Genomic DNA, 72,089 nt, shown 5'->3' on the forward strand with positions numbered 1-72,089 from the left:
GGAAAAAGTTTAATTTAACATTTTTGATCCAATACCCATCAGAGAAGGGGCTAATATCAAAGATACAAGGTACTTACAGAACTTAACAAGAAAATAAATTCTAACCATATTAAAAATGGGGAGAAGAAATGAACAGACACTTAAGGAAGAAATATAACCAGCCAAAAGGCACATGCAAAAATGCTCCACATCACTAACCAGGGAGATGCAAATCTAAACAACTATGAGATAACATCTCACACCACATAGACTGGCACACACTACAAAGAATAAGAACAATAGGTGCTGGCAGGATGTGGAGAAAAAGGAACTCTCATTTGCTGCTGGTGGAATGCCATCTGGTTAGCCCTTATGGAAAGCAATATGGAGATTCCTTCAAAAACTGGAAATTGAGCTCCCATACGATCAAGCTGTACCACACCTAGGGGTATGCCCTAGGGACACAAAAATGCCTTCCTCACACCTATATTCATTGCAGTGCTGTTTACAAATGCTAAACTCTGGAAACAACCAAGATGCCCTTCCAACAGATGAATAGCTAAAGAAACTTTGACGTATAAACAATGGAATATTACACAGCTGTCAGGAGAGATAAAGTCAAGAAATTTTCCTATATATAGATGCACATGGAATCTATTATGCTGAGTGAGTGAAATAAGTCAGAGGGAGTGAGATGATGCAGAATATTCTCACTTATCTATGGGTTTTAAGAAAAATAAAAGATATCATTGTAATAATGCCCAGACACAATGGAGATGAGGGCTGGAAGGACTGGGTCCCAATATGAAGCTTAGCACAAAGAGTGGTGAGGGCATTTAGAGAAAAAACTATACTGACAACTATAGTGACAATGTCAATTAGTGAGAGAAGTAGAATGCCTGTTTTGAATACAGAATGGGGTAGGAGGAGGTAGAGGAGGAGGGAGATTGGGATGTTACTGATAGGAAGGTTGCACTGGTGAAGGGGGGTGTTCTTTCTATGATTGAAATCTAACTACAATCATGTTTGTAATCAAGATGCTTAAATAAAGATAATATTAAACAGTTTTTGACTAAAACAATATTTCCATCTGGTGGGGAGGCAGATTGGAATAGGGAACGATGTGGAGTCTGCTCAGTGTGAACCCACTTCCCTATCTCCCTCCTCAGAGCTTCTGTGGAGTACTAAGTGTTGCATTAAATAATTAAAGATGGTGCTGGATGGCGATGGATGGTGAAGGATGAAGGCCTTTGTTCTTAGGCCCAGGCCACGTGGTTTCATCCCCCATCTATCGGCGGGTCTGGGGTTCAGGAAAGCGATGGGTATAGAACTCACTCACAGGCAGGTATCAGGAAGCATCTACTTTATTCATGCCCTATTCACCACATGTGTGTGGGCTACTCATAACCTTTCAAGCATTAGTTATTCTTGGCCCTGCATCTTAACTCCTTTCAGCCATCTTCCCTTTGGGCTCCATGCTGGTCAAAGACCAGAACGTAGAGACCCAAAAGCCAGAGCGCCCAGCAGCGCAGAAAGGTCCGAATCCCCTCGGTCCAAGGCTTATCTAACTTTTCCAAGACCCCTCCCAGGAATGGGTGGGGTCTTGCAGGTAAGGTCACACATAATATCTGGTTCCCAAGACCCCTCCCAGAAATGGGTGGGTCTCAGGTAGCTACACCTAAATCCAGGGTCTCAGATAGGTACACCAACACTAAGTATTCCTCTGTGTGAATAAGACCCTCTGCAATAGGTCTGCTTGAATTGTGTTGGCATTTTCTAGACTGCATCTTGCTTAGGGGCCAGATATGAAGAGAATGAATAGTTAGATGTGAATGTGTGACTATGCTTTGGGCCAGGTGAACCCAGTTTGTTCTTTACTTAATTATTGTGAGCACAACCATGGTTTGGTTTGCTGCTGGAATGGTATCAGAGTGGCAGATTCACAGGAGACACTGTCAGAGCCGCTTATATCTTGAGTGGTGAGGATTCTCAGAAGTAGGCGAGGAGCTTGTAGCCAAAGTTCACAAGGAAGAACCAGATATTTTGCACTACCTGGGAGTGTGTGATAAGAAGGTGGAAGGTGAGGAGGATGAGAGCCATGTTGAAGAGGTACTGCATGTTCTGGAGCCTACAAGAAAACAAGGCCAGCATCAGGCCAGGAGTCTTGTTTGTGCTGTGGCAAGCAGGCAGTGCCTCCTGGCATTTTGATTTTCCACCTTCTACTACCAGAAAATTACTGATGAATAATCAGATTTCTACATTCCTCTTCCAACACGTCCCTTCCTCATTCTTATCTCTACTAAAAATCTTAAAATTGCGAAAGAGCTTAGCCTGCTACTCAGAGCTCCTCTAATATATATATATATTACATGAAGATTACCTCCATACAACATGTGATGGGAAACACTCATTGTGTGTGTAGACGCTTAGTTCTGGTTCCCAGAAATAAATGAAAGTTCTTTTCGTTGTACTTCCTCTCAGCGTCTATCATATACCATTGTGGTCCCTCTGGACTAATAATGGGGGAAAGGGAGTTCATACAGTTGGAGGGTTGTGAGAATAAAGAAAGCTGTGCTCACATGACCTAATGCAGTTTAAACTCATTTCTGTTCTTTGCATTTTGCTATCACTTATCTGTGATGAGAAACAACTTTATTCATTTCAGTCCTGTACTTGTGTATTTGAGTTGCAATAGCTGTTTTGATAAAAAAAAAAAAAGTCTCCCTAGAGAGGTGTCCATGACACACGTCACATGGACAGTCACACAGGAGCCTTTTATGCCCCTCCCTACTTCCTGTTGGTTATAAAACCAGCCACAGGGTAAATTCTCTACAAACATTCAGCGATAGTACTCACTTTTTCAAGTGTTCCTTGGCTTTGGGGATTCCAGACATATCCTCTTTCAGTACATATTTCTTCACTCCAACAATGTAGTTTTTGAAGTATTCCTGCCAGTTCAGCTGGCGCACATCAAAGTTAAACACCTGAAAGGCAAGACTAGGCTGTGAGTTTCTAGCAGGAGCTCCCAGATAGCCACCTCATCTATTTGGACAGCATCCACCCACATGAGGGACAATCCATGTACAAGACAGGTTGGTCCTCTGCAAAGGATGCCTGAGTGGTATTTCAGTCAGTGTCACTTGGATCATGCAAAAACTTCATTTTTAGGATGAGGAAATGAATGGTTTAGGCAAAGGAAAATCTTTTTGGTAGGAGACAGTTAGCTAAAGTGTTTGCCTTGCAGACAAGTTCAATCCCCTGATTGAACTTCAAAAGGTTTCCAGGGCATTGTTGGATGTAACAAACCTTCTCTCACCCCTCCGATTAAAAAAATGAAAATAATTGAACAATACTTGGAGATCAAAACGGATAATGGATTGTTTTACTCTTGGTGTGTCCTATTAGTGAGTATGTAAACTGGTGCAACCATCTTGGAAAACAACCCCTACTCAAAAGTAAAAATATCATAGCGTAAATGCCAACAATTCTGGGCATTTACTTGAGAGTAGGAAAGCACATTGGGAACCATTACTTGGACCTGTGCTCACTGCAGCAGCATCTATGGCAGTGAGAAAACAGGCACCTGTCCCTAGTGAAAAACACACTAGCCACTATGGAAGATAAAGGCCAGCATCTGAATGACAGAGGGTCAGGTGCCTAGAGGTTACTGTGCTAAGGGAAGCTAAGTGACATCACTACAGGGGTTATAGTTACTGATGTCAGTTGCCATGGAAAGGAAACTCCAGTTTTCAAAGCAAAAAGGTTCCCAGCCAAACAGCACAGCAGTAGGTTAATTAGGGAGACCACAGATGCACCTACATGTTGGGTCTTCCCATGGCAAGAAGCAAGTGTCAGTTCAACAGAAGGAAAAACTAAGGTTGGTGTACACAGTAGCAGATGTGAAGTGAATAGTATAAACTATCCAATGAAATCTCTGAGAAGGCAGGAAAGGCCTGTTTAGCTTTGGGGCTATATTCATCTTTCTCTCAGATGAAAGAGTGAGCAGCAAGGTGATATGAGCTGTAAAGACACTGTCAGTGATGCCAAGATACCATGAGGGAGCCATTGGCATTGTTTGATGCCTGACAGGTGCTGTGGGGAAAGACAGGCACAGCCCTTGTCGGCAGATAAGCATTAAGTGGCAGCCGCTCCCCATTGCCAGGCCATTTTCTTGATGGGCTTTAAAGACTTGGGATGTCCTTAAGTATCCCACCCTTGGTCTATACTTACTTGTTGGTCCTCTGGGCCCAGCTCTGCCATGAGCATCTCCGTGTTGTTCATGCTAAACTCCCAGCTTTGGTTCAAAAAGTACTCGATCATATCAAGTGCATACAGATGGCGGTTCATGAGCTTCAGGAGGCTGTGAGGCATCAATGGGAGCCAACTAAGTAACAGATTGGGCCTCGATATGGCCACAGAACCAAAGACAAACTACACAGTACAAGAACGCTGGGCACTATTCACACCCTAGTGCAGCTAATGAAATATTAGACTTCAGCTATGAATCAATCATTGCCAAGGACACAGCCCCAAAATAGTCCTGCCCACAGATCTCCACTCAGCCCCCAATATTGGTCACAGCACTGGAAACATCATCCCATATGCAGTCCCTGCCCACTGGTTCAATGGGAGCTGATGTCATGTCTTTTAAGTATTTGATACAAGGACACTGAGATCTAACTGCTGTCCCCTGCGGTGCACACTGGGGCCATTATCAGGTGTCTAACACATACAGTGCTACCCATGTGTGGCCCTGAGTCATAGGACTTAAAATTTCTATATCCTGCTCCAAGCAGAGAAAAGGAGTCAGGAGTGTCCAAAGCTAGTCATGAGTGAGCAAGGCTCAGGTGCTAGTCCAGCAAGCTCAAGCATCCATCTTGTCAATTCACTATATTTCGTCTTTGTAAACTGGGATCATAGAGCCCCCCCCCCAAGGTGCAGCAAGTGCCAGTGATTTTCCCAGAGACCACAGGCTCTATGTGGCCCCAAGCACGAGGCCTCTGCCTGACAGAAGGCTTGAGGTGGAATTCTGTGAGGCTGCTCTGCTCTGTCCAGGTTATCCCCAAATGTCTCTGTTCCCATGCAGGATGATGGCCACTCACCGGGGCTTCCTGCCTGTGAGCCATAGAAACAGATCATAAATGGCTGCAGGACCTTTGTGGCTGACAGCATTCCAAAACACCTTGGACAAGGTACTACTGGCGAAGCTGACCTTGGGTATTCTGAAAGCTTGCTCCATGGGAACTTTCTCTAAGGTGGCTATGACATGCACACCTGGGGATAGAATAGAGACAGTTTATGAAGGGCCACCTGAGTGCAGTCAAGAATGATGTCTGCAGGCACAATCCTACCCTGGAGCCCCAGTACTGTTCGGTCCCTGAGCATGGCCAGGAGTGCACAAACATACCAAATATTACCTGTTCCAATGTTTTATCTTGGGGTAAGAATTGGGACTCATCAGTGAGATCAGGGGTCACTTTTGGTGGTGCTGAGGGATCATCTTTTATGTTGGTAATGGAACTGGAGCCATAATTATTTGGTCCCCTCAAAACAATGTTAAAATGGTTGTATTAGATGAGTGAGCAGACATAAACCATGGGGTAAATTAAGAACAGGATCCTTGGGGCCAGAAAGATAGCATGAAGGTAAGGTGTTTGCCTTGCATGTAGGATGGCGGTTTGAATCCCAGCATCCCATATGGTTCCCCAAGCCTGCCAGGAGTGATTTCTGAGTGTCAAGCTAGGAGTAACCTCTGAGTGCTGCCGGATGTGACCCCCCTTAAAAAAAAGAACAAGATACTTGTGGACAGCGAAGTAGTATAAGTGGTACCGCCTTGCATGTGTGAGGCCCTGGATCCAAATCATGCATGCTGCCCCCAGTACCAATGGCCTGAGGCCTTTTGATGCATTGGGGTTTCTATTAAAAAGACATTCCTGAAACTTGAAAGTTTGCTTCAGAGTAGCAATTTAGGGAAATGGCTCAGTCAACACAGGAAATATCAGAACATAGAGCCTGTAGGAGCAGTGTCTGCTCCCATGGACAGCACAGTGCTCGTGAGCAGCAGTGCTAGGTCTACCTCCCTGGCACAAAATCTTTCTCCTTTGGATGAGGAGCATCTAGCACTGCCAACGTAGAATTCAGTCTCTGTCTCTCTGTTTTTCTATCTGTCTCTCTTTTCTTCCCTCCCCAACTCTCCTTTCTCCTTTCTCTTTCATCTCTCCTCTCTTTGTATGCCTCTCTCTTTCTTCTCTCTTTTCTCTCATTGACCTAATTTTATTTAGGTGCAGTGACTCTTTTCCTGCCTGGCATTCCTTACCCTCATGTCCATTGCATCTGCCATGTGACCTCTGCAATCACAGACAAGCAATAACTTCTGGCCTGGCTAGGCTATTCTAGAATATTCCAAAAAAATAAATAAATAAAACAAGTGCCATGGAGCAGTTTTCATATTTTGGGAGCTTAAATATCATGTGTGTCTACAATAGCCTCTTTCATAAGTGATATTTTAATTCTATTACTAACATAAAGAATATGTATTTTTGTTTCCTTTTTTCAGTTAGATGAATACAGACTCTAATAACTGGCTTGATGATCTCAAAAATCTGAAAGCATAAAATTTCACCTTCCTTAAGCCTCAGGTATTCCACATACAAGGCAAGTGCTGTAGCCACAGTACTATCTCTCCAGCCCCCAAATTGCACTCTTAACTTTGTTTTATCATCACATTCAGCAATGCTGAGGGCATTGCTTGCTGTATGCTCAGGAGTTAATCCTGGCAGTGCTTAGGGGACCCTATGTGGTGGTAGGGATTGACCTTGTGTCAGTCACATGCAAAGTTACGTGTACCATCATCTGGCCACTAATTAATTTTTTAATTTTAATTTTTACTCAGTGGTTATTCTTAGCTCTGTGCTCAAAAATCACTCCTGGATCTATGCTCAGAAATCACTTCTGTCAGGCTTGGAGGACCTTATGGGATGCTGAGGATAGAATCTGGGTCGGCTGCATGCAAGGTAAATGCCCTGCCTGCTGTGCTATCACTTTGTCCCCTAAAATTTTATTTTTAAATAACTGTATTGGAAGAGCAATAGCAGTACTAAAAGACAGATTCTAGAAAAACAGAACTTTTTTTAGTCATAGTTTATCTTAACAAAAGTTCAATGATTAAAAACTATTAATATTGTTAAAAATTAGTTTCTAAATGAAAAAGGAGGTGGAAAGATAATTATTACTTGAGGGGAGATTATTTTTGTTCAAGTATAAATAATGGACACTGCAGTTAGTGGCAATGTCCAGCCAGACACTGGTCACAAGCACCATCATGTATGACACTCGGTCACAGACACTGTCATAAATATATTTGTATATGGGTAATATATATAAAGGAGAAGCACTGTTACATATGACAATTGATCACAGACACTTTCATAGGGCAGACATGGGTCATAGGTATTCTGAAACTTATGAGCGTCACAATGTTATATAGAGACATGGGTTAGAGGCATTATCTGGTGAGATAGGGTCGTAGACACTGTTCCTTACAGATAGTGGGTCACACAAACTCAGTTATACTGCCTTGAAATTTAAGCCCCCCCCCCCCCGGAGTACTGCAGTATGAACTCACCCATTTTACCCAATTTACAGGGGTTGAGGGCACCTGATGTACAGTGGTAGATCCGTGTTGATTTTGGTCTAGAAAATCGGGAAACTTCATATGAGTGAAAAGGGAATACTAAGCAAAATGCAACAGAGAGGGAACATGGTGTCCAGGAGTGGGGCTTCCTGGCACAGGGGCACCTAAAAACTGAACTGTGAGTGGGGGCACATGATAGTGCTGGATGGTGAGCATAAGCTCACAGTACCTTTTTTTTTATTAATAATTTTTATTTTGACCAAAGTGGACTACAAATTATTCACAGTAGTATTTTAGGTACATAATGACATTGAATCAGGGCATTCCCATCCATTGTTGTCCTCCCTCCACCCCTGTTCCCAGCATGCATCCCATATTGCCCCTCTTTTGCCCCCTAGATTGCTAGTATAAGTGGTCCCGTCTGTGTCTAGCTTGTTGTAGATTGGGTATCGATTCTGTTGTAGTTGACTTTGGATTTGGTGTTTAAGTCTGATCACTTTTTATTTCTACTCAATGTTCATACGACTGTTTGGTCTTGGTGCCCTTCATTATTTCCCCCTCAATTTGGTCCTACTAGTCCTACTGCTGACACCCAGCCTGATGCTAATAGATTGGAAATAGAATGGAAATCCACCATTATGAATAGAGGCTGTGAGGAGACTATGCCTATCTCTCCCCTGGAAACTTCCATGCTGAGCACATTTTCTGCATAGCTCAGGGTCAGGGCATTGACTGAGGTGACTTGCTACCACAGAACTCTGTCTCCAGTGCAACTTGATGAAATGTGGCCAGGAATGGGCCCTGTATTTTCTAAGCACCCACATCACACCTATGCACTGCTGTGTACCAGCCAACAGACAAAATTAGGTTGACCACGGTGTCCACTGGGATCACATCTGCCACGGCCCTTGGTGAAGCCTTCAGATAGCGAAGCAGTCCTTTCCCAATCTGTGGAGGAGAGAAAACAGGACTGGGCCTAGGCACCATGAGCTATGATCCTTCTGTGTATGGAACAAACGTGGCCTGATTTTATATATATTTGACTTTTCATTCTCCAAAGGATGAATCATATTACTCTCCAAAGCACATGGAACATTCTCCAAGATAGACCATAATTGGGACACAAAACATCCTTCCATAAAATCATGAGCATAGAAATTGTATTATTTTTTCAGACAATGGTGCACTGATCATAGAAAGGAAATACAGACAGAAGTGGAGAGATAACTATAAGACATAGAAATTAAACAGTATGCCAGAATAAAAATTTAAAAAAATCCTGGAAACAAACAAGAATGAGGATAGAAGTGGCTAGAATTTCTGGACACTGCAAAATCAATGTTAAGAGGGAAGTCTATAGCTTTGCAAACATTCATCAAGAAGGAGAAAAGAACCAATATAAACCACCTGATTACAGCGTAAGAAATTGAAAAATGACAAAGTAATCTCTAAGAAGGCAGGAGGAAATGAATGAAACGCTTTAAGCAAAAATTAACAAACTAATTTATTATAAATTATTTTTTATTATAAATAAATAAAAATAAATTAAAAAGTGTCTTTTTTTTAAACACCGTGATTATAACATATTTGTAGTTGGGTTTCAGTTAAGAAAATTTAAAAAAGGGTCTGGCGAGGTGGCGCTAGAGGTAAGGTATTTGCCTTGCCAGTGCTAGCCAAGGAAGGACCACGGTTTGATCGCCTGGCATCCCATGTGGTCCCCCCAAGCCAGGGGCAATTTCTGAGCACTTATCCAGGAGTAACTCTGGGGCATCAAATGGGTATGGCCCGAAAAAACAAACAAACAAAAAAGTACAGTTGGGGTATAGGGAGGACATCACTAGTGGTGGGAATACCCTTGATTTATCATCACTATGTGCCTTAAATATTACTGTGAAATATATGTAATTTACTTCAACCACAATAAAAATAAAAAAGGAGAAAGAAGAGTAGGAGGAAGAAGGAAAAGAAGAGGAAGAAGAGAAAGAAGAAGGAAAAGAAGAGAAGAAAAAAGACAAAAAAGAGGAAGAAGTAGAAGAGAAAGAAGAAAAGAAGAGGAGAAAGAAGAAAAGGAGGAGGAAGAAGAATAAGAGAAAGAAGAGGAGAAAGAGGAAGAAGAGTCTACAGCCACATCACCCTGAACGTTCCCAATCTCATCTGATCTCAGAAAGAGGAAGAAGAAAAAAAAAGAGGGGAAAAAAAAAAAAGAAAATGGATTGAAGATTTATTTTAAATTTATTTTCTTATAATAGTGTCTTTGTTTAAACACAGTGATTATAACATCTTTGTAGTTGGATTTCAGTTAAAATTTTTTAAAAAAATATACAGTTGGGGTAGAGGAAGGATATCTCTGGTGGTGGGAATGTCCTTGATTTATCATTACTATGTACCTTAAATATTACTGTAAAATATTTAAAATTTACTTCAGCCACAAGAAAAATTTAAAAAAGAAATTACAAACTAGAACTCACCCAAAACAACCTAAAAGATCAATAAAAACAAGAATTCATTCTTTGAAAATATTAACAATATTAACAAAAAACCCTGAGTAAGACTCACAAAGAACACTAATAGACCATATTAGAAATAGAAAAGGGACATCATAACAGACACTACAGAAATACAAAAGCTAATCAGATATTACTTTGAGAAACTCTATACCACAAAATTAGAGAACATAAAATAAGTGGATAAATTCTTGGACTCCTATCATCTTCCAAGGCTGAATCAAAATGATTTGGAATACCTGAACAGACCTATTTCTATCAATTAATAGAAATGACAATCAAAATTCTTAATCAAAAGCTGAGGCCTAGATGGATTCACTGTGAGTTCTTTCAAATCTTTAAAAAGGACTTACTTTATATCCTTTCAGGATATTCAAGGAAATTTAAGAAAAAAATATTCTCAAAGTTTCTATGAAGCAAACATCCCTGTAATATGAAAAGTAGACAGATACACCACACTAAAAGACAATTACGAGACAATATACTTGAGCCCAGATGGAAAGAACCTCAATAAATACTAGCAAGTAGAATACGACAATTAATCAAGGAAATTGTATACCATCAACATGTAGAGTTCATCAGAAGCATGCAAAGATACTTTAACATATGCAAGTCAATCAACAGAATAAATCATGTCAGTTAAAAAAATGCAAATCATATGATTATATCAATAGATGCAGATAAAACACTTGACAAGGTCCAGTACCCATTCATGATAAAAATTCACAACAATATGGGAAATGAAGGAACTTTTTCAATACAAAGAGATTTACCATAAGCCCATGGAAAACATCATATTCAATGGGGGGAAGCTTAAAGCCTTTCCTTTAGGATCTGGCACAAGACAAGGTTGCCCACTCTTGACACTTTTATTCAATATAGTACTGGAAGTACTTGCCATAGTAAGTAGTCAAGAAAACAATATCAAGGGCATTTCAGATAGGAAAGGAAGAATTTAAGCGCTGTGGATTACATGTTATATTTATAAAATCCTAACAACTAAAATGATTCTAGAAATAACATTCTAAAATATTTAAATTCTAAAAATATAAATCTATATAGATTTATATAGGAAAGTGGCAGCCTAGAGAATTAATATGAAAAATTTATAGCTTTCCTATATAGAGGTAATAAGCGAGAAGAAAGAGGTATTAAAAACAATTCCATTCACAATTGTGGCTCAGAAAATCAAGTATCTAGGTATTCACTTAACTAAAAAAGTGAAATAACTGTACAAACAAAACTAAAAAAATACTATTTAAGAAATAAAAGGGAGGGGCTGGCAAGATGGCTTTAGAGGTAAGATGTCTGCCTTCCAAGCGCTAGCCAAGGAAGACCACGGTTTGATCCCCTGGAGTCCCATATGGTTCCCCCAAGCCAGGGGCAATTTCTGAGCGCTTAGCCAGGAGTAACCCCTGAGCATCAAACGGGTGTGGCCAAAAAAAAAAAAAAAAGAAAAGAAAAGAAATAAAAGGGAACAAAAGGGCAAGAAAGCACATTCCTGCTCATGGATTGGGAAGATTAACATCATTAGAATGTTAATATTCCACAAAACATTGTACAGCTTTATGTAGTTCTTATGAGTCTACCTAGGTTATTTTTTTTAAAAGAATTAGGTCAAACACTCCTGAAATTCATATTAAACAATAAAACTACACAAAACTGAATGTAATCTACAATTGATGTTGGGAAAACTGGTCAGCTATATGCATATAAATGAACTTGATCTTTCTTTTAAACACAGTGCAAAAAAGGACAAATCAAGTGAATTAAAGACCTTCATTTCAGACCTAAAATCATAAGGTACTTAGAGGAAAATGGAATTAAAACACTCCATGATATTGAAGCTAAAGGTTATCTTCCATGATGATACACCACTGTACAAGCAAGTAGAAACAAAGTTCAACAACTTAAGAAGCTTCTGTATCTCAAATAAAATGGTTCCCTGGTTACAAAGACTATCCTTGGAATGGGAGAAACTATTCACTCAATATCCATCTAATAAGAGGTTAATATCTAAGATATATAAGGTACTGGTAGAGCTCAACAAGAAAACAAAAATACAACACCATCAAAAAATTGGCAAAAGAGATGAACAGAAAATTCTTCAAAGAAACACAGGTGGCCAAAAGTCACACGAAAAATGTTTTACATTATTAATAATCAGGGTAATACATAGCAAAACAACAATGAGATATCATCTCACATCACAGAGACTAGCACTCATCAAAAAAAGTAAGAACAACCAGTGCTGGTGCTGATATGGGGAGAAAATAATTCTCATTCACTGCTGGTGGGAATGTCAACTGGTCCAGCCTTTTGGGAAAACAATACGAATGTTTTTCAAAAAATAGAAATTGAGTTTTATATGACCCAGCAATATCATTTCTGAGAATATACCTTAGGGCCCAAAATATAATGTAGAGAATTCCTCTGCATTGAGATATTCATTCTAGCATTATTTACAATAACCAGAATATGAAAATAACCTAAGTACCCAAAATAGATGAAGGGATAAAGAAATAGTGGTACATCTACACAATGAAATACTATACAGGTATTATGAAAAGTTAAGTCATGAAATTTGCTTATACAGGAATGTATATGGAAAGTATCAAGCTTAGTAAAATAAAACAGAAGGAGAAGAACAGACATAGAATAATCATACTCATTTGTTTAATATGAAAATGATAATATAGTAATTAAACCCAAAGATAATAGTGGCAAGGGCCATGGTAGGAAGCTTGCACCATGGAGAGGGTAGTGGGGCATGGTGTAGTTAGGACAGAGAATGGACCATTATGACTAGATCTAGAAATGATCACTTTGGACAAGAACTGGGTACTGAAAGGAGTTAAAGTATTATATATGATACCCCATTCAGTAACAATATTGCAAATCACAGTGCCTACAAAGAAATAGAGTGAGTAAGAGAAGAAAAGAACAGAAGAAGGTGAAAGAGGGGGGGGAGGAGAAGGAAAACAAGAAGGAGCCAGAGGAGAAGAAAAAAGGTGGAGAAGGAGGAGGAGGAGAAGGAGAAGGAGGACGACGAAGGACAAGGATTGTTATAAAGGCAAGCAGAGGGAGGGTGGGAGGGAAACCGGGGATATTGATGGCAGGAAATATGCAGTGGTTACAGATGGTGTTGAATGTTGTATAACTGAAACTTATGAACAACTTTGTAAATGTAGCTCATAGTGATTAGATTTAAAAAAAAAATTAAAGAGGGCCCAGGGGCTGGAGCAGTAGCGAAGCTGTAGGGTGCTTAACTTGCATGCAACTGACTCCAGAAGGACCAGGATTTGATCCCCAGCGTCCCATATGGTCCCCCATGCCAGGAGTGATTTTTGAGTGCATAGCCAGGAGTAACCCTTGAGCGCTACCGGGTGTGGTCCAAAAACAAACAAAAAACAAAAACAAAAAACAATTAATAAAATAAAATAAAGAGGGGCCAAACTGATAGCACAGTCATAAGACATTTTGTCTTGCATGCAGCTGACCCAGGGTGGACCTGAGTTCAATCCCCATTGTCCCATATGCTTGCCAAAGCCAGGAGTGATTTTTCAGTGCATAGCCAGGAGTAACCCCTGAGCAGCACGGGATGTGGCTAAAAAAAGAAAACAAAGCCAAACAAACAAACAAAAAACCCCTAAATGTTAAAGAATAAAAAGGTTCACTTTGAGATGATTTGAAAACAGCAACACTCACATGTACAGAGCTCTTAAAAAGAGTATGAAGGACATTTGAGACAGGAACCAGTTAGACTCATCTAACTGCTTTAAGATTTGAAAATCCTGATTGGTAGTTCTCTTAACTCTGTCAAGAACTAGACTCTGGGAATATGGGGCTGATCAAATTTCTGCCAATCTTCATGGCTCTAATTTTAATTGTGATGCCACTTTCTTGTGCTGACTAAGGACACACGAAAGAGACATCCCACGTGGCAGTGGACAGAGTGGCATAAGGGTAGAGTTTTGGAGAGCACAGGCCCCACATCCTCAAGCGCAACTCTCCAAATCAGTTCACTTCCTGGCAGTAAAACCTACGAACAAAGGGCCTGCATCAGGCCTATGGTCCACCAGAGCAGTTGTTGCAGTACTGTTACTGCACTCAGCCAGGCCTCTTTACAGAAGTGGATTAGACACTGAAATTACATGGCCTAGGAACCTTCGTGCTGGCTGGGCCTGATCCCATGTCCCCACACATACCTACCCCAATTATGAGCACACCAAGTCCATGCAGGCTATCCACCCAACCCTGCAAGGAGAAGGTATCAATTATATGGTGGCATCTGGAACAATTCAGTTATCTTTCCCACCCCTACAACAGTAAAAAGTAGATGCTGAACCCAGAATCCCAAGACAGTGGGATGCCAGGTGCCACTTGCACCCTGTGTGGCATAAAACTTCATTCTTACATCCTAGGAGGGCCTTAGGTCACACTGTACAACTCTCTGGATTTTATGTCATTAATATTCTGATCATCTAGTTTCTCACTGCCTGCAGCTAACTCAGCTCCTGTGAGAAATGTGTCAGATATGATGGGCACAAATGACATATTTCCTGTCACTGAGAACTGATGTGGTGACCATGAGCAGTCCTGGGCACATGTACCCTATGCTGTACTACATGGTGATTCCATGTGACACAGAGCCATATGGACATGTCAGAGAGAAGATGGTGGGGATACTTCCGAGGGCATCATCCCTTAAGTAGACCCACTGAGTGAGTCATGGCTTTATCTGTAGGAGCCCAGATGTGAAGCCAGGGAAAGGAGTGCAGTGGGTGCTTGTGGTCACTCTAGACAGGGCATCTCTCAATGAGCTCAGGCCAGCCACTAGGAATGCTGGTACTCATTTTTCTCAACCCCACTCTTCATAGACAGCTTCATGAAAATTGATTGCACTCAATGCCCTTCTTTGAAACAAAACAGAAGAACTGAGGCAGGGAGGACACAAGCCACACAACCTGGGTATTATCTCTGGCACCACCCTGCCTCATTATGCTACAAAAAGTAACATGGAGGTAAACAGAGTTAAGAACAACTATTATTGGGGGTAAGGTACTTGCCTTGTATATGGCCAATCTGGATTTGATCCCTGGCACCCTATTTGGTTCCCCAAGTTTTACCAGAAGTGATCTTGACTACAGAGTTAGAAATCAACCCAGAGCACTGCCAAGTGTTACCCCCCCCAAAAAAAGCAAAGCAAAATAAAAATCACCATTATTTCTATACTAAGAGCTTTGATAAGTTTTGTGATTTTTGTTCATCCCAGCTAAAAAGACTGTAGCCCTCCCAGTGAAATGCCTAGCATTACCATTCACAACTGGTGCTAATGATCAGCTCTGGGTGGAGCCTGGGGCAGTCTTTGTGTAGGCACGTGGTGGAGATTGCAGAATGGTGAGCACACTTACTGGGAAAGGTTCCTGCCAAGTAGCGCCCACGATGGAGGGCCTGACAATGGCCATGTTGATGTTACGACCCTCTGCCTGTATTAGCATCTCTCCTAGAGCCTTGGTATAGGTGTAGGTGTTGGGCTTGTCCCCAAGCAGCTTGGGGGTGATTTCATCAATAATGGCATCATCTAAACACCTGTAGACATGGAAGAGAAGCCTAGTGTACCAGACAGCAGTCAGATACATGAACCTGTCACATGCTAAGCTGGGATTCAGGATTCAGGGAGCTCTTGGTGCCCATGGTGGAACATGGACTTATCCACATGACTGTGAACACTGAAGGCTGCCCCAACCAGGCCCCCATGCACAACATGGCTTCCCAGAAAATCCCACATAATCTATGCAAACAGGCGCAGCAGCACATAGCGGCTATAGATTCCTTCCTCTCCAGGATCCCACAGCACATCCTGAGTACAGGCAAGGAGCTGTGAGCACAGAGTTAAAGGGACAGCCCAGCTGTTCATGATCAGCTGGAAATCATCATTTAACATTCACGTTTAAATTCCTAAAATTCCATTTGATGCCTCAATACAAACAGTGACTTTTGAAGATATGCAACTGTTCTAGTCAACCAACGACACATATCTAGAAGATAGGTTTAGCGGCTATACTAATTGGTAATAATTTTTTTAGATATCCCAGAAAATGCATGACACAATGAACAGTCCAGCAAGTGGAGTGAAGACGAACCTGTGATCTACTAGAGAGATGCAATAGTGTTCCTAAAGAGGGATCTATCAAAGGGATCCCAGGATCTAACAGAGGAGAGATCTACCAGGAATGTATCAAAGGGTTTAAATAGTGATTAAAAAATCCTAATCTACCAGTGCTCTAATAGAGGGATTGACCAGTGCTATTGTCAAGAAGACATGTATGTGAGTCACGTAGGTTTGTGACATAAGCCCCATTATTCAGAAAGTTGTGAGAGCCATGCTGAAAACATCCAACTTGGATAAGAAACTAGCAACATTACTGCCAATCACAGCTTATGCATCTTAAATAGCAGGTATATTTGGAAGAAGTTGGTTTGTTTTCATGAGGTGCTGTGCACTCAATCCTTGTCTGCAGCACAGAGCTTTGGAAACTCTTCCAGAAACAGAAAACTCTTGGCTATTCCTTCTGTCTCCCAGGACACAATTGAGATTCCAAGCTGGGTTCCTGTAAAAACCTCAGCTCTACACAGAATCTCCCTGATATGGGGAGCAGAACCTGAGTGTGGTCCAGAACATTTGGCATTTCCCTGGCTTTCACATCTACCTGTGCTTTTTAATTGGAACAGAATACAAGCCTATAAACCAGGGAGAATGGAAAATCCTCTGATATCAATTCTTCAAGAGAAGAAGAGAAGGTGGGTTGGTGTGGGAATGCTGTTTGAGAGCCCGATTCTGTGCTCAGGTGCTAAGGTGGTGGGAATTGATACCATACCTCCTACACACAAAGCCTGCTATAGTCTGAGTCTCTCTCTGGTCCTATGCTGAGTCCCTTTGAGGTCCTATGCTAATATGGTCTGTGGTCTTATGCTGAGTCTCAGACTCTATGCTGAGCTCTGAGAACCTCATTTCACATCATCCATGTCTGAAGGTTATTGGGGGCTACAACCATGATGAGTGGACCCATCTTTGTGCTGGACCTTCACCCAAAGCCTTTTTTGAGAAGTCACAGCAGAGGTTACATGTTCCAGGAGCACTGGCTTGCACATAGATCACATATGCCTCTGCAGGGACATTGGACCTTTTTTTTTTGCTAGCTTAGAGACAACCACTGGGCTCCAGAAAGCTCCTTTGTATCTATGATGCAACATAGAAACAGCTTATCCCCAGCAGGTTTGACCTGCTTCCTTCTCTGTCTCAGAACTTTGATAACAGGTGACAGAGCTATCAGAGCATCTTCCAAGAATGGGCTGGCTGTAAAGTGAGTCCTCAGTTTGTAGGATGCACTTGCAGGAGCACAGTACTTGGCGGATATGCCTTGGAATTCTCATGCTTGCCACATTCTTCTTTTACACACTGCTTACCAACAAGAAATAGCCAGAATGATAATACATTAAACTGGGCACGAGTCTTGCACATGGCTCACCCCAGGTTGATATCCAGCATCCCATATGTTCTCACAAGCACTGCTAAGAGTGATTCCAGAGTGCAAAGGCAGAAGTAAGCTCTAAACATCACCATGTCTGGCCAAAAAAAAAAATCCAAAAACCCAACACAGACAATTTCTGGTGTTGAATGGAGGTGAACCAAAAAGCAGATGCAGGGCACTCCTCAGGAAGAATGTGGCACTATGGGCACAGACTTAAGGACAGCAGGAAAGAACCTGCAGTGGAGGCAAATGCCACTGTCCATATGTTCATCCATTTGTCTGTCCTAGCAAAGCATTCCTCCTCTTCTCATTATTAACTCCTTCAACCCTCTGCCCCACACCAAGTGAATTTATCTTGAAAAACTCCATGGACTATCCCAGCTAGAAACTGGGAACTGTTATCTGTCCCATCTCACAAGGGAGGTGACCCAAGGTACATGACAACAGAGACTGAGCAAGGCAGTGCTAAGCCCCTGAAGATGCAAGACACATTCCATGTGAGCATTCCCTGCAGTCCGTTTAAACAACTGTTCTTGAGGGACATACAATACTCATCCCTCTTCTCTCATCATACACAACAAGCATATGGGGATGAAAGGAACAGATGTTTAGTGAGTCCCTTTTCTTAGTCTTGCTGCCAGGGTGTGCGTGTGATCTCACTTACCCCACAAGTCTGGCTAGTTCCCCAAGCTTGCTTACTTACTCCATAGTGGCGATGATTTGTCGGGGCTCCACAGGACATGGGTACACTACCTCTTCAATGTGCTTGAGGTCGCAGTTGGAATAGGCAGTGGAGATGTGGACAAAGGCCTCAAGACTGAGCATTTGGCTGGCCATGTTCATAAGATTCTGTGTGGCTCTGACATTAAGCTGCACAGCATTTCTGTAGCAGAGACAAGGCAGGGGCTGCTCAGACCACAAGTGCTGCCCCAAAATCTGCCTTGAGACCTAGCTACAGCTGGCTGCAGAGTGCAGGAAACACTTACTTGGCACAGGGATTCCTGTACCAGGCCTTGTGCTGATTGCCTGAAGATTACTGGGCTCCTGACAATCCAAGAGAGAGAAACCAGATGAAAAAACTATAGCTTTGCTAACTCATTCATTAAAAATGAACTGAAATGGACATGCTCAAGGTAGTGCCGACTAGACTTGTACTTTTTTTTTTTTAACTTGAAAGAAATGTCTCAGATTTTTGGGACTTACCTGGTAGTGCTCAGGGCTTACTTATGGATCTGAACTCAGGAATGACTCCTGGTGGGGCATAAAGGGACCATATGTGGTGCTGGGACCAAACTGATGTTAGTTACATGCAACGCAAGAAGTACCCTATCTACTCTCACTCCGGCCCCAAACTCCTAATCTTTTTAAAAAATCTTGGTGAAATTCTTTTAAGTCTAACCAAGAAGCATAGACAGGTCAGAGGTAGATAATTGTCATTGATTTAGTGTCATCTTTGTGTAGAAGTTTGGTGTGTCTATTTGTCTTGTCTTAAAGGAGACAAAGGCTGGCTTTGAATCTGTAAAGTTTCTGAGCTGTTGTTTATCCCTGAAGCTATGCAAACTTCTTTCAAACCTGAAAGTGATTCTTGCTGGATGCAATATTCTAGGTGAAGCATTCATTTCATTAAGTTTTGTCAGTATGTCTCACCACATCATTCTGGCCTTGTAACAGGTCTTCTGTGAATCTTAAGGATGCTCCTTTAAATGTAATTTCCCTTTTCTGGGGGGTGTCACACCCAGCAACACTCAGGGATTACTCCTGGCTCTATGTTCAGAAATTGCTCCTGGCAGGCTTGAGGGACCATATGGAATGACGGGATTTTAGAATAGAAATATGGAGGATTCTCATAGCAATCAAAGAAATCATAGATCAAGCTTAACAAAACACAACGACAGAAATCAGAAAACTCCAAACTGAAATAACAGGTCTGAAAAACAAGGTAGCTGAACTAAAAAACCAATGGAAAGCCTCTCCAACAGGGTAATAACAGCCATGGACAGAATCAGTAAACTGGAAGATGAAATGCAGAACAACTCTATACAGCAGGAGATATTGAAAAAGAACCTTAAGGCAAATGATCAGACATTGGAAAACATACTCAAAGAATGTGAGATCAAAATAGAAGTCTTTGATAAACTCAATAGAAACAACATAAGAATTACTGGAGTCCCAGAGGAGTAGGAAGAAGATCCCCATGGAGAATCAACAGTCAAGGACATCATCACAGAAAAATTTCCAAAGCTAAAGACTGCATGCAATCAAATCCTGCATGCCCACAATGTACCAGCTAAAAGAGACCCAAGGAAAAACACCCCAAGATACATTCTAGTCACAATGATAAAATTATCCCACAGAGATAAAATACTGAAAGCAGCAAGATCAAAAAGGGAAATTACATTCAAAGGAGAGTACTTAAGATCTACAGCAGACATGTCACAGGGAACCCTCAAGGCCAGAAGACAATGGTGGAATATGGTGACAAGACTGAATAAAATGGATGCTTCACCTAGAATACTGCACACTGCCTGACTCACATTCAGGTTTGAAGGAAGTATACATAGCGTCACCAGTAAGCAATAGCTCAGAAATTTTACAGATGAAAAATCAGCCTTAAGGGGCCGGGAAGGTGGCGCTAGAGGTAAGGTGTCTGCCTTGCAAGCGCTAGCATAGGATGGACAGTGGTTCGATCCCCCGGCGTCCCATATGGTGCCCCCAAGCCAGGGGCTATTTCTGAGCACATAGCCAGGAGTAACCCCTGAGCGTCAAATGGGTGTGGCCCCAACCCCCCCCCCAAAAATCAGCCTTAAAAGAAAAGTTGAAAGGTCTACTTAAAGACAAGACAGACTAACAGACACACCAAACTGATACAAAAAGATGGCATTAAATCCCATGACATTTATCTCCCTCAATGTCAATGGACTAAATGCACCAGTTAAGAGACACAGAGTGGTAAAATGGATCACAAAGATAAACCCAACCATCTGCTGCCTACAAAAAAACACATCTGAATAGTCAGAACAAACATAAAGTCACAATCAAAGGCTGGAGGACAATTATCCAAGCAAACAACAACCTTAAAAAAGCTGGAGTGGCCTACTAATATATGACACAAACTTTACACTCCAAAAAGTTGTAAGGGACAAAGATGGACACTTCATACTAATCAAAGATTATGTGCAATTGGAAGAATCAGCATTATTAAATATATACGCACCCAATGAGAGACCAGCAAATTATCTAATACAATTTTAGACAAATTTGAAAGAGAACATCAATAATAATACAATTATTGTGGGAGACCTTAACACAGCCATGCCACTACATGATAGGTTAACCAGCCTGAAAACCAACAAAAATATACTAGCTGTGGAAAGAGAAATGGAAGAAAGAGGCCTAGAAGAATGAAAGCAACATTCCATCCCTAGAAAACTGGATACACATGTATTCAATGTACATGGGTTATTGTCCAGGATAGACCACATGCTAATATATAAAATATACCTCCATAAAATTAAGAGAATTAAAATTCTGCAGGCTAACTTCGCTGACCGCAAGGCTCTGAAATTAGATGTGAACTAAAAAGGAACACAGAAGAAAAACTTTAACAACTGAAAATTAAACAGCCTATTATTAAACAACCAGTGGGTCAGAGATGAAATCAAAGAGGTAATCAAAACTTTCCTAGAAACAATGACAATGAAGATGCAAACTATCAGAATCTATGGGACACAGCAAAAGTTGTACTGAGAGAAAAATTTATAGCTTAACAAGCACACATCAGGTAGGAAGAAGGGGCATACCTGAATAGCTTAACGATTCAGCTTATAAAATTAGAAAATGATCAACCTAAGGAACCAAAAGTAGGTAGACAGAAGGAAATAACAAAGCTTAGAGCAGAAATAAATGAAGTAGAAACCCAAAATTCAATCCAAAAGATCAACAAAAGCAGAAGTTGGTTCTTTGAAAAAATAAAACAGGATTGATAGAGCATTGGCAAAACTCACAAAGAAAGAAAGAGAGAAACTTGATAACTCATATTAGAAACTAAAGGGGGGAGATCACTACAGATAGTGCAGAGATTCAAAGGGAGAATCAGAGACTATTTTGAGAAACTCTCTTCCACTAAACATGAGAACTTGGAAGAAATTGATAAATTTTTGGACTCTTATAATCTTTCACAGTTGAATAAGGAAGATGTTCCATATCTAAACACCCTCATCACTATTGAGGAAATTAAAATGGTAATCAAATGTCTGCCCCAAAACAAAAGCCCAGGACTAGGTGGATTCACTAATGAATTCTTTCAAACTGTTCACGAGGAATTACTACCAATCCTGGCCAGGTCTTTTATTAAATTGAAAAACAGCTATTTTCTAAATAGCTTTTTTTGAAGCTAATATTACCTTGATTCCAAAACCAGACAGAGATTGCAGCCAAAAAAGAAAATTACAGATCAATATCCCTGATGAACACAGATGCAAATTATCCTCAACAAAATCCTGACAAGTAGGATCCAAAGCCTCATCATGAAGGTCATTTACTATGATGATGTAGGTTTTACCCCAGTTATGCAAGTATGGTTTTAAATCCTTAAATCTATCAACATAATACACAACATTAACAACAACAACAACAAAAAAACCATATGATCATATCAATAGAAAAAAATGATAAGCTCCAACACCCATTCTTGATAATAACTCTCAGCATGATGGGAATGTAAAGAACCTTTTTCAATATAGTTAGGTCCATCTACCACAAACCAATGACAAATATTATCCTCAAAGGAGAAAAACTAAAAAACTTTTCTCTAAATTCTGGTACAAGACAAAGCTGTCCTCTCTCACCACTCCTATTCAACATAATACTGTTTTTGCTATAGTGTACTTGCTATAGTGATTAGGCAAGAAAAAGACATCAAGGGAATGAAGATGAGAAAGGAAGAAGTCAAGCTCTCACTGTTTGCAGATGAAGTGATACTGTATTTGGAAAACCCTAAAGACTCTACCAAAAATCTTCTAGAAACAATATATTCATATAGCAATGTGGCAAGCTTCAAAAGTAACACACGAAAATCAATGGCCTTTTCATACACCAATAATTATAGGGATAAAATGGACATTAAATAAAGCAACCCCATTCACATTACTGTCACACAAACTCAAATATCTTGGTGTTGACTTAGACCCTGAACAACCTATACAAAAAACCTATAAAACCTTGCTTCAAGAATTAAGACAGGACACGTGGAAATGGAAACACATACCCTGCTCATGGATTGTCAGGGTTAACCTCATTGAAGTGACAATGCTTCCCAAAGCATTGTACAGATTTAATGAGATACCTATAAAGATACTCATGACAATCTTCAAAGAAGTGGATCAAACATTTCTGAATACATTTGGAATAAACACTCACGAATAGCTAAGCAATCCTTGGGAAAAGGAATATGGGAGGCATTACTTTTAATTTTAAACTGTATTACAAAGCAATAGTTCTCAAAAACAGCAAGGTATTAGAATAAAGACAGATCCTCAGATCAGTGGAATAGGATTGAATACTCAAAGAATGTTTCCCAGACATACAATCACTTAATTTTTGATAAAGGGGCAAGATATCCTAAATGGAGCAGAAAAAGCCTCTCCAACAAGTGGTGTTGGAACAACTGGCTAGCCACTTGAAAATCAGCGAACTCAGACACCTAGCTAACACTACATATGAAGGTCAAATCCAAATGGATTACAGACCTTGATATCATACCTGAAACCATAAGATATATAAAACAACACGTAGGTAAAACACTTCATGACATCGAGACTAAAGGCATCTTCAAGGAGGAAACAGCACTCTCCAAACAGGTGGAAGCAGAGATAAACAGAAGATTCTGAACCTCAAAGGAAATAGTGCCCAGGATACAAGAGCCATCCACTAAATGGGAGAAATTATTCACCTAATACCCATCAGAAAAGGGGCTAATATCCAAAATACACAAGACATTGACAGAACTTTACAAGAAAAAAACATTAATTCCATCAAAAATGTGATGAAATGAATAGACACTTTGTCAAAGAAAAAATAGAAATAGCCAAAAGATACATGAAAAAAAATGCTCCACATCACTAATCACCAGGGAGATGCAAATCAAAACAAATATGAGGTATGACCTCTCACCACTGAGATTGGCGCACATCACAAAGAATAAGAGCAAGCATGTTGGTTGCGATGTGGAAAGGAACTTTTATTCACTGCTGGTGGGAATCTTGTCCAGCCTTTATGAAAAACGGTATGGAGATTCCTCAAAAAACTGAAAATTGAGCTCGCATGTGATCAAGCTACACCACTCCTAGGGATATACCCTAGGAAAACAAAAATACAATTCAAAAACCCCTTCTTCATACCTATATTCATTTCAATTCTATTTACAATATCCAGACTCTGGACACAACCAAGATGCCCTTCAACAGATGAATGGCTAATGAAACTGTGGTACATATACACAATGAAATATTATGCAGCCGTCAGGAGAGATGAAGTCATGACATTTTGCTATACATGGATGTACATGGAATCTATCATGCTGAATGAAATAAGTCTGAGGGGGGAGAGTCACAGAACAGTTTCACTCATCTATTGGTTTTAAGAAAAATAAAAGACATTTTTGCAATAATTCTCAGAGACAAAAGAGATGAGGGCTGAAACGTCCAGCTCACGATATGAAGTTCACCCCAAAGTGTGGTGAGTGCAGTTAGCGAAATTACTACACTGACAACTAGCATAACAATGTGAATGTATGAAGAAAGTAGAAAACTTGTCTCAAGTTGGGGTTGGGGAAGAGGGAGATTTCGGACATTGGTGATGGGAATGTTTCACTGGTGAAGGTGGGTGTTCTCTATATGACTGAAACCAAACTACAATCATATTTGTAATCAAGATGTTTAAATAAAGATATTAAAAAAGGAAGAAACAACAGGGGTCATTGAGGTGGGAATGGTAAACTGGTGACAGGGTTATTCTTTTTTTTTATAACTAAAACAACTACAAACATGTCTGTAATCATGGTGCTTAAATAAAGATATATTGAAAAACAAAACAAAAGGACTTATTTTATAAAATTTTAAAAATATGGTCATCTCTACACAGACTTTCTCAGAGATGGACAGGTTTTAGTATCTGGGAATGTTTTTTCATTGATAATATCTTTAAAAACAAACTATAAAAACAGAGGAAACAGGTTGGCATGATGCTTAAAAGGCTGGAGCTCACAGCAACATGCAGAAATCTGAGCACTGAATCTTTACTTCACATGCTCAAAGTAGCCCCGGCACCCTCCTCCCTGCTCCACATGCTCTAAGTAAAACCTACACCCAGGCACAAATACCTCAGGGACTCATTGAAGCGCACAGTGGCAGCACTGTGGAAGACGAGATTGGTGCTGGTCAGCAGTTCCTGCATGTCTTCCGTGCTAATGCCCAGGTCCTGATGTTTGAGATCAGCATAGATGGCTCGGATCTTCTTGTGCACGTTTGGACACGCTTCTCTGACTTTATCAAACAGCTGTAATAGACAAGATTGCAGCTCATGAGGACCACCTCCACCTGCTCTCCTGGAAGATTTTGTGCTAGCTCCAGCTTTCCCCAATCCCCTTTGGTCTCCCTGAGAACACGTGTTTCATGAGGAACTATCATCCAGGGCTTTCTGGATGGAGCTGTGAAGGGAGGCAGGGAGGAAACACTGCTCTTGACACTCAGATCTGAAAAGAAATGGCCAAGAAGATAGAGGCCCCAACCAGGCTTTCCAGTTTAAAGAAGTGACTGTCAGAGACCAGCAGCCATCCCTGGCTGATTGTGCTCATCATGGAACCAGATAATTCAGGAAAGACTCTTCATGATCTGATTTCAAGGGTAGACCAGAAAAGGCTTTGCTAAGAACTACCAACATGACTACCGTTTGGCAAAAACATTTCTGAGCATAGCACTTTCTGGATTTTTTTATGGAACTGTGTCAAAAATGAACACTTTCAAATGTGCTCTTTTAAAATTTATTTTGTTAATTATTTTGGTTTTTGGGTACACTCAGTGGCTCTGAGGGGTTACTCCTGGTGGAGACCCTAACTCCCATCCCACACTGCATGGTATCCCAACACATACCATAGTAGTGACCTCCAGTGGCAGTGAACAGTCCTAGCTGTGCTAGACATGGAGGGACTTTTCCAGGATATCAGGCCCACTGGCTGAATTATCAGGCTCTATTAATGAAACAGCCTCACAACCTCATGCCATATTTGGAGTTAATAGCTGCTTTTATTAAAGGAATAGCATATTGTCCAGGTCTTTTTCCTTTTTGCTATTCCAAGCCATTCCAATTGCCTTAGGATAGTACTAACCCCTAACAGCCTATGCTGATCCCTTGGAAGACTTTTTCTCTGAATGCCCACTTTTAACCCTTGAGATTCATGGGAAGGAGTTTAAGGAACTTACTGTTCATGTCAGGGTGATAGACTCTGGTTATACTAAAGAAATAATAATTGTCAATGCAGTACCAATTCTTTGGATGCTTCTTTAGGCCTGCCAATTAACATCTCCTCCCAAATCCCCTCTATTAGCTTCTATGAAAAGCCTTTTCTATTATTTTCCCTGTCTTCTTCCCTATCCCGAATTTGTTGCTTTCCTTATTATACTCCATTATTTCCCCCTTGTGTCCTAAAGTTTCCCCCACCATTTCAGTCTCACATCACTGGAATAAGAGGACTGCCATCTACATCTGATGCAGTCCAGTCTCTTACAAATCGCCATGAACTGATACTTGAGACCAGAATTACCACATTGATTGGCTTTTTCATTGCCTTTGTGGCTGCTCTCTACAGACAGATTACCTTGTTAGCAGAATTGACCCAACTTGGACATGATCATGACAACTAGGGGATTTGTGAACTTCTTTGTATGAATTTCTTGTGAAACAATGTTGTTATACCTATGAATTAGGGAGAGTGGACCACAACCTAGCCATAGCCTCCTGGTGCCCTGATAGTATACCCATATGAATCTAGTTCATTCTTTCCCTATAGCACCTTGCCTATAACAATTTACCATCTAAAGCTCACCCACTTGTGGATCTTTTGAAATATCTAATACTTTGTGGCAATATACTTTTTAAAAACATTTTTGCATAAATACAGTTAAAAGGGATGCCTTAAAGGATATCCTGTCACTAGACCTTGAAATACCAACATTCAAATTTTGCACTTGGTTCTAGACCCTGAGCTTGTGTTATATCAGCTTGACTTAAGCTTCAATGCTCTGAGATTGGCCTAATATCCCAGAATATAGGTCCCTCTGAGGGCCTTAGATAGAACCTGGGCAGCCTTTGGGTCAACATACCAATGGCATGGGGCATGAAAGAATCTTAGAGCTCAAGTGTAATGTCTTACAATTCAAACTTTGTGCCACTCTCACAAAGACAAGAAACCTGAGAGAGCCAAGAGTTCAAGTGTGATTTTTTTTTTACAGTGTCAGCCACTAATAAGAAGATGATGAGGAAAACGAAGTCTTTATTTTCCACAAGATGAAGAAGAAAGACCCTCTGGGGTTAGGAATAGCCTTAAACCCACAGCTGAATGATACTAGCAAATACTTCCTGGCAAAGACCACCATGCTCTAATCTAAATCTAAATTAAGAATTTTTCTTTTTTGGGGGCCGGGCGGTGGCGCTAAAGGTAAGGTGCCTGCCTTACCTGCGCTAGCCTAGGACGGACCGCGGTTCGATCCCCCGGCATCCCATATGGTCCCCCCAAGCCAGGAGCGACTTCTGAGCGCATAGCCAGGAGTAACCCCTGAGCGTCACCGGGTGTGGCCCAAAAACCAAAAAAAAAAAAAAAAAAAAAAAAGAATTTTTTTTTTGGTTTTGGGTCACAACAGGCAATGCTCAGGGGTTATTCCTGGATCTACACTCAGAAATTGCCCCTGTCAGGCTCGGAGGACCATATGGAATGCTGGGATTCGAACCAGCGACCTTCCGCATGCATGGCAAAAGCCTTATCGCTGTGCTGTCTCCCTGGCCCCTAGATTAAGAATTTTTATCCCAGATTTTCTATACCTACGCAAAATAACAGCCACTTTTATTGCTTTGCAAAAAGCTCAGCTCTGGTTTAATGGTTCTGCTCACCCATACAGTTAGTAGCTCTGGTACTACTAATTCTGGGATCCTGTCTCTTATAGAGAACAGCAGTATATTCAGAAAGCAAGGGCTAGGTAGCCATCTCAAATATTTGTGTTTAAAAGAGAAAATGGGGAGATGTAGGTAAACATATAGAGCCTAATAGAGCAAACATCTTGTTTTTCTCCCTAGATAAGTAAACAGTTCAGGTCAAGTTTGGAGAGTTCCCTGAAAGCTGAGACACATAAATATCCTTTAGTAGTCATAGTGGCTCGTGTGTGTGTGTGTGTGTGTGTGTGTGTGTGTGTGTGTGTGTGTGTGTGTGTGTAAGGGTTGAATAAACTTGGGGTTCAGGTCAAGTTTGAAGAGTTCGCTGAAAGCAGATTACTGGTATGTCCCTAACATAGAGGCAGCAACTACCCAGTGTTGTCTGATCCAGCCTGCAATTATGCCCAATTGTATTCAGGTTTTCTGGGAAAAGCAAGAGAACACCCCCAGTCTTATCTGACCACACACTCACCTTACAGCTGAGCATCTGGTCCACCCTCTGCTGTGGTGTCTGCCCAGCCTTGGGTCTCACCAGGATGCAGATGACCCTAAGGTTAGGGCTCGTGCGCAGAAGCTTCTCCAGAAGGACCTTGCCCAGGAAGCCGGTGGCCCCAGTGATGAGGATGGTCTTGCCTTCGTAGAAGGTTGCGATCGTGGACATGATTGCACACACAGGTCTCAGAGCTCTGAAAGGAAGATTCTGCAGGGTATAGCAGTTAGGAGCATGGCCAGCCCACTACAGAACCCCATTAAGGGCATGCTGGTCATAGATATCACTGTCACAGGCACCCTCATCATGGAACCCCATCACAGACACCTCCATCACTGTTCAGAGGAATTGGGTGAAAAGGCAACCTGTTTAAATGTTAGGCAGTGGCTCAATTGCAGGGAAAATCATGAAGCTCCAGATTTTGGCTTCCTGAGCCCAGCATGAGTTGTCCTCCTAACTGTGTTTTCCTCCCAGCTGTGGCCCCCTCTCAGCTGTGCCCGCTCACAGCCATACCGTCCCTCAACTATATCCCCCTCTCAGCTGTGCCTGGAGTGGTTTTGCTCCACCTTGAGCTGCATGTATAGGATTGAGTCCAAGAAAGTTGGGGGGTGATATTTATGAGTCAGGGTTGGTGGGGTACACTTGACAAGCAAGAGAAACAGATGGATAAAAAGATCTGCTACCAGGATATGGAGACCAGAGGACAGAAAATGTGCTTAAGGAGTCCAGTTTGAGGCCCAATCAGGGCAGCTGCCCAGTACCTAAGTGATTGGAGACAGCTATGGGTACAGAAGTTGGGGGCAGCATCTCTGCAAACTATGCTGCTCTCCACAATAGGTCCCAGGGTTTTGAGCTCATCTAGTGAGTGCCATTCCATCAGGTTCATGTACTGGCCAGTCCCATCTGCTGTGTGTGGTTCAGGGCCTGTCCTGGTGATTTTGACCATCGTCCTGATGTTCCTCTTGCAGTGTGACTGCTAGCAAGCCATATATGGGCCAGATTCCCTGGTCTTTGGGGATTTGTTTGTTCACAAATATGCTCAGCTAATCATGTTGGCACTAGCCTGTGACTCTATGGAAGGTTTACAGATGACTAAAGCAAGTGATTGCTGGCCAGAACTTGCTGGGATATACATGCCAATGAGGACCTAGCTCAGGCATTAGAAACATTGGCACATTAATGCATCCAGCCAAAGTTAGATGTCACTAGAACACTTTCAGGACCGCTTTTGCTGTGTCCCATAGGTTCTGATAGTTTGTGTCATTTTAATCATATGTTTCCAGGAAAGTTTTCATTTCCTCTATGATTTCATCTCAGACCCACTGGTTATTCAGTATGAGGCTGTTTAACTTCCAGGTGTTAAAGTTTTTCTTCTGTATCCCTTTGGAATTCACATATAATTTCAGAGCCTTGTGATCAGTGAAAGTAGCCTGCAAAATTTTTATCCTGTTAATATTATGGAGGTATGTTTTATGCCAGCATGTAGTCTATCCTGGAGAATGCCCCATGTACATTGGAGGGAAATGTGTATCCAGGTTTCTGGGGGTGTAGTGTCCTATATATATCTACTAGGCCTCTTTCTTCCATTTCTTTTTTCAGGTCTAGTATATTTTTGTTGGGTTTTAGTCTGCTTGACCTATCAAGTGTTGACAAAACCGTGTTGAGTTCTCCCATGATTATTGTGTTGTTATTGATATTCTTTTTCTGATTTGTCAACAATTGTATTAAATATTTTTCTGGCCCCTCATTCGGTGCATATATGTTTAGGAGAGTGATTTCTTCCTGCTGTGTATATCCCATGATTAATACAAAATGTCCATCTTTGTCCTTTCAAAACTTCTGAGTATAAAGTTTGCAACATCTGATATTAGTAAGGCCATTTAGCTTTTTTATGGGTGTTGTTTGCTTGGATGCTTTTCCTCCAGCCTTTTATTTTGAGCTATATTTCTTCTGACTATTCAGGTGCATTGCTTGTAAGCAGCAGAAGGTTGGATTGAGTTTTTTGATCCATTTAGCCACTCTGTGTCTCTTAACTGGTGCATTTAGTTCATTGACATTGAGAGAAAGAATTGTCATGGGATTTAGCGCCATCTTTGTGTCGAAGTTTGGTGTGTCTGTTGTCTTAAAGTAGATCTTTCAGTTTTTCTTTTAAGATTGGTTTTGAATTTGTAAAGTTTCTGAGCTATTGTTTATCTGTGAAGTCATGTATTCTTCCTTCAAACCTGAAAGTGAGTTGTGCTGGGTGCAGTATTCTAGGTGAAACATTCATTTCATTGAGTTTTGTCACTATGTCCCACCACTGCCTACTGGCCTTGAGTGTTTCTGGTGACAGGTCTGCTGTAAATCTTAAGGATGCTCCCTTGAATGTAATTTTCCTGTTTGATCTTGCTGCTTTCAGAATTCTGTCTCTATCTGTTGGATTCGTCATTGTGACTAGGATGTGTCTTGAGGTGTTTTTCCTGGGGTTTCTTTTAGCTGTTACTCTTCAGGCATGCAGGATTTGATCACATGTATTACTTAGTTCTGGTAGTTTCTCTTTAATGATGTTGTTGATCATTGATTCTTCCTGGAGATTTTCTTCCTGGGTCTCTGAGACTCCAATGATTCTTTTTTTTTTTTTGGTTTTTGGGCCACACCCTGTGACGCTCAGGGGTTACTCCTGGCTATGCGCTCAGAAGTTGCTCCTGGCTTCTTGGGGGACCATATGGGACGCCGGGGGATCGAACCGCGGTCCGGTCCGTCCTAGGCTAGCGCAGGCAAGGCAGGCACCTTACCTCCAGCGCCACCGCCCGGCCCCCACTCCAATGATTCTTAAATTGTTTCTGTTGAGCTTATCATAGACTTCTATTTTCATCTTTGACTAATTTTTCCATTGTCTGTTCATTTGCTTTAAGGCTTTTTTCCAATCTCTTCTGCTGTATGGAGTTGTTATGTATCTTATCTTCCAGAGCACTAATTTTATTCTCAGCTTCTGTTACCCTAATGGAGAGGTTATCCATTTTGTCATTCAATTTATTTACTGAGTTTTTTAGACCTGTTATTTGGCCTGATATTTCAGTTTGGAGTTTTTTGATTTCTGTCTTCATATTTTCTTGGTTCTTAATAATGTCTGTTCAACTCGATCCTGCTTTCTTTGAGTTTTGTGAGCATCTTCCATAGTTCTTCTCTAAACTCTGTATCTGAGAGACTGACTAGTTGGTTGGCTGTTTTCTGGTCATTAGAGTTGCCATCTTCATTCTCTATGCCTGGTGTTGGCCTGCGTTGTTTCCCCATTGTCATACTTGTAGGTTTTCCTATGTGTTGTGGTGGTATTCATTGGCTAAATGATATGCCCGGCCACGCTCCTCTGGCTCCACTCTTTCTGGGCGGGTCGACTCACCACCAAAGAAGGGGAGCCCTCCATGAATGAAGCCACACACAGGATTGAATCTTAGGCCCAAGCACACAGCAGAGAAGACAGTCCAGAGTGATATGCTGGGCTTCAGAGATCCAGCACAGTTCCTAGTGTAAGTTTTTCTGCGTGTTGCAGTGGCGTTCTTTCATTAGAAAGAGTGCATGGCCATGAAGCGGAGCGGCAGTGCTCTTCTGGAGCCTCTAGGAGAGCGATTTTACTGGGCCCTTTTTGGTCCACTCTGGAGAGGTTCAGGAGACAGGACAGTAGAAAAACACGCACAGACAACACTCACAGTTTCTCACAGGAACCATTGGACAGGCCTAGAACCCAAAACCAAAGATAATTCAAGTCCCAGCGGTGAGTTCATCAAGTTGGAGAATCATGGAGTGTGAGAGTCACTGAGAGTGAGACACACCAAATGTGAGAATCACTGAAAGAAACACTAAATGTGAAGGGTATGTAAGTTTAGAATTAACTTGTTATTTTGCTTATGTAACTGTGCTTTGCTTTAGATATAAGGGCAACCCTGCTCTTTTAATTGGTATGTGTGGGTCACTGGCTGTGGAACCTAGCCAAGAGGCCCCTGTACTGAACATTAATGCAGGGGACTGAGACCCCCTACGCCAGACCAGCCATTAGGGCAAGGCCTGGCATATGAAGGGGAAGGGTGGGGGAGGGAGAGAAATTCCTCTCCAAAGCATAAACAACCCGGAGAGGCTGGAGCTGAGCTCAGCAGTCCCCACATGCCAGGACTTCATGGTTCGTCTTTCAACTGGTATGTATGAGTCACTGGCTGTGGGACCTAGTCAAAAGGCCCCCTGTACTGAACACTAGTGCAAGGGACTGAGACCCCCCCCCATGCCAGACCAGCCTTTAGGACAAGGCCTGGCAGATGGGTCTCTGGGGGTGTGGGGGAAGGAATTCATACCTTCCATGGCCATAAATGGAGCTATGCAGTGGACCCCTTGTAGGATGTCTGTTCCTAGAAGTCCTGATATTTAAAATCATGCAGGCACAAATATACTTTTTAACCTTTAACCAACAGTGCTCCTAATTTTAGATTGTTCCTAGGAAAGGAAATGGAATGCCCAATATTTGGAGGAGAACACTTGAATAGATCTCTAAAACCAGTCTATATATGGGCGCAAGTTTCTATACAGTGGTCTTCTCTCTGATTGCAAACCTAAACCATAAATAATCCATCTTTATAGTGTATATAGCCCCTCATATATTACCCCTCCCCCATTTCAGAATCCTTCTTACCTCCTCACCCCCCAATCCTGATATGTTATCCCTCATTGCTTAACTCTTTAACTTCAATGCTTAACTCGTTAGACACCAAGACCGACCTCCTGCTTCAACAAACCACCATCCAACTCCTCAACAAAAAGACATCCTCTCAGTACCCCTGTACCATCTTGCGCCCTGGCAAGTAACTACAACCAACATGCCCACTGACTCATCCTATGTGGCCTTTCTCACCCTCCTCAAACCATGGACTATTGCACGGTACCGGATTCAGCTCCAGAAAGACACTCAGCACAAGGACACTACGTGATTCTGTAATGTTGCAAATTATGTCTCAAACACAAGACCAAGGTGTATGATAAAAAAAGTGCCTTGGAATTCACCCCTCCACAAGGATATCTCAAAAGACCTAATTGGGAGGGCTATATTGTCTTTGTATGTTTAATATCTTTTTAATAATGCATCTTAGGATGTTTACTCCTAAATATAAAGGTAGCCTCCTACATCACTTGTTTTCTTCATTTACCTTTCTTTTTCTTTTTTTAAACTTAGTTTCATCTATATGTTCTATTTATATTTATACACATTTCTTTATCCTCACCAGTTTTGGTGCTGCTTGGTATAAAAACCAAGAAAAAGGCTTACCTGGGATAAAAGCCCAAGTCAAATCCAAAGTACAGAGACTGTGTAGCCTGTCATCCCTACCCAGAATAGCACCAGCAATACAATATGAGACCATACACTTTTGTATAGGCACAGTAAAAAAGGGGAAAGATAGATACAGTAACATGATCTTATCTTCTAGAGATAAGAACCTATACTTTTTATGACACAGGAGTGCCTCCCACCCTGAACATGTGTCATGTGGGTACAACTCAGTCTCCATGAGATTGGAAAGTGTTAATCCAACCTTGAACCCCAGATCCCAGACATAGAACTGATATAGCTCCCCTGCAACAACACCAGGAACCAAACTTCACTGGGAAATTTCTAACACCACTCTGGCAGCAACTTGCATAAGTTCTGATATGACATCCTGACAATGAGAAAATGACAACTTGATCAATGACCAGGTTGTCCTATCATATCACATAACAATAAGAGGAAAACAGATGCTGTATCATCCTTGAGCTGGGCAAAAACCAAGAACGCTAACTACAGAAAACTGAGTTGACAACCAAGACTGGGCAGAACTTACCTTAAGACAAATAAGAAGAACCCTACCCTGGGCTGTAAACTAGGACTGGTGCAAAAATCCAGATCTCTAGATGCAGAGGCTCAACTCTGACAACAGAGATTAGGCAGAACTTTTGAAACCATGGTTTTCTAAGCTTCGGCTTAGGATCTGAGCAAAAACAAGGAACACATTACAGAAAACTGAACACAATAACAATGATGGAATAGAACTTCTAGAACCATAAAGACTATCCTAGACCTTCTCCCATGACCCGCGCAAATGCCAAGATCCCTAGCTATAGTGGCTTGATTTTATTATCCAAAAGTGAGAGGAAAACTTCCTGGCACCACAAAACAGCCCTTGAAATGTGGTAATGAGCATGTAAGGAGCCAGTAGTTGGTCCCATGACTGTATGCTTCAAAGGTAGAGGAACCCTGAATCTCTCAGGCCAAGGGACTTCCTTTCTTCCCCAATAATTACTGTGCCTATGCAAATATAAAAAAATTGGGGGGGGGGGTACAAAACCATACCACACCAGCACTTCTTTATTTTTTGGTGTTGTTGTTTTGTTTTGCTTTTCTTTTCCTCCCCTTTTTTTTCTTCCACTTTTTCTTTTTTTTTTTTTCACTCTTGAGGTTATTATTTGATGAATTTTTTGTGGCTGGGTACATTTTTCTTTCTTTTTTTGGGTAGTTATTACTAAATTTTTCCTTTTTTTCTTTTTCTTTTTACCTCAGACAGAATCACATAACTTGAATCATTCAGCTTCATAAATTGAGGGGGGAAAGGATGGTACCAGGACCAGACAGTCATATAAATATGTAGTGGAAATAAAAAATGATCAGACTTGAACACTAAAGCCAAAGTCAATGACAAAATAATCTATATCCAACCTACAACAAGCTGTAAAGTTACACCAGTATTCTGGGGGGTAAAGGAGGGAGATATGGGATGCATGCCAGGAACAAGGGTGGAGGGGAGACAACACTGTTGGTGGGAATGCCCCTCATTCCTTGTCACTATGTACCTTAAATATTACTGTGAAAGATTTGCAATTCACTTTGGTCACAATAAAAATTAAAAAAAAATAAGGCCAACCCTGAAAAGCCTCAGATATGTGGCAGAAGGGACTAGGCCAGAACAACCTGTTTCAGGAACTTTGAGGGCATGTACCAAGATGAAAAAATAGCAACACCTGAAGGCCTGTGAGTGGTAAAACTTATTGCACATCAAGGTCACAGGTGTCCAGTGGGAACCCAAGTTCCTCCTCTACTACTTCAGCCAGCCAGTTTAAACCTGGCTGATGCAACATGTACTAAGAACCTATAGTTTTGTCCCTATGCTGAAGCTCCAGCAGCCCTATAACAAAGGCTTGTCAGTTCCATCTGTGTTGTCACCACCTGGTAGAGGTAAGGCCCCAGAATGCTGGTAACTAAATAAACTCCCCTGTGTTAGCATTACTGAATTATCTCTCCAGTTTTTGTGTGTTGGATCTCTAAGTCTTGCCATGGGACTTACTGGAGGCAACCAGAGATAATGAGGACCATGTAATGATAGGGATCAAATCAAAGTTGTGCACATGCACTAATCACTTCACTATCTTTCTGGCCCCTCCAGACAATGAATTATTTCCTTCTGAAGCCTATCCAATGTGATCAACATGAAGAGAGAGCAGATTCCTCTCAATTTAGGACACAAATATGAGAGTTATGTCCAATGTAAGGGGCAGAACCATCTGAAATGTTACCCCTTTCCCAATCCCATATATTAATATCACCTGGAGAGTCAGACACACCCTACACTTGGGAGGTGTCTGAGGTTTGGAATAACGGTACTGCCCTGGAGGAAGGGTAATTAGAAAAGGAGCAAGGAAGATGAAAGTCAGTTGTAAAAGAGCTGCTTGGAAGAGCCAGTATAGAAGCCATGTGAGGAAATACACATGGCAGTTTGGGACATGAAATAAAGCTGGTGACTCATGAATCTTTAACTGACTGCCTGTGAATTTCTCCATTGTTACCCTGCAACCTTCAGACCTGCTGGCCAATGGGTAAAAGAGCCATACCAAGAAAGGCCTCACCCCAACTTACGACTTTAGATTTTTTATTACTACAACAGAATGAGACACAACTCTGCAAGAAGCAGAACCCGAAATGGCACTGGGGAGCAGAGGCATGCAAAAGACTCTGTTGTGCCCCTGCCACCACCCCTTCATCCTCCCTGAGACTCCCCAACCAGGCCCATCAATCTCCCAGAGACCTCACCAATACCCTTCATATTGTCACCTCCAGAAGACACCCCCCATGTGCCTCTTTTTCCTCCCAGAGACCCTCTGCCTACTGTGTATGTCCCATTTTCTTAGGATGGCAGGAGGTTGCTTTTGAGTGGAACCTGGCCCTGGGAATTCTAGCTAACCAATCTACATTCTGTGCCCTTTTTACTTGCTGACACTTGTTGCTGCACAGCTGAAAATTTCAAATAAAAGAGTCAGTGCAACAAAACATAGTGATATGAGCTGGGGGTAGGACTCAGAGAAATCAGGTGGAGGGAATGACAAACATGAACCAGGAAGTTGTTTATGAAATGAAGATTTTGTTCCACTGAATGAAAGACCATCAGTCTTCTAAGTTCCACTTTCAGTGGAACGCTCAGTGGGACAAGACCATCAGTCTTCTGAGTTCTGTTGGTGCCACACTACCCCTCAGCATGACAGACAATGAGGATCTATTTTCTGGGGCTACTAAAGTTCCCCCTAGTGCAGTCACACTCCCCATAGTCACATGAGCTCTTCTCAGTGAAGCTGCCTCTGACCCCTAATACATGTCTTCTCAACCTCCTTGTAACTAAAGTCACCACCTATGGATCCCCATGTACCATTCCAATGCTACACTCTGTCCAGTGTGACCCAGTCTTCTCATCTTCCCCCGGTCCTTTACTGGAAAGCTTCACACCACTATGACCTGAACAGCCTTACCCATCCCCCTCCTCCATTGTCAAGGAACCCCTTTACCCTGTGCCATGCCCTGACATAAGGCACCTCCTTTTAAGGGGAATTCAACAGGCCAACCAGATGTATATACGGATTTTCCTGGAGCAGAGAGCTGATAATTCCCCAAGAAATATTTGTCTAAGCAGGCCTGTTGGTGGACATTAGCTATAACCCCTATGTGGATTACTGGCAATATTTCTGAAATTCATGTCTTGGTAATAACATTACATTTCTCTTCATTTATTTGGCTTTAATATTATTTCTCCCTTGTAAATTTACAGGTCAAAATAGGGCTTCTATCAAATTTCTTTCACTAGAGAAATTTCCACACCCAATAATAAGACAAGCTTGGTTTCTTTCTGTCAGCCTATTTACATCTTAAGGCCAAGTCAGCATCTTAAAGACAATGTCTTCTCTCTTAGTCTGCACACCATAGCAGGATGGCTTTGCCTCAGGGACTTTCATTTTAATACCTGCTAACAAACAGGATTGGCCAGTTTAGAATTAGGCTATTGAATTTCCTAGGTATAATTCTGTACCCCTTTCATATAAGTTTTATCTCTTTCTATAACCAGACCATAGGAAGTTGGTCTTAGCCCCTAGCTAGAAAGCTGTTCCCTTGGGTTAAGGATATTTGTTCTTAAGAAACCAGGTTTTTTCCTATTCCTTAATTTGCATCAGTAATGACACCTAGGGCCTGGAACTACTTTGATATGTAAGAAATTAGCCTTCCTTTTATCCTCTGGCTCCTAACCGAACTCTATTCTATTCTAAGATTACAAACCACCTAAAGTCATGTGCATTTGTTTTAAGATCAAACAGTGTACATTGACAACTTCTGTACTTTGCAAAGAAACAAATGTGAGCACTCCTCTGATGATGACTGTCCCTTTTTTTTTTGGTTTTTGGATCACACCTGGCATCGCTCAGGGGTTACTCCTGGCTCCATGCCCAGAAATCACTCCTGGAAGGCTGGGGCTGGGTGGGAAGGGACCATATGGGACATCAGGATTCAAACTGATGACCTGCATGAAAGACAAATGCCTTACCCTCTATGCTATCTCTCCGGCCCCTATCCCTTTACCTTTTATATACTCACAGCCTGGAGATTAAATTTGTCTCACATCTATTAAAGATGCGGGTCCCCATACTCTGTGTGGACATTTTTCAATATTATTTTTTCAATATTGTTCAATATTTTTTCAATATTATTCTGCTGACTGCTCTTGTTCACCCACTTTCCTCTTTTGAAGGATTTTCCCCCACCTGAGTTGCTGAGATACAAGACACCTGTAGCAACCCTGGACAGATTTTTACAGCTTCCTTCCACTCAATGTCCCCCTCAAGTATAACCTGGACCAAAATTCCTCACCTCTCCTGTTCATTTTGTTTTGGGGAATTTTAGTCAACCTGTATTCTTCTCCCTACGTTTTTGCAACCTGTTTTTCCTTATTTTCACAACAGCCTAGAGTAATGACTATCTTTGGGTTCTTAAGTAAGTGCAGTTTCTGTCTAACTTTAAAGCAATTGTGAGAGGACCAGGAAAGCCTAGGGCCTGTGAAAGAAAGGCCCTAGGTCTGGGATGCCTAGGGTCTGGGGGATATCCAGGGTCCAGAGATGCTCAGGGTCCAGGTAAAGCTCACCACCTCAATAAAGACTCCCAACCTTCAGAGATGCAAAAGCAACTCAGAGTTTGTTTCTTCCAGAGCTCTGGGTTTCCACTGACAGCCACCTGACACAGCAGTCTTTGCTCCAAGAGTGGAACCAGACACCCTCAGATTTTTATAGAAATTCATATGATAATGAGGTCACAAACTTTAAACATTTCATAGGTTCACGCAAGTATTACAGTTTAAACTAATCAATGACACTGATAAAAAAGATTCAATCCTCTAGACCCTCCTGTTGATGCCATTCATTCTAGACCACTTTCTCGTGGTCTTTTGGAGCTATGTCTGGTGTTCACATGGTGGTCTGTAAGATACGACCTGTTCCTCAGATGTTCCTTGAGAGTGCCTTGCCCTGACAAGATGGAGGTCCTGGGAGAGACCTGGTTAGGGAGCCTGGTGTCCTATTTTATAGCCAGAAATAACAGAGCTAGAAACAATGTATATCTTTATCTAATTGTTTTCTATACTTCACAATCACACACACAGCTGTCTCTTATCTTTCTGGGCCATCCAGCAGTTGACAGGCATCAGTGAGTTGTTTGCTGCCCAGCAGCCCAGGGTCCTCAGGGATAGAGAGCTTATGTGTGTTCAGGGAAATCAACTTAGCAGAAGCTATCAACATGGTTAATTCTATTAAAATCACTCAATTCCATAAACATCTACTACTTAATAAACTTATAAAATTATTATAACTTAATAAATAAAACTATAAAACTACTTTAATACACACTTACTACAAAACTGCTTGAAAACAAAACACACTTCAACATCTCTGGTGGAAAGTGCATTTCATCGCAATAAAATACCATGATTCAAATACAGTCCTGTGTTCACAAGTCAGTAGGAGGAGGCCAAAAAGACTGAAAGAGACTTCAGCAAGGAGATGGTACAAACAGCCTAGAAAGAGGAGTTCCCCATAAACTTAAGGAAAACCTCTCTCACTCCTCTCCAAAGTCAAATATACACCGAGGCACTTGGGATGAAATCCAGTAGGACAGGAAACCAAGGTTCACAATCCTATGAACCACATAACCACAATCCTATGATCCCACATATTGTGGGATGGGGGTTTGGGAATCAGGTGGTAGAGCACATGCCTGACATGTGCAAAGTCCTGGGTATAAGGTAATACCCAGCTATCAACTCTAAACAAAGGTGTTCCCCCTACTTCTTCCCAGAAATTCTTCTTTTTGATATGTAAAAGAGTGTATCTTTCTTGATCTTTCTTTCTTGGTATTGGGAGTTGATTTGAATGAATAAAGTTCTTGTTTTTGACAAATCAGAGAGAGCATATGGCAGAAAGACCTGAGGCAAAAAGCAGACTGAGTCCGACCTTAAATGCTTGGGGGTATCATTTCTGCACCACTACCCTGCTTCATAAGACCCATCCACCTAAGGATTTTTATTTTACAAGGGGATTATTCCCAGCACCAGGTGCTACCTTACTCTCCATCATTTCTGGAGCTGGTCCCTGTCAAAAACAAGAGTGATTCCACTCAATTCAACTTGAACATGTTTTCTAACAAGAAGGAAGAAGCAATTATGAGACTTGTTTTTCTTGAACTAAAAATCATTTTCAGGGGGCCCAACTGTGAAAAACTGTGAGTGTGACCTGTCTATGTCTGTCTACTGTCCTCTTGCATGAAACTCTTGCAAGTGGGGCAAAAAGAGGCTCCAGAAACCTCGCTCGCCCAGACGCCATTTTCAAGGAGGGACTACAGAGCATGAAAACCAGCTAAGCTTTGCAAAAGCCGGCTCCCTGTGTGTGACACCAGGTGGGGAAAATCTGCGCTACGCGGCCGTGCACTCTTTCTAAGGAAAGAACTCCATTGCAACAAGAAGGAAAAATCACACTAAGAACGGCTCTATATCACAGAAGCAAACATTTCTCTCTGGACTGTCTTCTCTGTTGCATGCTCGGGCCTAAGATTTGACCCAGTGTGAGGCTTCATCCACGGAGGACTCCCCTCCCTTAGAGGCAAGTCAGCCCACCCAGAAAGGGAGGAGCCAGAGGAGTGTGCTGCCTGCATCATATAGACAATGAATACCACCACAACACGTAGAAAAACCCACAATACAAGTGTGACAATGGGGAAACAACGCAGGCCAGCATCAGACATAGAGAATGAAGATGACAATTCTGAGGACCAGATAACGACCAACCAACTAATCAACCTCTCAGATAAGGACTTTAGACTAGCAATATGGAAGATGCTCAACGGACTCCAAGAAACCATGGATCGAGTTGAACAGAACACTAATAAGAACCAAGAAAATATGAAGACAGAAATCACAAAACTCCAAACTGAAATAACATGTCAACTAACAGGACTGAAAAAGTCAGTAAACGAAGTGAATGAAAAAATGGATAAGCTCTGGGACAGGGTATCAGAAGCTGAGAATAGACTTGGTGCTGTGGAAGATGAGATACATAACAATTCCATACAGCAGGAGAGATTGGACAAAAAACTTAAAGCAAATGAGCAGACAATGGAAAAATTAGTCAAAGAATGGGAACAGATGAAAATAGAAGTCTATGATAAGATCAACAGAAACAACTTAAGAATCATTGGAGTCCCAGAGACCCAGGAAGAAAATTTCCAGGAAGAATCAACGGTCAAGAACATCATTAAAGAGAAACTTCCAGAGCTAAAGAATATATGTGATCAAATCCTGCATGCCCGAAGAGTACCAACCAAAAGAGACCCCAGAAAAACCACCCCAAGACACATCCTAGTCACAATGACAAATCCCACAGATAGAGACAGAATTCTGAAAACAGCAAGATCAAAAGGGGAAATCACGTTCAAGCAAGCTTCCCTGAGATTTACAGCAGACCTGTCACCAGAAACACTCAATGCCAGAAAGCAGTGGTGGGATATTGTGACAAGACTGAATGAAATAAATGCATCACCCAGAATACTATACCCAGCAAAACTCACTTTCCAGTTTGATGGAAGAATACATGGCTTCACAGACAAAAAACAGCTCAGAAACTTCACAGACACAAAACCAGTCTTAAGAGAAAAACTGAAAGACCTAATCTAAGACAAGACTACCCAAAAGACACACCAAATTTTGAAATAAAGATGGCGTTAAATCCCAGGACAATTCTTTCTCTCAACGTCAATGGACTAAATGCACCAGTTAAGAGACACAGAGTGGCTAAATGGATCAAAAAACTCAATCCAACCTTCTGCTGCCTACAAGAATCGCACCTGAATAGTCAGAACAAACATAGACTCAAAATAAAAGGCTGGAGAAAAATTATCCAAGCAAACAACACCCATAAAAAAGCTGGAGTGGCCATACTAATATCAGATAATGCAAACTTTATACTCAGGAAGGTTGTAAGTGACAAAGACGGACATTTTATATTAATCAAGGGGTACGTAGAGCAGGAAGAATTCACTCTCCTAAACATATATGCACCGAATGAGGGGCCAGCAAAATATTTAATACAACTGTTGACAAATCTGAAAAATAATATCAACAACAACACAATAATTGTGGGGGAACTTAACACGGCTTTGTCAACACTGGATAGGTCAACCAGACTGAAACCCAACAAGAATATACTAGACCTGAGGAGAGAAATGGAAGAAAGAGGCCTCGTGGATATATATAGGACACTGCATCCCCAGAAACCTGGATACACATTCTTCTCCAATGTACATGGGACATTCTCCAGAATAGACTACATGCTGGCACATAAAACATACCTCCATAAGATCAAGAGGATAGAAATTTTGCAGACTACCTTCGCTGACCACAAGGCTCTGAAATTATTTGTGAACTCCAAAGGGACTCAGAAGAAACACTTTAACACCTGGAAGTTAAACAGCCTCATGCTCAATAACCAGTGGGTCCGAGATGAAATCAAGGAGGAAATCAAAAGGTTCCTGGAAACAAATGACAATAAAGACACAAACTATCAGAACTTATGGGACACAGCAAAAGCAGTACTAAGAGGAAAATTTATAGCTTTGCAAGCACACATCAGGAAGGAAGAAGGAGCTTACCTGAGTAGCTTAATGACACAGCTAATAGAACTAGAAAATGCTCAACAAAAGGACCCAATAATAGGAAGACAGAAGGAAATAACAAAGCTGAGAGCAGAAATCAACGAAGTGGAAACTCAAAAAACAATCCGAAAGATCAATGAAAGCAGAAGTTGGTTCTTTGAAAAAATAAACAAGATTGATAGACCACTGGCAAACCTAACAAAGAAAGAGAGAGAGAGAAACTTGATAACTCGTATCAGAAATGAAAAAGGAGAGATCACTACTGATATGACAGAGATTCAAAGGGTAATCAGAAACTTCTTTGAAAAACTCTACGCCACTAAAAATGAGAACCTGGAAGAAATGGATAAATTCTTGGACTCTTATAATCTTCCACGGTTGAAGGAAGAGGATGTAGCATATCTAAACACCCCCATCACCATTGATGAAATTAAAACAGTAATCAAATGTCTGCTGAAAAACAAAAGCCCAGGTCCAGATGGATTCACTAATGAATTCTATCAAACTTTCCAAGAGGAACTACTGCCAATCTTGGCAAGACTCTTTCATGAAATTGAACAAACAGAAACATTTCCAAATAGCTTTTATGAAGCCAACATCACCTTGATACCTAAACCAGCCAGAGACGCTACCAAAAAAGAAAATTACAGACCAATATCACTGATGAATGCAGATGCAAAGATCCTCAACAAAAACCTGGCAAATAGGATTCAATGCCTCGTTAAAAAGATCATCCACTACGATCAAGTAGGTTTCATCCCAGGAATGCAAGGCTGGTTTAACATCCGTAAATCTATCAACATAATACACAACATCAATAACAAGAAAAATAAAAACCACATGATCATATCAATAGATGCAGAGAAAGCATTTGATAAGGTCCAACACCCATTCTTGATCAAAACTCTCAGCAAGATGGGAATGGAGGGAACCTTTCTCAATATAGTGAAGGCCATCTACCACAAGCCAGTGGCAAATATTATCCTCAATGGAGAAAAACTGAAAGCCTTCCCTCTAAATTCTGGCACAAGACAAGGCTGTCCTCTCTCACCACTCCTATTCAACATAGCACTGGAAGTACTTGCTATAGCGATTAGGCAAGAAAAAGATATCAAGGGAATCCAGATAGGAAAGGAAGAATCAAGCTCTCACTGTTTGCAGATGACATGATGCTCTACTTAGAAAACCCTAAAGACTCTATCAAAAAGCTTCTAGAAAGAATAGACACATATAGCAAGGTGGCAGGCTACAAAATTAACACAAAAAATCAATGGCCTTTCTATACACCAATAGTAATAAGGATAAAATGGACATTAAGAAAAAAACCCCATTCACAATAGTGCCACACAAACTCAAATATCTTGGAATCAACTTGACTAAATATGTGAAGGACCTATACAAAGAAAACTATAAAACTCTGCTCCAAGAAATAAGAGAGGACACATGGAAATGGAAACGCATACCCTGCTCATGGATTGGCATGATTAACATCATCAAAATGGCAATACTCCCCAAGGCATTATACAGATTTAATGCCATCCCTCTAAAGATACCCATGACATTCTTCAAAGAAGTGGATCAGACACTTTTGAAATTCATTTGGAACAATAAACACCCTCGAATAGCTAAAGCAATCATTGGGAAAAAGAATATGGGAGGAATTACTTTCCCCAACTTTAAACTGTACTACAAAGCAACAGTTATCAAAACAGCATGGTATTGGAATAAGGATAGGTCCTCAGATCAGTGGAATAGGCTTGAATACTCAGAAAATGTTCCCCAGACATACAACCACCTAATTTTTGATAAAGGATCAGGAAATCCTAAATAGAGCAGGGAAAGCCTCTTCAACAAGTGGTGTTGGCACAATTGGAAAGCCACTTGCAAAAAATTGAACTTAGACCCCCAGATAACATCATGTACGAAGGTAAAATCCAAATGGATTAAAGACCTCGATATCAGCCCCAAAACCATAAGATATATAGAACAGCACATAGGCAAAACACTCCAGGAAATTACAGGCATCTTCAAGGAGAAAACTGCACTCTCCAAGCAAGTGAAAGCAGAGATTAACAGATGGGAATATATTAAGCTGAGAAGCTTCTGCACCTCAAAGGAAATAATGCCCAGGATACAAGAGCCCCCCACTGAGTGGGAGAAACTATTCACCCAATACCCATCAGATAAGGGGCTAATCTCCAAAATATACAAGGCACTGACAGAACTTTACAAGAAAAAAACATCTAACCCCATCAAAAAATGGGGAGAAGAAATGAACAGACACTTTGACAAAGAAGAAATAGACATGGCCAAAATACACATGAAAAAATGTTCCACATCACTAATCATCAGGGAGATGCAAATCAAAACAGCGATGAGATACCGCCTCACACCCCAGAGAATGGCACACATCACAAAGAATGAGAATCAACAGTGTTGGCAAGGATGTGGAGAGAAAGGAACTCTTATCCACTGCTGGTGGGAATGCCATCTAGTTCAACCTTTATGGAAAGCGATATGGAGATTCCTCCCAAAACTGGAAATCGAGCTCCCATACGATCCAGCTATACCACTCCTAGGAATATACCCTAGGAACACAAAAATACAATACAAAAACCCCTTCCTTACACCTATATTCATTGCAGCACTATTTACCATAGCAAGACTCTGGAAACAACCAAGATGCCCTTCAACAGACGAATGGCTAAAGAAACTGTGGTACATATACACAATGGAATATTATGCAGCTGTAAGGAGAGATGAAGTCATGAAATTTTCCTATACATGGATGTACACGGAATCTATTATGCTGAGTGAAATAAGTCAGAGAGAGAGAGAAACACGCAGAATGGTCTCACTCATCTATGGGTTTTAAGAAAAATGAAAGACACCCTTGTAATAATAATTTTCAGACATAAAAGAGAAAAAAGCTGGAAGTTCCAGCTCACCTCAGGAAGCTCACCACAAATAGTGATGAGTTTAGTTAGGGAAATAACTACATTTTGAACTGTCCTAATAATGAGAATGTATGAGGAAAATGGAGAGCCTGTCTAGAGTACAGGCGGGGGTCGGGTGGGGCGAAGGGAGACTTGGGACAGTGGTGATGGGAATGTTGCACTGGTGATGGGTGGTGTTCTTTACATGACTGAAATCCAAACACAATCATGTATGTAATTAAGGTGTTTAAATAAATTTAAAAAAATATGCTCTTGCATTTTAAAATTGTTCAGATTTAACCTTGCTGTCTTTTCTCTTTTTATGAAACTTACTGTGATAAATAACAAAGGAATCAATGCATGCATATGACAACAAAAATTCAAATAGTGCAGACAGCAAATAAAAAAAATCATTTTCAAACTTGATGGCCAGACTCCTGAATGCTTTATGAAGAGATGTGGCCAGAGGTGAAAAGGAGAAACCATTAGCTCAGCCCTCATAATTTTCCTTTTCTACTCTATGAAGAAATAGGCACTTGTTTTCTCTCAGGAAATCAGTGCAAAGCAGTGAGAAGGCTCAGTCCTTATCTAGGTCTATGGGACACAGCAAAATTTTCAGCAATTCACCACAGCTCCATGGGAGACACAGCTACGCAAACAAGCTCAACATCTTCTCTTTATGCTCAGAGTAGCCCAGGGACTCCCAAAGCTTCCACTACTGAGAGGGTACCGCATAAACATTTCTTGCTTCCTAACCCTAGCCCTGATCTGGTGCTTAGAACTAAAGGCCCTGATGCAGGAGTCTGTAGCCAAGTGGATACTCATACCAATAACCCAGTATTCTCCTGCACAGGGGCTGCAGCGCACTGTTGGAATTTATGCAATAGTCAGGATCCAACACAGGCTCCAAGCTTCCTCAATCTCTGCTGCTTCAGCTATCTCCCAAGACCCAGTTATTTTTTTTGGAAGGGGACACACCAAGCAATGCTCAGTCCTCAGTGGTACTTGGGGAACTATATGGGATGATGGGGATCAAACCAGGGTCTTCTGCTGTGCTATCACTCTAGCCCCTCTGTTTCCAGTTATTAAGGTTTTAAACTGGTCTACTCTCTAACTGCATCAGCACTTCTGCTCAGAAACACACATTATCCATTATACATGCACATATGCATATGTACAAAGAGACATGAACACACATGTATTGTGTGGATTATGATCCCAATTTAGGTGTCTCACCCCCATTTTGGAACACATGAGTGGAATATATCATGCAAGAAAGGAGCTCTCCTCAGATGTCTTTTAACTTTCAGATTCTGGGGACTGTCATCCCTACCGACTTGCTCTTCTGCAAGTCCATCTTTTACTCCCTCTTTGCCCAGTTTGTTTCCCAAGAGCTGAGAAGATGAAAGCTCACTGATCTTTAAATGCTGCTCCAAGTAGATTTATTCATTAGAGCTATTAAGCCAAGCTTAACAGCTGGCACAGAGATCTGACACAGATTCTTATCTCTTCAGAGTTTAGATTAGGTATTTTTTTTGGGTCTTTGGGTCATGCCTGGCAGTGCTCAGGGGTTCCTCCTGACTCTACTCTCAGAAATAGCTCCTGGCAGCCTCGTGGGTCCATATGGATGCCAGAATTCAAACCACCATTCTTTTGCATGCAAGGCAAACACCCTACCTCCATGCTATCTTTCTGACCCAGATTAGATCTTTATCTCTCCAGAGATGTGCTAACAAATGTGTTTCCTTAACACTGGCTCCAGGTCAGTGGTTTTCCACAAAAGTTCACACTGGGCACAGATGGTTCTACCTGGTCAATGCCTCGAACCCTTTGGGACATCCCAAACTTTGAGTGGTTCTGACTAGAGGGGAGACTCATAGGAATCAGCTTTCTCTCAGTAAGTGGGGCCACAGTGCTTGGTCACATGCAAGGGGTTCACCAACTAGAAGGCATACCACAGAGTGTTGAACCTGGGCCTGCAGAGGCCATGGAAGATCCTGGGGGGTGGAGGGAAGCAGCTCACAAGTGCAGACTCCATAAGTTCTCCATGGCTGAGAGGCATCTGGCCATGTTCAAATGTTGGGGAGAGAGCCCGGCAGGTGTGCCAGAAGCAGTTTCAGTAAGAGAAGAGAGTGTCTCCCTTAGAGGCTCTCATTAGGATGAAAGGAACGAGAGGAAAGAAATGGACATTAAGAAAACAACCCAATTTTGGCTGCTTGCTCCAGCCTGGGAACTTTGATTGTCCCTGGCATCCATCTCCTCATGGCTTGCTCATTCTGAGGTAAATCTTCCCTGGCTGGAAACTGTGGATAAAGCTGACTCTGCTGAGACTCTTAAGCATGGCAGATATTTTGAGGCTTCCCCCTGCTTTCTCCATCCTGGGAACTTTGATCATCCCTGGCATCCATCCCCTCATGGCTCGCTCTTTCTGAGGTGAGTCTTCCCACCACAAGGGGTGGAAGCAGAGGAGCTTGGCAGTGCACTCCACCTATCCAATGAATACCACCACAACACGTAGAAAAACCCACAATATAAGCGTGACAATGGAGGAAACTTTGCAGACCAACATCAGGCATAGAGAATGAAGATGGCAACTCTGATGACCCGACAATGGCTTTCAGATATGAAGTTTAGAGAAGAAATATGGAGGATGTTCACAGAACTCAAAGAGTATAGAACAGAACACTAGTAAGAATCAAGAGAATATGAAGATAGAAATCAGAAAACTCCAAACTGAAATATCAGGTCAAATAACAGGTCTGAAAAACTCAGTAAACGAATTGAATGACAAAATGGATAAGCTCTTTCACAGGGTAACAGCAGCTGAGAATAGGATAAGTGGGCTGGAAGATGAGATGCATAACAACTCCATACAATGGAAAAATTACTCAAAGAATATAAACAGATAAAAATAGAAGTCTTTGATAAGCTCAACAGAAACAACTTAAGAAACATTGGAGTCCCAGAGGCCCAAGAAGAAAATATTCAGGAAAAATCAACAGTCAAAAACATCATCACAGAGAAACTACCAGAGCTAAATAATACATGTGACAAAATCCTGCATGCCCAAAGAGTACCAGTTAAAAGAGACCCCAGGAAAAACACCCCAAGACACATCCTAGTCACAATGATAAATCCCACGGACAGTGACAGAATACTGAAAGCATCAAGATCAAAAAGGGAAATTACATTCAAGGGAATATCCTTGAAATTTACAGCAGACCTGTCACCAGAAACACTGAAAGCCAGAAAGCAGTGGTGTGACAAAACTCAATGAAATAAATGCTTCACCTAGAATACTGAACTGAGTAAAACTCACTTTCAGGTTTGAAGGAAGTATACATAGCTTCACAGATAAATAGCAGCTCAGAAACTTTACAGACTCAAAACCAGCCTCAAAATAAAAACTAAAAGGTCTAATTTAAGACAAGACAGATCAACAAACACACCAAACTTCTACTCAAAGATGGCACTAAATCCCATGAAAATGATCTCTCTCTCAATATCAGTGGACTAAATGCACAGGCTAAGAGACACAGAGTGGCTAAATGAATAAAAAAAAAATGAACTCAACCTTCTACTGCCTACAAGAAACACACCTGAATATCAGAACAGACATAGACTCAAAATCAAAGGCTGGAGGAAAATTATCCAAGCAAACAACACCCATAAAAATGCTGGATATGTAGAGAAGAAAGAAGTCACTCTCCTAAACATATATGCACCCAATGAGGGGCCAGCAAAGTATTTAATACAATTGTTGACAAATCTGATAAGAGCTATCAATAACAACACGGTAGTTGTGGGAGACCTCAACACGGCCCTGTCAACACTTGATAGGTAAAACAGATTGAAACCCAACAAAAACATACTAGACCTAAAAAGAGAAATGGAAGAAAGAGGCCTAATAGCAAGTACTTCCAGTACTATGTTGAATAGGAGTGGTGATAGAGGACAGCCTTGTCTTGTACAAGAATTTAGAGGGAAGGCTTTTAGTTTTTCTCCATTGAGGATAATATTTGCAATTGGCTTGTGGTAGATGGCCTTAACTATATTGAAAAAGGTTCCTTTTGGGGGCCGGGCGGTGGCGCTGGAGGTAAGGTGCCTGCCTTACCTGCACTAGCCTTGGAAGGACCGCGGTTCGATCCCCCGGCATCCCATATGGTCCCCCAAGCCAGGAGCGACTTCTGAGCGCATAGCCAGGAGTAACCCCTGAGCGTCACCGGGTGTGGCCCAAAAAAAAAAAAAAAAAAAAAACTTCTAGGTGTGGCAAAAAAAAAAAAAAAAAGAAAAAGGTTCCTTTTATTCCTACCTTGCTGAGAGTTTTCATCAAGAATGAGTGTTGAACCTTATCAAATGCTTTTTCTGCGTCTATTGATATGACCATGTGGTTTTTATTTTTCTTGTTGTTGATGTTGTGTATAATGTTGATAGATTTATGGATGTTAAACCATCCTTGCATTCTTGGGATGAAATCTACTTGATCATAGTGAATGATCTTTTTGATGAGGCATTGGATTGTGTTTGCCAAGATTTTGTTGAGGATATTTGCATCTGTGTTCATCAGGGATATTGGTCTGTAATTTTCTTTTTTGGCAGCATCTCTATCTGGTTTTGGTATCAAGGTGATGTTGCCTTCATAAAAGCTATTTGGAAGTGTTACTGTTTTTTCAATTTCATAAAAGGTCCTGGCCCGGATTGGTAGTAGTTCTTCTTGAAAGGTTTGAAAGAATTCATTAGTGAATCCATCCGGGTCTGGGCTTTTGTTTTTGGGCAAATTTTTGATTACGGTTTTAATTTCCTCAATAATGATGGGGTGTTCAGATATGCTAAATCTTCTTTATTCAACCGTGGAAGGTTATATGAGTTCAAGAATTTATCCATTTCTTCCAGGTTCTCATATTTAGTGGCATAGAGTTTTTCAAAGTATTCTCTGAATACCCTTTGAATCTCTGCAGTATCTGTAGTGATCTCCCCCCTTTCATTCCTAATACGAGTTATCAATTTTCTCTCTCTTTTTCTTTGTGAGTTTTGCCAATAGTCTATCAATCTTGTTTATTTTTTCAAGAACCAACTTCTGCTTTCGTTGATCTTTCAGATTTTTGGGTTTCCATTTCATTGATTTCTGCTCTCAGCTTTGTTATTTCCTTCTGCCTCTGTATTATTTCCTTGTGTTTTGCCTTTTAGGCAAGAAAAAGATATCAAGGGAATCCAGAGAGGAAAGGAAAAAGTCAAGCTTTCACTGTTTGCAGATGACATGATACTCTACTTAGAAAACCCTAAAGATGATGGGGTTGGGGGAGACCCCATGTGGAAGACCTTCTCCCTAACTTCCCCTCTTCTGCTCCCGGTCTCCAGGGCTGGGGTGGCAGCCCAGGCGGCCAGAAATGGTTGTTCCTAACTTGCGATTTGCTGAGATTTGCTCGGTTGCGCTGTTTGTCACTGGCAATTTCTGACCACTCTGCATATGGAAAACCGCACGGGGGCTACTGCCCCTGTGCACACTGCTTGTATTAAGAGTATTCCTTATCTTTATGTTATGTTTTGCATATCCAGAATGTCCATTTTGTATTCTGCCCTTTCCCACACCCCTTCAAAGCTCATTTTTACTCCTTAACTCTCTCACCTGCTCCAAACATCACTAACCCACATTACTCTTTTTAACTTCAGTATTGCACAATTCTAATCACAGACCAAAGCCATGCATTGTGTGTAACAACCCCGAACTGTTTCAAAAGACATAAATGTGTTTTTCCCTGACAACTATAAGTCTTACTAAATATTCTCTTATACAGTGAGATTCTAACCACTTTTTATTTTCTCTTTATGAGCTGTTCAACAAGGAATTTTGGTGAAAGAGTCCCCCAGTTTAATGCTTATGATTGAACCATGTCATGGGGATTATTGGACTTGTTCTTATGTTCCCCATATGCACCAATAATGCCACGTGGCATTGCTCCATTTTTGCATAGGCACATTAAAATGAGAAAATAGTATACATACAAATAAGATCCTATCTAATAGAGATTGGAATAAACAAATCTTGTAGTGCAAAGGGACCTTACACCCTGAACATTGACATAATGACCTGGCACAGGGCTCAGAAGAAAGGGCATTTTCCATTCACCCCTGAACCAGGGAAGCCATCCACAAAACATCCAGGTTTGTCTATAACATCACCTGGAAGCAATCCTCTACCACAGAAGACCCTACCACTGCTCAGACATCGACCTGCTCAAAACAGACTTCCCTTAACACTGAGAAGACTTAACAACAATGACCTGTTTACAGGACAGGGCTTTCTGCGTTGCCCTTTAATGGTGAGGTGAAACGAGAGGATGCTCCACATCCTGACTTCAATGTAGGATATGCAGATTCCAGGATCTTTAATACAGAAACATGATACCAACAACAGAGACTGTGTGAAAAGTGTGTTGGCACTATGGACCATGTCTTGGATTGGACGATCTAACTTGCCTGGAGCCTAGAGTTGGTCTTATGTCAGGAAACTTCAGGGGTAGGGTCTCTTTGTATTTAGGCCAAGGTTATTTCTTTCCATGCCTCTCATATTTTGATGGGCCTATGCAAACAACAATTGCCACTCTAACACCATTTTTACTGTGCTCCTTTGACTCTAATCCTTAAAAAAAACAAACCACTTAAAATTTGAGGTTAACTTATGCTAATATGCATGTACATGAAAATGTAAAAAATTCCCCACTTCCAGGCTGAATCCAGAGATTGGCTTAGGGTGGGGCTTGAACTCCTGTCCTTCGGGCCTGGGAGGGCCTTCCTCCCTTTCTGGAGCAGGATTTTCAGCCTGCACGGGCTGGCCTTTGGCAGACCTCTGTATGTGCCAGAGGCCTCTTGGCCCTGCTTAGGGTAGGAGGGCCCGGACCTGGGTCACCCGACCCCCCTCTCCCTCTTTCCTCCGGATCTCCAGGTGGGTTTCTGGGAGGACCTGATGGGGCACCCTGGGTTTTCCCCACTCCCAGGCCGGATCCAGAGATTGGCTTAGGGGGTGGAGTTTGATCTGGGGGGTGGCAGATAGCTACTCAGCTATACTCATGCTGTCACTGGCAATTTCATACCAGTCTACATATTGCATATACTCCTCCCAACCATCAGTACCCCAGAATTACCCTTCTTAACTTCAGTAACACACAGTTCTAATCTCAGACCAAAGACATACAGTGGATCTAACAATCCCAGAACTATTTAGAAGGACATAAATTGAACACATATATCTTTTTTTTTAATTTTTATTTTTAATTATGAGAACAAGGGTGCAAAGTAAGAGGACAAGGTAAAGTTACAGTGGAAGGACAATCACCCATAACATAATTCTCAGAAGTCCCCTAGCTGATATATTAACTTTGAAATTTCAGCCAAAGAACATTAAGATAAATAAGACAGAATCCATGTACAATTACTTTGTCCCTCAAGTCCCCAGATTGTAACACATTATAATATTTCTTAACAGTACACAAGGCAATCTAAAGCCATAAAACTTACGTAACTCCTTCAACATTACAGGCATAGTATTTTCTTACATTTCCATATACATGCATATTAGCTTAAGTTAACCTCAAATTTTAAGTGAGTTCTTTTTAAGGATTAGAGTCAAAGGAGCACAGTAAGAATGGTGTTAGAGTGGCAATTGCTGTTTGCATAGGCCCACCAAAATATGAGGGACATGGAAAGAAATAACCTTGGCCTAAGTACAAAGAGACCAGAACACATATATCTTTTGAATATTTTATGTGTGTTTTCTTTAACAGCTATAATTCTCTATATATTCTTCTACCATGATGTTTCTATCCACTTTCCATCTTGTCTTTTCTTTGTAAGCTGTTCAGTAAGGATTGTTGGTGGAACTGTCCCTCAATTTAATGCCTATGATTGAACTATGTCATGGAAATTGCTGGTCTTGTTCCTATGGCCTCCAGATGCGCCGATAACGCTACATGGCATTGATCCTTGTTTGCATAGACACATTAAAATGGGAAAACACTATACATACAGATAAGTTCTTATCTAATAGAGGTAGGAACACACAAATCTCAGTACAATGTACCTTACACCGTGAACATTGATATAATGACCTGGCACAGGCCTCAGAAGAATGGGCATCCTCCATTCATGCCAGAACCAGGCAAGCTATCTACGAAACATCCAAAGTCTTTTAGAGCAACAGCTGGAAACAATCCTCTAACAGGAAAGACACTACTAAGAGTCTGACATCGACCTCCTAAAAAGAGACTTCCGTTTACACTGAGAAGACTTGACAACAACAATGACCTGCTCTACAGGACATGGTTCTCTCTATTGCCCCTTAAGTGTGAGGTGAAACGAGAGGATGCTCTGCATTATCCTGACTGCAATATGGTATATGCAGACTCCAGGATCTTTAATACAGAAGCATGATACCAACAACAGAGACTATGTGAGGAATGGAGGTGTATTGCCACTACAGACGATGACTTGGATTGGACAAACTAGTTTGCCTGGAGCCTTGAGTCGGTCCTGTGCCAGGAAACCTCAGGGGTAGGATCTCCTTATAGTTAGGCCATAATTTTTCTTTCCATGTCCCTTATATTTTGGTGGGCCTATGCAAACAAATGCCACTCTAACACCATTTTTTACTATGTTCCCTTGACTCCAATCCTTAAGAAAAACAAACCACTAAAACTTTTGAGGTTAACTTAAACTAGTAAGCATGTGCATGGAACTAGATAAATGTACTTTGCCCTCAATGTTTAAGGAGTTACGTAAGTCTAATGTCTTTAGATTATATTGTGTGCTGCTAAGAAATAGTATGTACTACAACTGGGGATTTGAGGGACAAAGTAATTGTATTGTACATGGGTTCAGTTTTGTTTTTCTTAATGTTCTTTGGCTGAAAGTTCAAGGCTGGGATATCATCGATGAGACTACCGAGAATTCTGTTTATGGGTGATTGTGCTTCCACTGTAACTTTACCTGTCCTCTTTCTTTGCATCTTTGTTGTCATAATTTAAAAAAAAAAGAAAATGTAAAAAATACTATGCCTCTAATGTTTAAGGAGTTACGTAAGTTTTATGGTTTTAGATTGCCTTGTGTGCTGTTAAGAAATATTATAATGTGTTACAATCTGGGGACTTGAGGGACAAAGTAACTGTACATGGATTCTGTTTAATTTATCTAAATGTTCTTTGGCTAAAAGTTCAAAGTTAAGATAACAACAAGGGGACTTCTTCTGAGAATTATGTTATGGGTGATTGTCCTTCCACTGTAACTTTACCTTGTCCTCTTTCTTTGCATCTTTGTTCTCATAATTAAAAATAAAAAAAATTAAAAAAAAGAAAACCCTAAAGACTCTACCAAAAAGCTTCTAGAAATAATAGATTCATATAGCAATGTGGCAGGCTACAAAATTAACACAAAAAAATCAATGGCCTTTTTATACACCAATAATGATAGGGAAGAAATGGACATTAAGAGAACAATCCCATTCACATTAGTGCCACACAAACTCAAATATCTTGGAGTCAACCTGACTAAAGATGTGAAGGATCTATACAAAGAAAACTATAAAACACTGCTTCAAGAAATAAGAGATGACACTCGGAAATGGAAACACATACCCTGCTCATGGATTGGCAGGATCAACATCATTAAAATGGCAATACTTCCAAAAGCATTGTACAGATTTAACGTGATTCCTCTAAAGATACCCATGACATTCTTCAAAGAAGTGGATCAAACGCTGCTGAAATTCATTTGAAACAATAAACACCCTCAAATAGCTAAAGCACTACTTGGAAAAAATATGGGAATCATCACTTTCTCCAATTTTAAGCTGTATTACAAAGCAATAGTTATAAAAACAGCATGGTATTGGAATAAAGACAGACCCTCAGATCAGTGGAATAGGCTTGAGTACTCAGAGAATGTTCCTCAGACATATAACCACCTAGTTTTTGATAAAGGAGCAAGAAATCCTAAATGGAGCAAGGAAAACCTATTCAACAAGTGGTGCTGGCACAACTGGCTAGCCACTTGCAAAAAAGCAAACTTAGACCCCCAGCTAACACAATGTACAAAGGTAAAGTTCAAATGGATTAAAGACCTTGATATCAGATCTGAAACTATAAGGTATATAGAACAACATGTAGGTAAAACACTCTATGACATTGAGATTAAAGGCATCTTCAAGGAGGAAACAGCACTCTACAAACAAGTGGAAGAAGAGATAAACAGATGGGATTATTTTAAGCTGAGAAGATTCTGCATGTCAAAGGAGATAGTGCCCAGAATACAAAAGCCACTCACTGAGTGGGAGAAATTATTCACCCAATACTCATCAGATAAAGGACTAATATCCAAAATATACAAGGTACTGGCAGAACTTTACAAGAAAAAAAATCTAACCCCATCAAAAAATGGGGAGAAGAAATGAACAGACACTTTGTAAAAAAAGAAAGGCAAATGGCCAAAAGGCACATGAAAAGATGCTCAACATCACCAATCGTCAGGGAGATGCAAATCAAAACTACTATGAGGTACCACCTCACGCCACTGAAATTGGCACACATCAAAAAGAAGTAAAACAAGCAGTCCTGGCGGGGATGTTGGTGGGAATGCCGTCGAGTCCAACCTTTATGAAAAGCGATATGGAGATTTCTTCACAAACTGGAAATTGAGCTCCCATACGATCCAGCTATACTACTCCTAGGAATATACCTGAGGAACACAAAAATACAATACAAAAATTTCTTCCTCACACCTATATTCATTGCAGCGCTATTTACAATAGTCAAACTCTGGAAACAACCAATATGCCCTTCAACAGATGAGTGGCTAAAGAAACTGTGGTACATATACACAGTGGAATACTATGCAGCCATCAGGAGAGATGAAGTCATGACATTTTCCTATACATGGATGTACGTGGAATCTACTATGCTGAGTGAAGTAAGTCAGGTGGAGAGAGAAAGATGCAGAATTATTTAACTCCTCTATGGGTTTTAGAAAAATGAAAGACATTTTTAACAGTACTTCAGAGACAAGAGAGATGAGGGCTGGTAGGTGCAGCTCATGACATGAAGCTCACCACATACAGTATTGAGTGCAGTTAGAGAAATAACTACATTGAAAACTATCATAAAAATATGAATGAGGGAAGTAGAAAGCCTGTCTTGAGTACAAGTGTGGTTGGGGTGGGGAGAAGGGAGATTTGGGAAATTGGTGGTGGGAATGTTGCACTGGTGAAGGGGGGTGTTCTTTTCATGACTGTAATCATACAACTATAATCATATTTGTAATTTGTGTTTAAATAAAGATAATTTAAAAAAGGAAAGAGGCCTAATATATATATATATATATATATATATATGACACTCCACTCTCAGAAACCTGGATACACCATACTTTTCCAATATACATGGGTCATGGGTCATTCTTCAGGATAGACCACATACTGGCACATAAAGCATACCTCCAGAAAATCAAGAGGATAGAAATTAACAGGCTTTTGCTTTGCTTACCCCAAGGGTCTGAAATTAGAAGTGAACTACCCAGGGACACAGGAAATACTTTAACAACTGGAAATTGAACAGCCTGCTCATGAACAACCAGTGTGTCTGAGATAAAATCAAAGAGGAAATTCAAACTTTTCTGGAAAGAAGTGACAATGAAAACACAAACTATCGAGCCTATGGGATACAGCAAAAGTGGTACTGAGAGGAAAATTTATAGCTTTGCAAGCCGACATCAGCAAGGAAGAAGGAACATACATGATTAGCTTAATGACACATCTTATAGAATTAGAAAATGATCAACCTAAGGAACCAAAAATAGGGAGAAAGAAGGAAATAGCAAAGCTAAGGGTAGAAACCAATGAAGTGGAAGCCTAAAAACAATTTGAAAGATCAACGAAAGCAGAAGTTGGTTCTTTGAAAAATAAACAAGATTGATAGACCATTGGCAAAACTCACAAAGAGAGGGAAAGAAACTTGATAACCCGTATTAGAAATGAAAAGGGGGAGAACAATAGAGATACTACAGATATTCAAAGGGTATTTAGAGAATACTTTAAGAGACTCTATGCCACTAAATATGAGAACCTGGAAGAAATAGATAAATTCTTGAACTCATATAACCTTCCATGGTTGAATAAAGAAGATTTAGCATATCTAAAAACACCCATCACTATTGCGGAAATTAAAACCGTAATCAAAAATTTGCCCAAAAACAAAAGCCCAGGCCCGGATGGAGTCACAAATGAATTATTTCAAACCTTTCAAGAAGAACTACTACCAATCCTGGCCAGGCTCTTTTACGAAATTGAAAAAACAGAAACACTTTCTTTTTTTTTTTTTTTTTTTTTTTTGTTTTTGTTTTTGGGCCACACCCGGTGACGCTCAGGGGTTACTCCTGGCTATGCGCTCAGAAGTCGCTCCTGGCTTGGGGGACCATATGGGACGCCGGGGGATCGAACCGCGGTCCGTCCTAGGCTAGCGCAGGCAAGGCAGGCACCTTACCTTTAGTGCCACCGCCCGGCCCCCAAAACAGAAACACTTTCAAATAGCTTTTATGAAGGCAACATCATCTTAATACCAAGACCAGAGAGAGATGCTGCCAAAAAAGAAAATTACAGACCAAAAGCCCTAATGAATACAGATGCAAAGATCCTCAACAAAATCCTGGCAAACAGGATCCAATGCCTCATCAAGAAGATCATTCACTATGATGAAGTTGGTTTCATCCCAGGAAATCAAGGATGGTTTAACATCCGCACATCTATCAACATAATATATAACATCAACAACAAGAAAAATAAAAATCTCATGGCAGTATCAATAGACACAGAGAAAGCATTTGATAAGCTCCAACACCCATTTTTTTTAATATGAAGAAAACCTTTTTTTAAATTTATTTTTTTATTTTTATATTTTTAATTATGTGAACATTGATACAAAGAAAGAGGACAAGGTAAAATTACAGTGGAAGGACAATCACCCAAAAACAGAGTTCTCAGAAGGAACCCCCCTTCTGACACCTTAATTTTGAACTTACAGTCAAATAACATTAAGAAAAATAAAACAGAACCCATGTACAATTACTTTGTCCCTCAAGACCCCAGATTGTAGTACATTATAACATTTCTTAGCAGTCCACAAAGCAATCTAAAGCCATACAATTTGTGTAACTCCTTAAACTTGAAGGCATAGTAGTTTTTTACATTTCCATGCACATGCATATTAGTTTACGTTAACTTCAAAAATTTAAGTGGGTTTTTTTAAAATAGAAAATACTATACATACAAATAAGTACTTATCTAATAGAGATAGGAACACAGAAATCTTGTTGTGCAATGGGACCTTACACCCTGAACACTGGCATAATGACCTGGCACAGGCCTCAGAAGAATGGGCATTTTCTATTCACCGCTGAACCATGGAAGCCATCTATGAAACATCCAAAGTTGTTTATCACCTGGAAGCAATCCTCTACCAGGTAAGACCCAACTGCTGCTCTGACATAGATCTACTCAAAAGTCTTCTCTTAACACTGAGAAGACTTAAACAACAACAATGGCCTGCTTACTGGACAGGGCTTTTTGCATTGCCCAAAAAACCTGATACACATTCTTTTCCAATGTACATGGGTCATTCTCCAGAATAGACTACATGCTGACACATAACACATACCTCCATAAAATCAAGAAGATAGAAATCTTGCAGGCTACCTTTGCTGACCACAAGGCTCTGAAATTAGATGTGAACAACAAAGCCACACAGAAGAAAACCTTTAACAATTGGAAATTAAACACCCTGCTACTAAATGACCAGTGGGTCCAAGATAAAATCAAAAAGGAAATCAAAACTTTCCTGGAAACAAATGATAATGAAGACACAAACTGCCAGAATCTATGGGACACAGCAAAAGCTATCCTGAGAGGAAAATTTATAGCTCTACAAGCACACATCAGGAAGGAAGAAGGAGCATACCTGAATAACTTAATGGCGCAGCTCAAAAAATTAGAAAATGACCAACAAATTGTGAGTTGAAATTAGAGAACACTCCGTACCATCTGTCTTCATTACAGAATATACAGATTCAGGATCTTCAATACAGAAACATGATACCAACAACCATGACTGTGTGAAAAATAAAACTGGATTGGCAATACAAACAATGAACTGATTGGACAAACTAGTTTGCCTGGAGCCTAGAGTTGGTCTTATGTCAGGAAACTCCTAAGGTAGGGTCTCCTTGTATTTAGGCCAACGCTTTTCCTTTCCATGTTCCCCATACTTTGGTGGACCTATGCAAATGATAATTGCCACTTTAACACTGCTTTTACTGTGCTTCTTTGACTCTAAACCTTTTTTTTTTTTTTTTTTTTTGGTTTTTGGGCCACATCCAATTGACGCTCAGGGGTTATTCCTGGCTATGCGCTCAGAAATCTCCCCTGGCTTGGGGGGACCATATGGGACGCCGGGGGATTGAACCGCGGTCCGTCCTACGCTAGTGCTTGCAAGGCAGACACCTTACCACTAGCGCCACCTTCCCAGCCCCGACTCTAAACCTTGTAAAAAAAAAAACACCCATTCTTGATTTAAAAAAAAAAAAAAAAAAAAAAAAAAAAAAACCTCTCAGCAAGATGGGAATGAAGGAACCTTTCTCAATATAATTAAGGCCATCTACCACAAGCCAATGGCAAATATTATCCTCAATGGAGAAAAACTAAAAGCCTTTCCTCTAAATTCTGGTACAAGACTGTCCTCTCTCCTCACTCCTATTCAACATAGTACTGGAAGTACTTGCTGTAGAACTTAGGCAAAAAAAAAAAAAAAAAAAAAAGATATCAAGGACATCCAGATAGGAAAGGAAGAAGTCTAGCTCTCACTGTTTGCAGATGACATGATACTCTAATTAGAAAACCCTAAAGACACTACCAAAAAGCTCCTACAAACAATAGATTCATATAGCAATGTGGCAGACTACATAATTAACACACAAAACTCAATGGCCTTTTTTTTTACACCAATAATGATAGGGAAGAAATGGATATTAAGAAAAGAACCCCATTCACATTAGTGCCACACAAACTCAAATATCTTGGAGTCAACTTGACTAAAAATATGAAGGACTTATACAAAGAAAACTATAAAACCGTACTCCAAGAAATAAGAGATGACACTCGGAAATGGAAACACATACCCTGCTCATGGATTGACAGGATCAACATTATTAAAATGGCAATACTTCCAAAAGCATTGTACAGATTTAACGTGATTCCTCTAAAGATACCCATGACATTCTTCAAAGAAGTGGATCAAACGCTGCTAAAATTCATTTGAAACAATAAACACCCTCGAATAGCTAAAGCACTACTTGGGAAAAGAAATATGGGAATCATTACTTTCCCCATTTTTAAACTGTATTACAAAGCAATAGTTATCAAAACAGCATGATATTGGAATAAAGACAGGCCCCCAGATCAGTGGAATAGGCTTGATTACTCAGAGAGTGTTCCCCAGACACACAACCACCTAGTTTTTGATAAAGGAGCAAGAAATCCTAAATGGATCAAGAAGAGCCTCTTCAACAAGTGGTGTTGGCACAACTGGCTAGCCAGTTGCAAAAATAGTCAACTTAGACCCCCAGTTAACATCATGTATGAAGGTTAAGTTCAAATGGATTAAAGACCTTGATATCAGATCTGATACCATAAGTTATATAGAACAACATGTAGGTAAAACACTCCATGATATTGAAACTAAAGGCTTCTTTAAGGAAGAACTGCACTCTCCAAACAAGTAGAATCATAGATAAACATATGGGAATATATCAAGCTCAGAAACTTCTGCACCTCAAAGGAAACATTGACCAGGATACAAGAGCCACCCACTAAGTGTGAGAAAATTTTCACCCAAGACCCATCAGGTAAGGGGCTAATATTTAGAATATAAAAGGCACTGACAGAAATTTACAAAATAAAAACATCTAATCCCATCAAAAAATGGGGAGAAAAATGAACAGACACTTTGACAAAGAAGAAATACAAATGGCCATGAAAGAATGCTCCACATCACTATTTATTAGGGAGATGTAAATCAAAACAACTATGGGTACCATCTCACACCACAGAGATTGGCGCACATCACAAAGAATGAGAACAAGCAATGCTGGCGAAGATGTGGAGAGAAAAGAACTTATTCACTGCTGGTGGGAATGTTGTCTAGTCCAATCTTTATGAAAAGCGACATGGAGATTCCTTCAAAAACTGAAAATTGAGCTCCCAACCATCCAGCTATAACACTCCTAGGGATATACACTAGGAGCACAAAAATACGGTACAAAAATTTCTCCCTCACATCTATATTCATTGCAGTGCTTTTTACAATAACCAGCCTCTGGAAACAACCAAGATGCCCTTCAACAGATGAATGACTAAAGAAACTGTGCTACATATACACAGTGGAATATTATGCAGCCGTCAAAAGAGATGAAGTCATGAAATTTTCCTATACATGGATGTATATGTAATCTATTATGCTAAGTGAAATAAGTCAGAGGGAGAAAGATAGTCGCAGAATAGTCTCCCTCATCTATGGGTTTTAAAAAAATATGTTTTTGCAATAATCCTCAGAGACAAAAAAGGGTTGGCTGGAAGGTCCAACTCATGACATGAAGCTCACCACAAACAGTGGTGAATGAAGTTAGATAAATAACTACACTGAGAACTATCATAGCAATGTGAATGAATGAGGGAAATAGAAAGCCTGTCTAGAGTACAGGGGTGTGTGGTAGGGAGTAGGGAGTTTTGGGACTTGGTGATGGGAATGTTGCACTGGTGAACTGGGTGTTCTTTATATGACTGATACCCAATCCTAATCATGTTTGTAATCTAGATGTTTTAATAAAGATATTAAAAAATAAAATTAAATACATGGTAAAAATATAAAAGAAGAAAGAAGAAGAGTGGGGCCAGAGAGATAGCATGGAGTTAGGGTGTTTGTCTTGCATGCAGAAGGACGGTGGTTAGAATCTCGGCATTCCATATGTGTCCCGGCCTGCAAGGGTGATTTCTGAGTGTAGAGCCAGGAGTAACCCCTGAGTGGTGCCAGCTGAGACCCAAAAACCAAAAGATAAAAAATCTTGCTTTAAAAAAAAAAAGGGAAAGAAGAAGGGTGGTGAAGGTTTCCAGATAGGCAAGCTGTCATGTCACCATCTCCAATCTTATTGTACTTTAAAATTTCTTCATTTCGGGGCTGGCGAGGTGGCATTAGAGGTAAGGTGTCTGCCTTGCAAGCGCTAGCCAAGGATCATAACCCGTGGTTCGATCCCCCGGTGTCCCATATGGTCCCCCCAAGCCAGGGGCAATATCTGAGCCTTAGTCAGGAGTAACCCCTGAGCATCAAATGGGTGTGGCCTGAAAAAACAAAAAACAAAAAAAAAAATTCTTCATTTCAAGCTAAATTTTTGAGGGGAAATCAAATAGGTGCAGTGTGGATCCAAATCCAGGCAGACAGTCAATATTGAAATTGGCAATTGGGACATAATACACTTACATGCACACACACACACACACACACACACACACACACACACACACACACACACAAAAAAAAACACACAAGACTGAAGTTTGAGGGAACCTTCCAGACATCTCTAACAACTGCTGTCGTCAGTAATTGAGGTTTAATACCCTGGTTTCTACTACTGAAAGCAACCCCAATAGGCCAGAATGGAGCACTATGGGTAGCTAGGAGACACATAAAGAGAAACTAGCAGAACAATTTTTTTTTTATTCAAACAGAAGAAAACTCACCATTCCAACATGGATGAAAATCAACCCGAAAGTCCAATCTAAATCTAAAGTCCAATCTAAACTTGTTTTCCTTTTGGAGGGTAGGATTGGGCCATGCTCAGGTTGCTACTCAGTATCGCTCATGCATATAATTACTGTGAGCACTGTGCACGCAAGTGACATTTATGCTGTATGTGCATACAAGTATGAGGTATACTATGTGTACATAATAAATGTGTACCCCATGTACAAAGTATCAGATAGGCTGTGAGTATACAACAACTGTGTACAACACATATATCCAAGTACTTTGTAAACTCTGTGTGCATGCAAGTACTATGTACAGTGTGTACAAGTATCACAACCACCGTGACTATACAAGTGCCATGTATTGTTTTGGGTATGCAAGTACCATATAAACTGTTCATACAAATTCCATGCACAATGCACAAATATCGTCTACACTGTAAGTATACAAAGTGCCATGTGCACTTGTAGTGTACAAGTAGAGTGTCCATTGTGTGCATGTAAGTGCATGTACACTGTGCATACACGTACCATGTACATTGTGTGTAAAAGTGTGGGCTCTTACACTGTGTATAGTGTGAGTTCTACATTGTGAACTAGAGTATGGTGTAGCCAAGGGATTGAATTCCCTTCCTCCCTTTCTTCCTAGGGTACTGACAGGAATTCTTCTCACTCTTTCTGAACATTAAATCAATTAGAGCCTCTGGTGATGGTCCATTGTCCTCCCAGACCCAGAGGTCCAATACAGCAGCCACGAGGAACTAGGGAGTGAATTCAACTGCCAACAGGCAGGGAGATCTTTAATCCTGCCTATGTAAGGAAGCCTCAGACAAAAATCAAAAGGATGAGTTTCAGCGAAAGGCAAAATTAGAAAATCAGGGGCCTTCTGAGATTACAACTTCTGGAAAAGAATCTAAAAATTGGTTGAATTATAAATTAGACTTAGAACCGGAGAAAAAGGCCTTTAAAAATAAACCTATATTGGCCTTGGCTACTGCTTCTCCTGTGCAAAAAATTAAAAATTTTTATAGAACTAACCAGTCCATATACTACATTTCTTAATGCTGCTGAGTCTTGTTCTTCTGTAATGTTTGAGGAATATGAGAACGCCTCAGGGCAACCTTTGCCTTACAGAAATAAAGAACTAGAAAGTAAACAGCCTTTAATATCTATAAAGATTCAGGATAAGAATATACTAGGTCTCTTGGATACTGGTGCAGACTTTTCCTGTATTGCTGGAAAAGACTGGCCCTACTCATGGGTTATTGAACATGTTTCATCTCCTTTGATGGGCCTAGGATTGGCTAATAATGTTGCTAAAAGTTCAATTCTAACTTGGGATGATGGTGTAAGCAAAGGAACTTTCCAGCCCTATATTCTACCTCATTTACCAATTACCTTATGGAGAAGAGGTATACTACAAAATGTGTCTAAATATCATGACTACTAACATCTTGCATATTTCATAATAAATAAAATTTTACTATAAGTCTCTGCTCAAATGTTCTTTAAAAATAATAAATACGTGTGTATGTATTAAATATTTCATGTCATATCTGATGCAACAAAAATAGAAATTTACCGACTAAGAATTAAAAAAAATAAACAAATGCACTTAATTTCTTCTATTTCTCTTCAAAAAAACTACCTTTTAACTAGAGCTGGCTTTTCTATTTCTTCTAAAAAGGCCTTCTTTTCCTGAAAACTTTTTTTTCTAATAATAGCCAGCAAAGATCTGGTAGGAAAATTTGGAGACATCCAAAACTTTCCCACAATTTTTCTCATCTCTTATATCTTTCACTTGTAACTCATCTTTATATTGTTTGTCAATTTATGTGGTGTGTGAATTTAAAAGTTTGAGTGTGCATTGAGATTGTATGTTTAAAATTGTGTGTTGTAACAGTGAGTGCTTTTTACTATAACTGAGTATATTATGAATGTGCAAACTTTGACAAAACAGCTTTTCCTAGGTCAAACCTCACCTCAGAGAAAAGCAAAGAAAAAAAATGTGTTTGCCCATTGAATTCAAGCTGCTTTTAGGTTCCCTGAGGGGGAAGGACTCCCCCCCACAGAGCCCATTGGTTAACAAAATGAGGTCTAAATTTCTTAAGGTTTCCAAATTTCTCTAACTTTCTATTAGAGTTTTTAATAAATCAAAATTGTCTAATAATGTTGCAGTTAATTAAAATTTAACCATTTTAGATAATATTGCTAATTTTGTGTATGCATAATATTTTTAACAACTTACTTTTATTAACAGTTTTAAATTTAATCTTGGGCATGATAACTTTCTTTAAGCGTAATATCATTGGTCAAAATAATATTAAAATGCTATCTAATTGTAATAATTCTTTATTGTTAAATAATGATACATCTAAGAACTAATTCTGATTGTCTTTAAAAAACATCTCGCATTTAATTACCTCTATTAATATTATTTTTATAAATAAAGGCAATTTTCATCATTTCCATCTTTAAGTTTCAAATGTTTAATTTTAAGTTTCAAATGTTTAATTTAATAGCTGACATATACCACCTGTCAGCACTGGTCCTAATCTAGTAGGGGTGTAGTTCACCTTCAAAGGATGCCCTCAAATTTTTACCAAATTTTAGTACTTTATTTGGTAAAAGGGGACTTGTCCCCACACTCTAAAACTCTAATTCTAGTAGCTAATGGCATTAAAGCTAATTAATTAATCAGGCCATTTGATTTGCCAGTCTTTTAGTGCAAAATTATTTTCAAAACACTACTACTACTTAATTTAAAACCTACCTCCACTCCAGCTGGTCATAGTTAGTGCATAAAACCAGTAAAGAAAATTTACATTTTTTACTAAAAACAAATTGTTATTATATATAGTAGCTTCTGGTTATCAACATCAATATGATTTTGAAATGTTAAAAATAAGTGTATTAATCTAATGTTTTATATAAAAATCCTAGAAATTAAATATTAAGATGTTTTCAACCTTATGTTACAGTGCTCATAAAAATTGGAGCTACATGACTTATTATAATCTAAATTACTAATTGCTATTTTTAAAATTTAATTATTGCTCTGTGTTTTCAGTAAATTTGAAAACAATTTTTGCCTCTTGGCATCTCCAATTTTTTGTATTGTGATACTAAATGGCTATCTTAGTTTGCATATGTATAGACAGGAATGCTTTCTCTGCAGTCCAAATTTACAGACAGCCTTCAAATGGCTGTCCCCCCAAAAAGATTTCTCCAATCTTACTAAATATATATGTTTAAAATATATTTTTAATTTCGGCTATCTAAAAATAAGATTTTAATTTAACATGCAACTGACAACTACTTTCTGTATTTGTTTTATATGCATTTTTAAAGGAACTTAAGTGAAAGTTACTTATTGATTATAATCAACTGGTCATAAGTAACAAAGTTTATTCATTTACTAATCTAACTTTAACCTTACCAAACAAAATCTTACCCTAATAATTATAGTGAAAAAATAACAGTAATATATGTCAAATGTGTTTTCTCCCAGCATAGCATTAAAGTTTTTCCTAAGTAAGACTGGCAGTGTGCCTTCACAGAAATGCCAGTTAACTAGTAACTTACATTAATTTTCACATTTTGCTTTCTACCTAACTTTTCATTTAAATAACAAAAAATTTTTTTCTCTCTCCCTATTCTTTATATAATTTTTTTCTATAAATTTGCTCTCCTTTATTTAAATATGTATACAATATAATAAGTTATGTCAATTATGTAGTTTTCTTAACAAATATTTATTTTAAGTATAGAATAATTATTGTATAATATTATGTATGACTAAATTCTACTTAAATAGCTATTATGTCAAAAATTTTGTTTCTTTTATTTTCCTTCTATTTCTAGCCTCTAAAACTAGCTATACCTACCACCACTATTTTATTTACTTGCTTGTAAAATGCATTTAAATATAACTATAGAAAATTTACCTTGCTTAATAACCAGTGTACAATAATTAATACTGTGATTGCTTTTACTTAATTTTTGTGTTATCATTTCAAATAAAATTCTGTCCTCCCAAAGGGAAAGGAACACTTGCAGCTCTGAGGCCTGATCTGCTCAGAAAATCCCACTAATCAATCTGATCTTTTCCAGGAATTAAAACTGCAAAATCAAACCAGCTAATTGCATTTCCTTGCAATCAAAGTAACAAAAAAATTTTTTTCATCCTTTCTTATAGGTAGAAACGACAGCTCTTTTACTATCCTATAAACAAAGAATGGAGTTTTTCTGCCCACACTTTTTTTCTAATATCTTTTATTTTATAGAACTTCTGGAATATAAATCTATAAGGGAAGCATATAGCTTCCCCTGAAAATAATTAAAGCCTTCTCAATTTAATATAGGTCTAAAAACAGTTTCTCTGAAACCCAGTCAAAAGTAAGCAACTATCATGCCTCCACTAATTTCTAACTTAAGTTTTCCAGTTCTTCAAGAAAAAATCCACAAAAACGGTGTCTTTGCCTGCAATAAGTCTCCCCTGAACAGACAGACAGGCTCTGCTTGCAGATTCAGCAACAGAAACCCCTTGCCGACTTCACTTTCTCAACCTCCTGCTGACTTCAGCTGCCCCCTGTCCTGTAACTCCTACAAAAACTTCATAACTGCCAACCCCTGGAGATTGCCTGAAAACAGATGACGTCAGACCCACAGATAAAAATTAAGACTGAACTGATAAACTCTTAAAAATCTAAAGACTGAAATTACTCTTAAACAAAATACCACCTTTTACTCTTCTGAGTATATGTTTCTTGTTTAGCCTCCTTTGTTTAAAGAAGCTACAAACATAGTTTTACTGTCTTATCTAAATTCATTGGAATTTGTAAAAATGTTTTGTATATGTGCTTATGGCAATATTCAGTAAACCAGCGGTTCCCCTTCTATTTCCTATCAAAATTTGTTTATATATTCTATTGTTTTCTATTGCTTAATTTTTCTCTAATTCTAACTTTTTTATGCTTATGCAGGAACAGAAGATTTTAGTATTACTCCAATTTTTTTTCTTCTCCTTACAATTTTCTTGCTTAAGGTGCCTTACTCATTTGTTCTAGTTCCTCAGTGTCAAGATGCATTCTCAATTTTTATTTGTTACAGTAACCAGCCTATATTTAGATTCTCATAAGATAATATATACTTTTACTCTAGTCTTCATACTATTTTAACCTATTTAGCTATGTGTATTGCAGCTTCTGAATCCTACCTTGCTAGGATCAGATTAATAACTTTTATTTTTTTTTGGTACTGTTTATTTCTTTACCTTCTAATTGCACAGTGAAGCCAAAAAAGAAAAAAATAGCATGGATGTAAGTCATTTGCCTTGCATGCAAAACAGTTATGCGGATATCGGCTTCCCATTTGGTCCCCTGAGCCTGCATGGAGCAATTTCTGAGCTCATAGCCAGAAATAGCCCCTGAATGCTGCCAGGTGTTATATAAAAAAAGGTGTATTGTTACTTCCCATTTAAGGAAAGCACGCACCAGACGTGGTTTTTCCCTTCCCTGGTGCAGTGCCTTCCTCTAAAAGAATTATTTGCCAAAAAGCCCGCTTATCGAAGTCAATCATTTGACCCTTTGCATGGATCATTGGCAGTAATTCCAACATGGCTGTAACATTACATTTTTCTCTCTATTTGGTCACTATAGAAATCCAGCCTCAGCTCTCCTACAGACAAAGAAATGTCAGTACCAAAAGCCCGCCAAAAGTTCCCTGCTGGCTAGTTCATATAACCTGGCGCCAACAGCTTGTTTTTCTGAGTCTAGCTCTATGATGGTAAACAATTATTTCCATCCCCCCTAAAATCTATTTTGTGGCTACTACCTAAACATCAAAAATATCTCTGTCTCCTCCTGATTTCTTTAAAAACCTGCTTTTTGCTAAACCAAAAACACCCCAGCTCTGGTTTCACTACCCTCCAGCAGAGTTCTTTCTCACCTGAAGAACGGTTTTTTAAATATGTAAATTTAAGGCTTCCTCCCCCCCCCCATTTTACTGCTCTCCTGCTCTTTGAGGACACCTTGCATACCAGAGTCTGTGCTTATAAAATGTCATCGGCTGAAAAATAAATTTGTCTCTCGTCCCTTGGGTGAGGGTCCCCATACAATGCATTTTGTGTGGTCTCATTTATTTTATATTTTTATATTCATCCACTCATGCTCCTGCTTTTCTCCCTGTGAAAGGTTCCTGGACCCCACGAAGGTTCTGCTTAGCAACCCTAACACATCTGCAGCAGTATTCTTTTTTTTTAAATAATAATTTTTATTTTGAAAAAAAAAATGGATTACATATCTTTCACAGTAATTTTTTAGGTATATATTAACATTGAATCAGGGGATTCCCATCATCAAATTTGTCCTCCTTCCACCCCTGTTCCCAGCTTGCATTTCATATCCTCCTCCCTTACCCCCTAGTCTGCTAGTATAAGAGGTTCTTCTGTGTCTAGCTTGTTGTAGATTGGGTATCGATTATTTACAAACATGTTTGTAATATGGTGCTTTGATTAAAGATAATATTAAAAAAAACCAAGTCCATTAAATCTATGGACAGTTGACCTAAACTAACTGACATCTTTTTAAAAAGTGTAAACTAGGATTGGAATGCAGACAGGGGAAAACAACATAAGAGAGTGATAGTAGGCTGGCAGGTATAGAGGAACTTTGGTTTAATGTCCACCACCACAAGCCCAACATTTTGGCCCCTGACATCTAGGGTCTGAGCAGCATCACATTCTGTGCTCAAGTATTGAACTGTTGGGATCAGTGGGCAGATTATTGACAGGAGTGCATCTAGCCTACTCTAACAGTGTTTCGGAGGCCTAAAAACAAAGAGTGTAATGATACCAACATTCTTGGTACGGATTCTGAGGCCAGAGAGCAGAACTCAGTGTGAGTGTCAGGAGCAGGATGACCCAGTTCTGCCCCTCCCCCCCACTACTCAGTTACCAGGACCAGATGGGACCATTTGATTAACCAACTAATATTGATGACGGATGTAAGAGCTTCAAAATAAAATTTTTGAGTCCAAATCCCCTCTACCAAGAGCAATGGGGCTTCCTCACCTATGTCCCTGTCTCCTTCTGAGTTCCAGTGCCATTGCTGTTCATCTGCTCTTTGGAGCCAGCCAGGTTGGTGTCAGAGAGGGAATAGGGAACCTCGGCCTTAACCCCTTCAACTTAAAGCAAATGGGGCTGACTTTTTGATCCTTCTCAGCATCCTTCGGGTTGCAGAGTCATTGCTGAAACTATCCCCTGGGGACAGTGAGGTCTATGCCTGGGCAGGAACAGGGAAGCCCAGTCCTAATTACTCTGCAAAGTTCGAACAGGGCTTCCTTATCAGCCTCCACTCAGTCTCCTGGGTTCCAGTGCCATACCTATTCATCTGCCCTTTGGGGCCAGCCAAGTTGTTGGTGGTGAGGAAACAGAAAACCTCACATCTTAATCCCTTCCACCAAATGCAAACAGGGCTGTATTTTTGGGTATTTCCAAAATTCTTCCAAATCCCACTGCCATTGCTGGAAATTTGTTCCCTGGAGACAGTAAGGCCTGTGTCTGGGAGGGAATAGGGAGACTCCAATCCTAATCTCCTCTATCAAACTCAGACAGGGACTCCTCTCCAGCCTTCCCTCAGTCTCCTTCTGGATTCCAATGCTATAACTGAAACTCCCTTCCTTCCCATTATTCCTTCCTTTCCCAAACCATGCAGCACTAGTGCATCCGCACAAAATCATTTCTATATATATCATAGACTTCCTGGCAGATTGGATCTAGCACTTCCTTCAATACCCTAATACTTCAGCACTCCAAACGACTAAATGCAAAGATCAATGGGGAAGCTAATATAGGGGATGTGCAGAGAAATCCTGAAAAATTTCCAAGTCCACCCAAACATCTGAACCTTATAGATGAAGACCTAAAATCAACACTTCATGGTTTAACAATAGAAATAAATGAGTCACTAGCCTGCAAAATTAAGAAATCTATAGATAAACAATTCAACCAATTCAAAGAACTCTTTCAGAAGATAAGAGAATCCATATGAACAGAAGTGAAAAAACTATAAAACATGTTAGCAAGCCATAATAGTAGAATGACACAGGTGGAGAATTGCATAGACAAATTTGAAGACAAATTACAAGCCAGCAATGATAAAGAATTCAAAAAAGAAAGGGGAGACAAAACCCTGGAAGAAAATGTAAGGTACTTAATAAACAAAGACAAGAGAAATAATCTCTGAATTACAGGAATTCCAGAAGGGGAAAAACGGTAAAGGGGAAGAACTAATAGTGAGAGAGATAACAAGAGAGAACCTCCCACCCTTGAGAAAGAGGTTGCTTTACAAATCGAAGAGGCAAAAAGAATGCCAAATAGACCATAGCAGAACAACACGAAGACATATAGTAATTCAAATGGCAAAATAAACAAACAAAAACAGAGAGAAAATCGACTCTTTAAGATAGTAAGCCAAATGCA

General features: G+C 40.2%; 1 protein-coding gene across 1 annotated transcript; it reads right to left on the minus strand.

Moving 5' to 3' along the window:
- Positions 1-1,968: 1,968 nt before the first annotated feature.
- Positions 1,969-28,512, minus strand: LOC126022793 (fatty acyl-CoA reductase 2-like). Its single transcript, XM_049783825.1, has 11 exons — positions 28,324-28,512; positions 25,030-25,205; positions 18,355-18,534; positions 15,531-15,708; positions 14,329-14,373; positions 8,442-8,560; positions 7,604-7,671; positions 5,082-5,253; positions 4,210-4,339; positions 2,836-2,963; positions 1,969-2,107 (listed from the first exon to the last, which is right to left on the minus strand). Exons 1-11 carry the CDS (start codon positions 28,510-28,512, stop codon positions 1,969-1,971), a joined length of 1,524 nt encoding a protein of 507 aa, XP_049639782.1.
- Between the last annotated feature and the right edge of the window lie 43,577 nt (positions 28,513-72,089).

This window comes from Suncus etruscus, chromosome 11 (genome assembly GCF_024139225.1).
Source record: "Suncus etruscus isolate mSunEtr1 chromosome 11, mSunEtr1.pri.cur, whole genome shotgun sequence".
NCBI classification, from domain to species: Eukaryota; Metazoa; Chordata; class Mammalia; order Eulipotyphla; family Soricidae; genus Suncus; species Suncus etruscus.

Excerpts from the sequence above, each read along its gene's own strand:
- LOC126022793 (XM_049783825.1), bottom strand. The coding sequence starts at position 28,512 with ATGTCCACGATCGCAACCTTCTACGAAGGCAAGACCATCCTCATCACT. Across the intron at positions 18,535-25,029 it reads CGCTTCAATGAGTCCCTGAG|AAATGCTGTGCAGCTTAATG; the intron begins GTATTTGTGCCT and ends TCTCTGCTACAG. Across the intron at positions 14,374-15,530 it reads CTTGGCAGGAACCTTTCCCA|GGTTGGGTGGATAGCCTGCA; the intron begins GTAAGTGTGCTC and ends TTCTCCTTGCAG.